Raw genomic sequence first — 72,089 nt, 5'->3', positions numbered from 1 at the left:
CGGCCAACCGAATGAGGGCGGCTTCTCGTCCTTCGTCCAATAACTCAAGGCTGGTGTTCATAGCCTCGTTATTTGATTCTTCCGTCATGAATCGAAATCTGGGACTAGGCTCTCCGACTTCGATTGGTATCAATGCCTCGGAGCCATACACTAAGGAGAATGGGGTCGCCCCTGTACTAGATTTTGATGTTGTTCGGTATGCCCAAAGGACTTCGGGCAATATTTCTCTCCATTTTCCCTTAGCGTCATCCAATCTCTTCTTCAGGTTTTGAAGAATAGTTTTGTTTGTCGATTCGGCTTGTCCGTTTCCGCTGGGGTGGTACGGGATTGATAGTATCCTTCTTAATTTGTGGTCTTCGAAGAATTTTGTGATTTTGGTGCCAATAAATTGCTTTCCATTAGCACATACTATTTCGGATGGTATCCCGAATCGGCATATGATATGATCCCATACAAAGTCAGTAACCTCTTTTTCTCTTACTTTCTCGAACGCCTGCGCTTCAACCCATTTAAAAAAATAGTCAGTCATAAACAAAATAAATCTGACTTTACCTGGGGTCGATGGTAGGGGGCCGACGATGTCCATTCCCCATTTCATGAATGGCCATGGGGATAGGACCGAGTGAAGTTGCTCTCCGGGTTGATGGATCATTGGCACAAACCTTTGACATTTATCACATTTACGAATAAATTCTTTTGCGTCTTTGCCCATATCGATCCAATAATACCCTGCTCTGATCACTTTTCGAACTAACATGTCGGCACTGGAGTGATTGCCACAAGTGCCCTCGTGTACTTCCCGGAGGATGTAATTGGGATCTCCCGGACCTATGCATACCGCCATCGGTCCATCGAATGTTCTTCGATATAATGTTCCGTCCGCAGTCAAAGTAAATCGAGCAGCTTTAGTCCGAAGGGTCCTGGATTCTTTGTGGTCTGAATAAAGCTTTCCGTTTTTTAAGTATTCAATATACTTGTTTCTCCAATCCCAGGTTAAGATAATAGAATTTATTTCGGCGTGCCCTTCTTCGATTACAGATCTTGAAAGTTGAACGACAGTTTTCGAGTTCAAATCATTCACCTCGACCGATGATCCCAAATTAGCAAGCACATCAGCCTCATTATTCTGTTCCCGTGGAACATGTCGTAGGCTCCATTGTTTGAAATGGTGCAAAGTGATAAGCAGTTTGTCCAAATACCTTTGCATTCTGCCTTCTCGGACTTCGAAGGTTTTGTTTACTTGACTCACCACCAGCAAAGAGTCGCAATTGGCCTCAACGACCTCCGCTCCCAAATTTCTAGCTAGCTCGAGACCTGCAATTATGGCTTCATACTCGGCCTCGTTGTTAGTTAACCTGATAGTTTTAATAGCTTGCCTAATAATGTTACCCGTGGGAGATTTCAAAACTATGCCTAGCCCGGACCCCTTTACGTTCTAAGCTCCATCCGTAAAGAGGATCCATGCCCTCGTCGATATATTTGATTTTAACAGTAGTTCTTTTTCGACTTCGGGTACGAGGGTAGGCGTGAAATCGGCCACGAATTCTGCTAAAATTTGAGACTTGATGGCCGTTCGAGTTCGATATTCGATATCATACCCACTGAGTTCGATGGCCCATTTGGCCAATCGGCCTGATAGTTTGGGCCTATGTAAAATATTACGAAGTGGGCAGGTGGTTAATACGCTTATGGGGTGGCACTGAAAGTACGGTCGTAACTTTCTAGAGGCGCTAATCAGCGCAAGTGCCAATTTTTCCAAGTGCGGATATCTAGTTTCCGCTTTCCCTAAGGTCCGACTTACGTAGTAAACATGAAATTACGTACCTTCCTCTTCTCGAACCAGGACACTGCTTATGGCAACTTCTGATACTGCCAAGTACAGGTAAAGTTTTTCGTCGGTTTTTGGAGTGTGCAGCAGTGGTGGGTTTGATAGATATCGTTTCAGTTCTTGTAACGCTAGTTGGCATTCCGGTGTCCAGGCAAAATCGTTCTTCTTTTTTAGTAAAGAAAAAAATTTGTGGCTTCGATCTGATGATCTTGAAATGAATAGGCCTAAGGCTGCTATTCTTCCTGTTAACCTTTGTTCAGCTTTCACGCTGTCCACGATGGTGATGTCTTCAATGGCCTTGATTTTGTCGGGGTTAATCTCGATTCCCCGATTTGATACCATGAAGCCGAGGAACTTACCCGAGCTGACTCCGAAAGCACATTTTTCGGGGTTGAGCCTTATGTTGTATTTCCTCAGAATATCGAATGTTTCCTGCAAATGGGTCAAATGGTCCTCTGCGCGCAGGGACTTAACTAGCATGTCATCAATATAGACTTCCATTGATTTACCTATTTATTCTTCGAACATTCCATTTACTAGGCGTTGATAAGTAGCTCCTGTATTTTTTAGCCCGAAGGGCATTACATTATAACAATATGTTCCATATTTGGTTACAAATGAAGTTTTTTCCCAGTCTTCCGGGTTTATCTGGATTTGATTATACCCGAAATAGGCATCGAGAAAAGTAAGGATCTCGTGGCCGACCATGGCATCGATTAAGTGATCGATGTTGGGCAGTGGATAAGAATCTTTGGGGCATGCTTTGTTCAAGTCCTTGTAGTCTATACACATTCTAAGTTTGTTTTCCTTTTTAGGCACTACGACCACATTGGACAACCATTCGGGGTATTTCACCTCTCGAATGGATCCTATTTTGAGCAGTTTAGTTACCTCATCCTTTATGAATGCGTGCTTCACCTCCGATTGGGGTCTTCTTTTTTGCTTCACCGGTCTGAATCTAGGGGACACACTTAGTCGATGTGTTGTTATGTCCGGCGGGATTCCTGTTATATCTAAATGGGACCAGGCAAAGCAGTCGATGTTATCGATAAGAAATTGAATGAGTTTCTTCCTGAGTTCGGGGCTCAAACCCCTTCCCAGGTATACCTTTCGTTCGGGCCAATGTTCGATCAAAATGATTTGCTCCAATTCCTCAATCATTGACTTGGTGGCATCGGAGGCATCGGGGGTCACGAAGGATCGAGGGATCCGCTGATCATTGTCTTCTTCGATGTTCTGCTTACCTGGCTGGGTCGAGGCTGATGTCTTTGATTGCTATTTGGTATTCCGGTCTTCGACTGTGCCTCCTTTTGAACCCGATCCTTTCACCGGCGAAGACGAAGATGTTTGTTTTGCTTCCTCGACAGAGAACATTTCCTTTGCGACTGGTTGTTCTCCGTACACTACTTTGACACCTGTTGGTGTTGGGAATTTGAGGACCTAGTGTAGGGTCGAAGGTACAGCTCTTATGTTGTGTATCCACGGCCTTCCGAAGAGGGCGTTATATCTCATATCGCCTTCGATCACGTGAAACTTTGTTTCCTGAATTGTTCCGGCAACGTTTAACGGTAGGGTTATCTCGCCTTTGGTAGTTTCGCATGCCATATTGAATCCGTTTAAAACTAAAGTTGCGGGTACGATCCGGTTTTGTAGGCCGAGCTGTTTTACGACCTTCGATCTGATGATATTGGCCGAGCTACCTGGATCAATTAACACACGCTTAATTTTAATTTTATTCATGAGTACGGATATTACCAGTGCATCGTTATGGGGTTGGATGATTCCCTCTGCATCTTCATCATTGAATGGTAAAATCTCTAAGGGAGTGTAATCTTGAATTCGAGATCGCTTTTCCCTCACAATCGACGTTTTAGTGCGTTTAAGCATAGGTCCCTGAGGGGTATCGACGCCGCCGATGATCATGTGAATGATGTGCTGTGGTTCTTCTACTTCATTTTTCTTGCCGAAGTCCTTGTTTTTAAAATGGTTCTTCGCCCTATCACTCAAAAATTCCCTAAGGTGTCCTTTGTTAAACAAGCGGGCCACTTCCTCTCTTAACTGTCTGCATTCTTCCGTTTTGTGACCATGGGTGCCATGATATTCGCATATTTGATTGAGGTTCCTTTGGGCCGGATCGGTCTGCATGGGTCGAGGCCATTTGGTATCTTTGATGCGTCCGATAGCCGATACGATGGCGGATGCATCGATGTTGAAGTTATATTCCGATAATCGAGGAACTTCTATAGGATCGACATATTTATCAAAGCCTCTCTTGCTCATAAGTCCCCGAGAATTTTGCCCCCGATCATACCTTCGGTTATTCCGAACTGTCTCATGTGCCGAACTGTGATTCATCTGATCTGCGACGTACGGCTGGTGTCGGTCTCTGTTTGGCCTTTATTCTCTGTAGGTTTCCTTCAGAATTTTAGTGGTTGTGTGGTTCTGACGCGTGGGTTCATACGGAGATCCCAATTGATCATCTTCGACCCTAATTTTCGATTGATACCGATTGTGTACATCCGCCCAAGTTATTGCAGGGTATTCGATCAAGCTTTGTTTCAGCCGACGTGATGTTGTCGAACTCAGTCCGTCCAACCCTTGGGTGAAAGCTTGTATGGCCCAGTCGTCTGTGACTGGTGGCAAATCCATGCGTTCCATTTGAAACCGGGATACGAATTCCCTCAGTATTTCGTCACCCCTTTGTTTTACTTTGAATAGATCTGATTTCCTCGTTACGACCTTTATGGCACCAGCATGTGCCTTTACGAACGAATCTGCTAACATGGCAAAAGAATCGATAGAATTTGGTGGCAAGTTGTGATACCAGATCATCGCTCCTTTTGCGAGGGTCTCTCCGAACTTTTTCAACAATACGGACTCGATCTCATCGTCTTCCAAATCGTTGCCTTTGATGGCACATGTATAGGAGGTGAGATGCTCGTTAGGATCGGTCGTACCGTTATATTTGGGAATTAGGGGCATACGGAATTTTTTTTGGGATTGGTTTTGGTGCCGCGCTCGATGGAAAAGGCTTTTGTATGAATTTCTTCGAATCCAGCCCTTTCATCATTGGCGGAGCCCCCGGGATCTGATCGATCCTAGCATCATATGTTTTGAATTTTTTGTCGTTGGCTTCAACTCATTTTGTGAGTTTCTCGATCAATTTAGCAATTTCAGGAGTGGTTCCTGATTCTCGCTCGTTTGATTTCACTGTTTCGGGCTCCGTTCTTGGGGTTACTTCTCGAAGAAGTGGATTGGAGTTTGGCTTACTTTGCATGTGAGTTTGGCTCTGTAACTGAGCTATCGCTACTTGTTGGGCTTGTAGCATTTCGAAAATCATACGCAAGCTGACCCCGATTTCCCCCGTATTGTGGGTGTCTCGGGCTATGGGTCGAGCGCCGCCCTGAACGCTTCTCTCCTGCTCAGAATGCTGATTCACTTCTAGAGCTATTCGTGAATTGATATCTACTAGTACTTCGGCTCGAATTTCGGGTTCCTCGATTCGAGCCTCGTTGCTGTTGTTGGGTAGCCTTTCGGCCCCGGACACTAAGTTGTTGGTTTCATCCTAAAGGCCGGCTTCGAGGTCGATTGGCTGAGCCATTGCTGGTATGAAGTTGTAAGCTGGAGTGTACTGTATATTTGTATTAAATAATCACTTATTATCCTTAGCCCCACGATGGGCGCCAGACTGTTTACCCAAAAATCAGATAACATTGAATTTGTGTATGGTTCTAAGGATAGGTAGATTCCTTTGACCTGAAGATAACAATACACATATTTTTTATGTGAAATAGAAATGATGAACGAAGATACTTAGTGAGCTTAGAAAGGTAAACACAATGAATTCTTAATATGCCAGAACCTGACTTCTTATTACAATCTATCTTCCTTTTATAGCCAAAGATTACTACTTTATCTATAACAATATAGTAGAATAATATTACTAGTGGAGGACCCAAGATGGTATGTCTCCTCCTTAATTTCTGCTAAGATTCTCTCCCTTGGTGCGGTTGTAACAGTTTTCTGTCTGTGAGCTCGATACTAACTCGAGCTCGGTGTCGGATCGGAACCTCGGCCTTGGTTTCGAGCTTGGTGATCACTTTCGGGCATCGATGTTCGGGACCTGTGTTGGTCGATGTTTGCCCCGATGCTTGACGCCCCCATCTCGGAATTCGTTCGATCCCTCCATGTAGATACCTTTTGACTGAGATGCCATCATCGATCGATCTTCATGATCGAGGACCTGTTCTAACCATATACATACTTGTTTAAAAGATGAGATGGGAACTGGATTGATGATCATCAATCCATAATGGCTCATGTACAAAACATTTTCCAGGATATGTTCCGTACCTCACATCTTGATACCAACTGAAAAAGCATTTTAAATGATCCTACTCCGTTTAATAATATCGACCTCTCTTCACTAGATAGACCTCTACTAGATAGTGAAGTTATAAGGGCGATTTTTTCATTTAAACCCTTTAAAGCCCCAGGACCGGATGTCACCCTTTTTTTCTTCCAAAAAAACTGGAAAGTGGTGGGTCAATCAGTTGTAGATTTTTGCCATAATGTATTTTCATCACAAACTATTCATTCAGCCACCAATAATACGTATTTATGCCTCATCCCCAAAATTCCAAATGCGAACAATCTTAATAACTTTAGACCGATAGGTCTATGTAATACTACTTATAAGATTATCACTAAGATCATTTCTAATCGACTCAAGCCTTTCCTGGATAATCTTATTAGTCCCTTTGAATCTAGTTTTCTTAAAAATAGAAGAGCTAGTGATAATGCTATTGTTATCCAAGAAATCCTTTCTAAGTTTAACTGTTTCAAATATTTTAATGCGTATATGATCCTCAAAATTGATCTAGAAAAAGCATTTGATAGACTAGAATAGTCCTTTATCTACCGAACCTTGAGATACTTCCACTTTCCTCCAAAAATTACTAAGCTTATTATGACTTGTATTTCCACCAGTAACATCTCGATCCTAGTAAATGGTTCTAGAACAAACTATTTTAGTCCTAGCCTAGGTATTAGACAAGGTGATCCTATGTCACCATATATATATTTATACTTTATATGAAAATTTTATCTAGGCTTATAAATCACTAGGTAGACATTAGAAATTGGGACCCTATTAAGCTTAATAACAGAAGCCCCCCGCTTTCTCATCTATTCTTTACCGACGACCTCACACTCATGGCAAAGGTTAAAGACAAATCTAGCAATACAATCCTTTATTGTCTGGATATGTTTTGTGTTTTATCAGGACATAAAATTAATCATATAAAATCTAAGATCATTTTCTCCAAGAACTGTCCAAAAAGCACACCCACTCATATTTCCACTCTACTTAATATCAAAATCAGTAGCAACTTTGGAAAATATTTGGGCTTTCCAATTCTTCGTCACAAGCCTGTAACGAGCCGGCCAGTCATTTTGAGTATTACAATCCCATTTACTGCTCAATTTATACTTCACAGTTGTTATGTGAATTACCGGGGTAAATGGTTCACGTCCGGTGAGATTTTGGAATGAATTGGACCATTTAGTGTCAAGGTTTAAAGCTTAAGTAAAAATAGTGACCGGATGTCGACTTATGTGTAAACGACCCCGTAATAGAGTTTTGATAATTCCAATAGCTCCGTAAGGTAATTTTGGACATAGGAGCATGTCCGAAAAATTATTTGGAGGTCCGTAGTGGAATTGGGCTTGAAATGCCGAAAGATGAATTTTTGGAAAGTTTGATCGGGGGGTTGATTTTTTGATATCGAGGTCGGAATTCGATTCTGAAAATTCGAATAGGTCCATAATATAAAATGTGACTTGTGTGCAAAATTTTAGGTCAATCGGACGTGATTTGATAGGTTTCAGCGTCGTTTGTAGAATTTAGAAATTTCAAAATTTATTAGGCTTGAATCCGTGTGTAGTTCGTATTTTTGAGGTTGTTTGATGTGATTTGAGGCCTTAAGTAGGTCAATGGTGTGTGTTAGGACTTGTTGGTGTATTTGGACTGGGTCTCGAGTGGCTCGGGTGAGTTTCGGATGATTAACGGATCAAATTTAACTTGAAACATTTCTGGAACTGCTGCCTACTGGTGTGATCGCACCTGCGAAGCTTTTGATCGCAGGTGCGAAGCCGCATGTGCGCGAAATCAGCCGCAGAAGTGGCCAAGTATGGAACTGGGAAGTGCTCACAGGTGCAAGGAATTTGCCGCATCTGCAAGGCCACATGTGCGAAGGTGTTGGCGCAGATGCGGACTGGGGCTGGCGTGGGGGCGAATGCAGGTGCGAAGGGGAATGCGCATCTGCGAGCCCACAGATGCGAGAAGGCGCCGCAGATGCGAGATTTGAGAAGGCCGGTTATTTCCGCAGGCGCGCAATTTTGTCCGCAGAAGCGAGGGTCACAGGTGTGACCCCTTTTCCGCAGATGCGGAAATCGCTGGGATAGAACCTTAAATTCGAGGGTTCGACATTTTCACCCATTTTCGAATTTTGGAGCTCGAGTTGGGCGAGTTTGGAGAGGAAATTTTTCACACAACTTGGGGTAAGTGTTCTTAACTCCCTTGTGACTATATTCCATGAATTAATCTTCATTTTTTGTATAAGATTATTGAATCTTCAAGAGAAATAGAAGGAAAATTCTATAATGTCACAAAATGAATTTTTCAAGTTTGAATACTGATTTAGAATCGGATTTGAGTGAAATTAGTATGGTTGAACTTGTAATTGGATGAGTTGTCGTATTTTGTGAGTTTCGTCGGATTTCGAGACGTGGGCTCTACGGATAATTTTTGGGGCGTCATTTCGGATTTTGTGGAAAATATTAGCATTTTGATATGGAATTAATTCCTATAAATTGTGTGGACTGAATCAAATTAATTATGGTAGATTCGAGCTGTTCGGGAGTTGATACGCGCATAATGGGATTTTTGGATCATTGTTTAGCTTGCTCGACATTGGATTCGGCTTGTTCGAGGTAAGTAACTCTTATAATCTTGGAGTTGAGGGTATGAACCCTGAATATATGTATTTCGTGAATTATTGGGAGGTGATGCACATGCTAGGTGACGGACGTGTGGGCGTGCACTATAGAAATTATGACATAATTATTTCTGTGGAATTTTGTAGTTAAATGATCTTGGCATTTTTCATGCGATTTTATGAGTTAAAGAAATTGAGCTGAAAAGCATATTAAAAATCATGTTGATGCTATGTGCCAGTATTATTGGGACCCACAGAGGTCATATTGCTGTGAATTATTTATTTTAAATTAAAAATTCATACTCAGTCATATTCATTTCATTGCATATCATATCTCAGTCTCTGTTATTATTTATTGATACATCATATCATCATTTTTGGGCTATTTTCATGATATTGTGAGTCCGAGAATCTGGAGAGATTGATGACCGAGTAAGGCTGAGGGCCTAATTGTGAGGATTATTATGTGGATCGGGGCTGCCTGCCTGCAGCATGCTTTATATACTTTATTATTAAAGCACGTGAGTTGTCCGTGCAGATTTTAGCGCTTGGGCTGAAGGAGCCCTTCCGGAGTCTGTACACACCCATAGTGACCGCAGGTACCTACTGAGTGTGAGTGTCGAGTGACTAGGAGGCATGAGTGATTGTGAGGTATGCCCGAGTGGCATGAGTGATGGTGAGGTATGCCCGAGAGGCATGAGTGACTGTGATATTTGCCCGAGGGGCTGTATATGAGTGATGTTCTGCCCGAGGGGCTGTTTATGATTTTATCACTGAGTTGCATCTCATTGGCATGCACACATGACATACATGCATAGAAATGTATTTTTCTCATGCTGTACAATATCACATCATTCATGATTTCTCACACATTTTTACAGATGGGCATAGTGATGCATTTGTTTTACACGGGTTATCCGGAAGGAAAATGAAATATCTTATTTATTATTGAAAAGATTTTGGGAGAAATTATTATTTTCAAACTATTCATATTTTTGGCAACTTCGGCAAACGATTTGGGTTTTCACTGATGTATTTGAAAGGAAGAACTATTATTTTTGAAATCATGATTTGGCTGAGCATTTTATTTCTGAGTTACTTCTGGTATTATTTGCTTTATATTGTTATGGACTGTTGTGGACTATTGGTTATGGATCCGACCTTGGTAGAAGCTCGTCACTACTTTCAATCTACGACTAGGTTTGTTACTTACTCAGTACATGGGGTCGGTTGTACTATTCTTAGAAGCTCATGATTTGTACTAATAGTTCTTGGGGATTGTATAAGATTAAGATCTTTATTCACTTAAATTGCTTTAAGAATTATTATTGAAATTGGATAATTGAAAGTTGGCTTACCTAACGGGTTGGGTTATGTGCCATCACGACTAGTTAGATTTTGGATCGTGACAAAGCCAAAGGCTACTGACTTCCAGTTCATTATTGACAACATGCATTCTATACTATCAAAGTGGAAAACAAACTGTCTGACTATAGCTGGTAGAACTACCCTTGTTTCTTCTTCCCTCAATACTATTCCAAATCATGCAATGCAATTTACTCTTCTACCTCAAAAAATTCTAAAGGTTATTGATAAAATCTAAAGAAACTTTATTTGGGGCAGTACCGAGGATCATAAGAGATTGAACTTGCTAGGTTGGAATGATATTACTAGGAATAAGTCAGTGGGGGTCTTAGTATTAAAAAAGCTAAGTCTAAAAATCTGGCTCTACTCACAGGGCTCACTTGGAGATTGCTAAACAACTCGTATGCTCCTTGGTCTAATCTTCTTATTGCTAACTACGCCACACGTACCAGAAAAATTAATACTTCTTTTATTTTGAGTGCGATTATTAAGGGTTGGAATTACTGTAGCAAAGGAATTTTATGGTCCATTTGCTCTAAATCAACACTAGACATATAGAACTCTCGATGGATCCCAAATAGCGAATCTCTTAGCTAGGAATTCAATCCATGGATCCCTTAATATCAGTGACTATAATCTAAAAATCAAAAACCTGTTACAGGATAAAACCTGAATTTTTTTCAAGTTATCCTTTGTGTTTCTAGTAGTATTACTGACCAAATTTATATTATCCCAACCCCTTTATATGATACCAACCATGATGTCTCTATATGGTCTCTCAATAGTAGTGGTAAATTTAGTACTAGCTCATGCTATAAGCTTATTGATGATTAAAGCATTACTAATAAGGACTTCTCCAGGATCTGGGATATTCACACACCCACAAAGATCAAATTTCTTCTTTGGAAATGCTACCATGATCGACTCCCTTGCAGATCCTATATAAATCATATAGGAATAAATATCGATGACATTTGTCCTATGTGTAGAAATGATCGCGAAACTATCCTCCATATCTTCATACTTTGTCCTGTAGTTAAAGCTTTTTGGGAAAGCCTAGGTGTCTCTAACCCTCTAGCTAGTGGAGACACTCATTGGTTGCTCGTAATTAAAGACCTTAAGATCAATCTCCATCACAAATATATCTGCTGGGCGGATCTTTTTCCTTTTGCACTATGAAATATCTGGAATAACAGAAACAAGAATAATCAGGAAAATACTAACCACATTTTATGTCCTAAGCTCGTATTTCAACAGGCAATGGAATACAAACTCCTCGCAGTCAAAGAGCAAAGTTTTGATAAGAAAAAGCCTATCAGAGTCAGTTGGGACAAACCCCCTTTAGGGTGGTTTAAATTCAACACTGATAGAGCTTTTCAGAATAATAAGCTACGCAGTGGTCTAGGCGGGGTAATCAGAAACAATGCAGGAGATTGGGTGGCCGGTTTCTACGATTATACCTACACATCATCTCCTATCCAAGCTGAGCTACTCGCCCTAAAAGCAGGCCTACATTTGGCATGCGAGCTTCAGCTCATTCAAATAGAGATTGAGACAGACTCGTCAGAAGTAATCAAGAGCCTTGAACAAGGTTACCCTTCATATGACGCTATTATTCGTGATTGCAGGTTTTTAATGCTCCGGTTAGAGACAGTGGTGGTCAGGCATAATTTCAGGCAGGGAAATCAAGAGGCGCACTTTTTGGCTAAGGAAGCTTCTAAGCAGTCCAACCTACATCAACTGATGTATTTTGCAGCTCCACCTCCATTTGTTGAATCCCAGTATCTGGCGGATAGAGAAGGAACACATTTTATTAGACTTACTACAGATAATACCTGTATTAAGCTAGCGGAACTTGGCAATCAAAATGCCCTAAGAGGCATTTCTATGGGATGTAACACTATTAACCAACTTTAGTATTAATATATAAGTAGTTCCATTTCCTCAACAAAAAAAAAAACAATGATACAAATATTTTAAGATGTCCAGAGAAAAATGTGATATATTTTAATATATATCAAATAATATAGAAGATACTTGTGGGAAATTAAGCTTCAAAAAGTGTTTCGCTAATCGTGTACTAAATTTTTTGTCTTTGCGTAATTTTTAAGTCCTCGACACCTAGCACATCTGAAAAATCACTAAGCCCTCTTTTTAGCAACTTCGTGTGAAGAAGAGCGTTGATACGTAAATGTGCCTGTAATTTATCTTTTTTTTTTTTTTTTTTTTTGATAGGAGGAATGAAATTTTATGTAGCTACATTTACTAATTAAATTGATAAATCCAGATGAAAGGAAAGCGAGGAAAGAAGTGTATCTAACTTATTATACTTAGAAAAAAAAGGAGTGATAAAGTCAGTAGGAAAATTCATATTTCATTTACATGTTCTTAATCTTATAATAACGTAGAAAATCATTGAAGTTTATGAAAAAAACTATCATAAAAATTAATAAACATGTCTTTTTATCTAGTTTATAACTCAAATAACAAGAATATTTGGGTTTATCGCAAAAAATATAACAATTTCTTTCCTTAATCAATCCACAATAAAACCAAAAAAGAAAACATTGCTATTATACATCTTTTTCCTCCCTTTCTACAAGCTCATTTTCCATTGGTTTCTATCAGTTCAAAAATGGTTATTGAGTTGGATATTACCAAAACTCAAGAATTAGGAAAATCTGGATTGGTTCTTGAAAAAGAAACGCCGTCTGTGGGGATCGAACCCACGACCACGTGGTTAAAAGCCATCCGCTCTACCACTGAGCTAAGAAGGCTGGCTACTGAAGTGTTGGATATTATAGAACAAATAGTCAGAAAGAAACAAATAGCAAGTAGTATTTCCATCGTGTCATCTCCTTCTATCAAACTAATTTTAGGATACGTGTGTTGCACATATGTATAATGTCTATCAATTAAAAGTATATATATTGACGTTAAAATAAAATGTAATATTGGTTTAAACATTGAAAATAATTTTTCTCACACTAACATAGTAATTGTATTCAATATCTTCTGAATATGCATAGATGATGAATTTAGTTAAATTAGTTGTATATTATTTTGTAATTATACATATCTTATAATATGATATACAAATATGTTAAATTGTGTCTCACCTGAAATCTCTTTATGAATACATTTTGTCTTCTACTATTTCATCCTTGTTTCTTAAAGTTTACATTTTAACAATTTAATTTTTAATATTATAATTGATTTTGTTTTATATTTTGATTTATTTTAATTCAAATATTTAATTATCTTTTTAAATTATTAAACGAAATAATTTATTATTTGGGGATTTAAATTATTAAGTTTAGCTCATATCATATATAAATGTTTAATTATAACTATATTTTTATCTACAAAAATTCTTTTTACAAATGATAAAATCCAAACTTTTGCGCTTTATGTTTGTCGTAGTGTTAATTATAAATAAAAGTATCAGTTTTTGAAAATAAAAATATTAATTCTATAATCATTGATATATATATATATATATATATATAATAAATAATACCATAACTCGCAAAAAAAAAAAAATACACCTAAAGAGCACCTTTCTTTCAAAGCTAGGAAGAACAAGCCTCCGACATATCATCTAGTTACAAAGTAGTCTATGTATCAAACTATGACAACCTCAAGCTTTCCTGGAATTCTGGAGTAGCTCTATTCTATCTACAATCTCTCTTTTGATTTGTGACAGCACTACATCGGTATTTACATTAATTACTCTAAAATATTTCCAGTTGCTAGCTCTCCATACATGATAGATCACTGCTCCCCAGATGACTGCAATTAACTCCTTTTGAAATTGTTGCCATTTCCTTCTCTTTACTCCTAGCACCCTGTGAACTTCTCCTTTTCGTATAGGAATTCCTGTCCATTGTTGAATGCCTTCTTACACCTCTCATATCCAGTCAAAATTTGTAAACATATGCAATGAAGTCTCCACATCTTGGATGGAATAAAGACAGCGGGTATCATCTTCTACTGGAAAATGAAAATGTCTCAATCTTGCCTTAGTCAGCAGCCTACCCTGCACAACTTACCAAACGACAAATCTGTGTTTTGGTTGGGCAAGTGCAATACATATTAATTCAGCTATATTTAGTCAACCTTGTTGTCCCACCAGTGCATTGTAGCTGCTAGTTATTGAGTATTGCCCATTCTCTTTCAAATTATATTTTCCCTGAGTATACCATCTTTGCATGATATCTTTCAGTGCATTTACCTTCTTTTAATACAAACTGCAATCTTGAGGTGGTTTATGTGTCCAAATATTAGTATATGTTCTTGTTAGGATCGAAAACCCGGGTAGTGCAGAATTTAGCCAAACAACGATATAATGACAATAACAAAGACAATGGAAGTTGATAATAACGGCAATTAAAGAATATAAAGAAGACACAAATTTAACGTGGTTCGGTCAAGGTGACCTACATCCACAAGCGGAGAGGAGCAATTTCACTATACCAACAAGAGTACAAAAGAGAATACAAAATTAGAGTAAATACTCTAATTAATCTCAAATACCCCAAGAGAATAACCTCACAAGATCACTCCAAAGAAAGGGTTCACACAAGTGTTTTTCAACACTCACTCTTTTATAAAATACTCTATAATGAAATAAATGGGAAGAAAGAAAGACAAGAGTGAAAAGCTCTTGAATTGGTGTGTTTTCAAATGAGGAGAAACTCCTCTATTTATAGCAAGAAATCCTTGGTCTAATAATGGATATTATGTCATGGCAAATGTCATGATCCATAAATTTGTTATAATAGATATTATGTCATGGCAAATGTCATGAACCACAAATTTGTTATAATGGATATTATGTCTTGGCAAATGTCATGAAAATTTGGCCATATTACAAATCTCCACCTTGGCCTAATTTTGGCTTATATATAGTAAATTTGCTTCACCTTCTCTGCAAAAACCTCAATAGGCAAAATTATTCTTCATAAATACCAATCGAGTTCAGGCAAAGCTTGAACTTGGACACTGGAAGAGGTTTTGTGAACATGTCAGCAGGATTGTCTCTAGTGTTGATCTTCTGAACAAAGACTTTTCTTTCAGCAATGGTTTCTCGGATGAAATGATGCTTTATATCAATGTGCTTCGTCCTCTCATGATACATTTGATCTTTAGTCAAGTGAATAGCACTTTGACTATCACAGATTATGGTAATACCACTTTGGTGTAAACTGAGTCCCGCAAATAGACCCTTCAACTATAAAGCTTCTTTGATCGCCTCGGTCACTGTCATATATTCTGCTTCGGTAGTAGATAAAGCTACTACATGTTGTAATGTAGCTTTTCAACTAATAGTGCAACCACCGATGCAAAATACATAGCATGTTAGTGATCTTCTTTTGTCAGGATCACCTGCATAATCTGAGTCTACAAAACCAACCAAAGTGTTAGTATTTCTCCCAAGCTCCAAACATGTATTTGAAGTACCTCGCAAGTATCTAAGAACCCATTTCACAACATGCCAATGTGCTTTACCAGGGCAAGCCATATACCGGCTTACCACGCTCACTGCTTGTGAAATATCTGGACGTGTATAAACCATTGCATACATAATATTGCCGACTGCACTGGAATAAGGAACATGTGCCATGTACCTCTCTTCTTCCTCTGACTGCGGGGACTGAGCAGCTGATAACTTAAAATGAGCAGCAAGAGGGGTACTAACTGGTTTAGCATCTTTCATGCCAAACCTCTCCAAGACTTTCTCCAAGTACTTCTTCTGAGTCAGAAATAACATGTTGGCTTTTCAATCTCTTTTGATCTCCATGCCAAGGATTTTCTTAGCTGCTCCCAAATCTTTCATCTCGAATTCACTTTTCAGCTGACTTTTCAAATTGTGAATTTCTGTTAAATCCTTAGCAGCAATGAGCATGTCATCAACATATAATAATAGGTACACAAATGAACCATCATTTAACTTTCGAAAGTAAATACACCTATCATACATGCTCCTCGAATAACCATGACCCAACATAAAGGAATCAAATATTTTATACCATTGTCTTGGAGACTGCTTTAATCCGTACAAGGATTTCTTCAACAAGCAAACATGATCTTCTTTTCCTTCAATTTCAAATCCTTCGGGTTGATGCATGTATATTTGTTCCTCAAGTTCGCCATGTAAGAAAGTTGTCTTAACATCAAGTTGTTCTAATTCCAAATCATACATGGCAACGAAGACAAGCAAGGCACGAATAGAGTTATGTTTAACAACATGTGAGAAAATATCATTAAAATCAACTCCTTGTACCTGACTATAGCCCTTTACAACTAATCGTGTCTTATACCTTGCATCTTCAACCCCTGGAATGCCATCCTTTTTCTTGAAGACCCATTTGCAACCAACAATTCTTTTTCCTGATGGCGGCTTCACAAGAGACCAAGTACCATTCTTGTGGAGAGACTCGATTTCTTCATTCATTGCAATCAGCCACTTGGCTGAGTCAGCACCAGAAACTGCTTCTGAATATTTTGATGGTTCTCTAATTTCTTCAGTTTCCTGTGCAACTGAAAAAGCAAATGTAACATAATCTCCAAACCTTAATGATTGTTTACCTTCTCTTCTTGGTCTATGTTTGGCTATAGAATACTCCTCTTCTTCTGGTTCAACTTCAGGAGTCTCAACTTTAGGAATTTCAGCTTTTGTCTCAACTTCAGGAGTTTCAACTGTATTTTGCTCCAAAGTTGATGAGCTTGGCTCAGAAGGAATGCCAACCTCAATCTCCACCTGGTTCTGTGTACATTTTCCTTTATCTGTATCGTAAGAACTAGAAGACTCTTTTCTAGAATGTAACATAGAGGATTCATCAAAGGTTACATCTCTACTAATTATAATTTTTGGTGCCATGGGATTAGGATACCATAGTCGGTATCCTTTCACCTCAAAGGCATACCCAAGGAAAATACACTTTTTAGCCCTTGGCTCTAATTTTCCATCATTTACATACATGTATGCAGGGCAACCAAATATATTTAAATTAGAATAATTAGCAGGAGTACCTGACCACACTTCCTCTGGAGCCTTAAAGTTCAAAGGTACAGAAGGAGCTCGATTGATAATATAACAAGCTGTAGAGATAGCTTCTGCCTAAAAGGTGTTTGTCAACCCAGCATTTGAAATCATCCAACGAGCCCTTTCCAAAAGAGTTTAATTCATCCTTTCTGCCACACCATTTTGCTGAGGTGTCATTCTCACAGTACGATGTCGAGCAATTCCTTGATTCTTGCAAAATTCGTTGAATTCATCATTACAAAATTTCAAGTCATTATCTGTTCTAAGCCGCTTAACTTGTTTTCCTGTTTGCTTCTCAATCAAAACTTTCCATTGTTTGAAATTTAAGAAAACATCACTTTTATTTTTCAGGAAATAAACCCAAACTTTTCTTGAATAATCATCAATGAAAGTTAACATATACCTGGCACCACCTTTTGATGGGGTACGTGAAGGACCCCAAAGATCTGAATGAATATAATCCAAAGTACCTTTTGTTCTATGAATCGCTGGAGATTTGAAGCTGACTCTTTTCTGTTTTCCGAACACACAATGTTCACATAACTCCATATTTTCGGTACTTTGGCCACATAAGAGACCTCTTTTACTGAGGATGAAAAGACCTTTTTCACTCATATGCCCCAATCGCATATACCATAATTTGGTGATGTCAGAATCTGATTTATCTGATATTGAAACTGCAGCAGCACCTGTAACAGTAGATCCCAAAAGAGTATATAATATACCAGATCTGCATGCTTTCATGATCACCAGAGCACCATGAGAAATTTGCAGAACTCCACCTTCACCTGTGTACTTGCACCCAAGAGATTATAGAGTGCCCAAAGAGATGAGATTTTTCTTTAAGTCAAGAACATGTCTAACATTGGTGAGAGTTCTCACCATACCATCGTGCATTTTGATTCGGACTGTACCTTATCCAATAATTTTGCAGGCAGCATTGTTGCCCATCAAGACAACTCTACCTCCAATAGATTTATATGTGGTAAATAAATTCTGACTGGGACACATATGATAAGAACAATATGTTTAAACGACTGGGGTAAGGAAACAAGCAATAACACAGCTTGATCCTCATCTTTGATTTCAGCATCTATGTTACTTAAATCCATAAGAAGAGAATCAAAAGTATCAAGATGGGTAAGTATAGAGGTACCTTCAGCCATACGAAAAGTGTAGAGTTTTTGCTTTAGGTAAAACCTGTTTTCCACTGTTCTTTTCATATATAGGGTTTTAAGCTTTTCTCATATGCCTTTGGCTAAGCTTTTTGCTGCAACTTCACGCAAAACCTCATTTGAAAGATTTAAAATAATACATGTTTTTGTCTTTTTGTCTATGACGGTAAACTCCTCGTCTGTCATTTTATCTGACATCTTCTCCTTTCCTTGCAGTGCCAAATCTAAGCCATCCTGAATTAGGATAGCTTCCATCTTTAATTGTCACATTCCGAAGTTTGCACTTCGGTCAAATTTCTCAACATAAGACTTTGTTAGAGTCATTTTGGCTATTTAAACTAACCCGATTAGATCTGGCTTTGATACCAATTTGTTAGGATCGGGAAGTCGGGTAGTGCGAAATTTAGCCAAATAACAGTATAATGACAATAACAAAGACAATGGAAGTTGATAATAATGGTAATTAAAGAATATAAAGAAGATACAAATTTAACGTGGTTCGGTCAAGGTGACCTACGTCCACAAGCGGAGAGGAGCAATTTCACTATACCAACAAGAGTACAAAAGAGAGTACAAAATTAGAGTAAATACTCTAATTAATCCCAAATACCTCAAGAGAATAACCTCACAAGATCACTCCAAAGAAAGGGTTCACACAAGTATTTCCCAACACTCACTCTCTTACAAAATACTCTATAATGAAATAAAGGAGGAGAAAAAAAGACAAGAGTGAAAAGCTCTTGAATTGGTGTGTTTTCAAATGAGGAGAAACTCCTCTATTTATAGCAAGAAATCCTTGGCCTAATAATGGATATTATGTCATGGCAAATGTCATGATCCACAAATTTGTTATAATGGATATTATGTCATGTCAAATATCATGAACCACAAATTTGTTATAATGGATATTATATCATGTCAAATGTCATGAACCACAAATTTGTTATAATGGATATTATATCATGTCAAATGTCATGAACCACAAATTTGTTATAATGGATATTATGTCATGGCAAATGTTATGAAAATTTGGCCATATTACAGTTCTCATGTAAATGCCATGAACCCACTTCACCCACAAGGAATCCTTCTTCTCAGATAGTTGCCATAGAAATTTACCAACTAATGGCATGTTCCAATCCCTTTAATTTTTGACATTCAATCCCCCATATTTCTTTGGTCTACAAACTTTTTTCCATGCCACTAATGAAATCTTCTTTTTTCTCTATTGCACCACCCCACAAGTAGTCCATGCATTTTTTGTCATCTTCTTTGAGGATGCTTTGGGGGAGAGTGAAAGCAGATCCCCATAAACTGTGAATGGAAAATAATACTGCCAGTACTACCTGAAGTCTACCTGCATAGGGCAATTTCTTAGAGTACACAATGTTGATTCTTTCAGTGATTTTGTCCACCAGTTGCTGACATTCCAATTTGTTCCACTTTTTAGATGAGAGAGGCAGTCCAAGATTCCTTATGGGAATTGAAAATATCATCTTATGTACAAATACTGAATAGGTTTAAAGGAATTCCTATTTGTATATGAGGTTTTCTATGATAGAAATTTTTTATCTATAAGTTCCCCTCAATAGTTTTAAACTTTTGTAAGTAAAAAAAATTATTTTTCATTAATTTGTTTTTTAAAATATCTAATTGAATTGTTAAAAGATTAACTTTACTTCCCTTTAATGTTACTTATTTATCCTCCTTTCTATCTCTATATTTTTTTATATGGAGTTAAAATTGCATTCATGGACGTACTTTATCAACCCACGCAAGAATACATACTACTTTTTCACGAACTTCAATTGACCTAATAGACATTTATAATTTATAACACTAAAATATGTGAGAGAAAAAAGACTCCTACCTAAAAGGAATTGGGCGAAATTTTTAGTGTTATTTTTATGTTTTATTTTTCTTCAACAAAATTGTTGTATTAAATAGTCCAAATAATAAATGGTTTAATATACAAAATTTAGTAAATTTTGAAGTCTTAAATATTAAAAAAATAATTAAATAACTATTTTGTCTAGTATAAAATTGATTTTTAAGGATAAAAAAGTCGAATGATAATTCTCTAAGGGGCGCGACGCGCGTGTACCCCAATACCTACATCTATTTTAAAAATGTCTTATACTTTCTTAGTTTCTTTAGAACTTCATATAGTATTTTAAAGAGCATATTGGATGTGTAAAGAGTTTTATTATTATACAGAGTAGTATTTAAAAAAAAGTAAAAAATAATTAAGTAGACTTTCGAGTGTTATATATTGTCTTAGGCTTTCTAGTTGAAGATTTTGCAAAGTTTACTAATTAAGTAGCATATTTCTGTTGAAAGTTTTCAGATTCTTGTTTTGGTTAAAGTCTTTGGGCGGAGAAAAGGTTTCAAAAGAAAAACATAGAAAGAAAATATACCATATTTGTTTTGTAGAAATATTTCAATCATTCTTAAAAGATTTTAAAAAAAAGGAAAAAAAGCTTATGGCAAAGATGCATTTCATGTCAAAGGTGTTCGTTACTTAAGGTTTATTTTAGAATACAGAACCCTCGATTTCTAGTCTTTGTGAAAATTCAATCTTAAATATACAATTTAAATAAGGAAATTATTTTATAAAAGTAAAATTTTATTGGATTTATTTCTAAATAAAAGGAGTTCCTACGAGTTCAAAATTCTAAAAATTAAAAAAATAATTAAATAACTATTTTGTATAGCGGAAACTTCACTTTTAAAGGGTAAATAAAAGTGAACGGTATTTCATTAAGTGCATTCGTACTTTTAATATAGTATAAATAAATAAATATAAATATAATATAGATTTTTGTCACGAGGGCAAAAAATGCCTCTCTACAGTTAGTGAACTGGTTCAAATTTATTATTAATCTAATTAAAATTTGCTTTTACAACAAAATTTCGCAACCCCTACTGGCCGTAAAACCCACTTCCGCCATTGAAATCATGGTAAAAACTAGGAGTAATAAATCAAACACCGACGAAAATCTGAAGACCTCAAGAAGCAGAGATGCTAACAAAATCTCAAAATATTCACAAAACCAACCATTCATTCTCGGAAGTGACGATGCCTGTTATGAGACTACGGAATGTGACGCCTAGCAGTAGCTGAGATGGGAAATTTTGTTGGTAAGAGCATAACTCAATCATATAAGTACTATTTTCTCCTTTTTTTTTGGTTGTAAAAACAATCATTGAGTACATTCTCCCCAGTTTTCCTTTGCGATTTGTCTAATTTAAAATAATCAGTGAGTGCTTGGTTTATGATGCCACTTGCATGTAAAAGAAACAAAATAGAGGAGTTGACTTTAATAATTTTGGAAACAAAAAAGAGGAGTCGACTTTAATATATAATGTTGGATGTGGAGTTGACATCCTCAATATATTGCAGTTTTCTCAGTTAATGTCACAGGAACCTCATTGTCTCTCTCACAAATCCTTAGTCGTCTCATTCTATTTCAATACAGTTATGGATAGAGAGTTGACTCAGCTCCAAAAGGACCAGATGGAGGCCATTCTCGGGCATGAGTCTGAGCCATTTGAAACCTTTATTTCCGATCACATAGAGAGCTCCAAGGAAAAAGATTCGGAGGCTAAGTCAATGTTCAAGATGATGAAGCAGAACGATCCTGACTCCTTTGCTCTTAAGCTTGCTGAGTTTCTTGGCCCTTCCCACGACCTTTATTACCGTGAAGAGTGTGCTGTTCTCCTCAACAAGTTGCTTACTGATGACAATGATGACGACTTATGCACTTGGCGCAATCTAAGTCTCTCCACTCAATCCACCATCAAATGTATAATCCTTAATCGTATGAGCCTGGAAGAATCAGAATTCATCATGCTAGAGCTCAGTAACACCGTTTCGAAGCTGGCTGCTTCACTTCTCCCAAATAACAAATGGCCTGAATTATTTCCCTTCTTGTATCAATGCCTCACTGATGATTCAACTTCAAACAATTACTTAAAATTTTGTTCTTTCTTAGTATTTGGGATGCTAGCTGACGACATAGGCGAAACAATAGTCCCTTGCATAAAGAATTTGCACCCACTATTCCTTAATACACTGAATGATGATACCCTCTTTCTCAACGTGAGGATCGCTGCCACAAGAACTGTGATCAGCTTCATTCAGTGTGTACCGGCCAATTCAAATGAGAATGAGCGGTTTCAAGATCTATTGCCATGTATGATGAGGACATTGACTGATGGGTTGAGCATAGGTGATCAGGAGGATCTAGCACGGTATGTGCTGGATTTTTTTATTGAGTTGGCGAAGAATGAGCCTAGGTTCTTTAGGCGGCAACTAGTGGTTGTTGTGGGTTCAGTATTGGATATAGCAGAGGACGAGAAATTGCAAGAGGGGACAAGGCGCTTGGCAGTTGAATTTTTGATAACATTGGTTGAGGCTAGGGAGAGGACACCTGGGATGATGAAGAAGTTACCGTTGTTTATTAGCAGATGTTTTACAATGTTACTGAATTTATTACTAGATATTAAGGATGACCCCGCTTGGCATAATGCCAAGGATGTGGATGATGATACAGGGACTACAAGTAACTACCATGTTGGTAAGAAGTGTTTAGAGCGGTTTTCTATTGCATTAGGAGGTAAGTCTATTAGTTATATTGCTATAGAGCAGCTGTGTGCTTATGCGGCTGCCCCAGAGTGGAAGAAGCGCCATGCAGCCCTCTTTGCACTTGCTCAGATTGCTGAAGGTTGCTCAAAGCTGGTACAACAGCTGTCTTAGTTTATTTACTATGCCTATGGTTTGATTATAACGGATATAATATATTATTTCAAGTTGTAGCATTTAAGAGGTGTTTTTTTCCCGCTGGCATACTGCTTAAATTTATAAGATAGTTTGCCCCTATTGCTCTACGTGAATGCTTTACACTATGTTTATTGTTTGAAGTTATCTCTTTGATTTATTTATTTTCATAGGAAATTACCTCAGAATCATGGCTTTCTTTTGCTACTACAGGTGATGATTAAGAATCTGGAGCAACTAGTGAATATGGTTCTTAATTGTCTCCAAGATCCTCATCCTCGAGTCAGATTGGCTGCTTGCCAAGCAATTGCCCGGTTGTCGAAATTCTTCTGTCCAAATTTTCAAGAACAATACCATAACCAAGTAGTTCCTGCATTAACTGCAGCTGTTGATGATAAACATCAACGAGTGCAGGTTTGTCCTATGTGATATGTACTATTCCGGGATGCTGCAAGTTTTCCAAAGAACAAAAGCAAGCTAAAAGAAGATTAGATTATCATTGAAACACGAAACAACCAACAAGGAGGTCTCAAACCATACAGTTGAAGATCTTTAATACACATTTAATTTTTAAAATTGTATTTTATTATATTGGTAAAGTCTATTTAATTTAATTTGTAAAATTATGTTTTAATCCATAAGAGAATTTTGATTCCACGGCTGTCGGAGTTGGCTCTTAATCAAATCGCTCATCTTATTGCATTCTGCTAGATCTTGTTATGTAATTTTGAGATACTCTGAGGAGTATCTTTGCTATATATGGCTTCATTTGCTTAGTCATAATGCTTGTTCCTAACAGGTCCTCAAGACCTCAGCAATCACTTTTGCCTTTCTGAAACATGAAGCTAATTAAGGATGTATTTCGCAACATCCCGTCTAGAATTTCGTACAATTAGTTTTGTTTTATTATATCTAATACATTGGCTGCGGTCGTGTGTTTATGAAAATTTTATTTGATGACATTATTTTTGTTGCAATAAGAGCTTTCTTGCTGAATTACGATAACGTTTAGTGATTGTAATATATGAGATTATAGAGGAAGTAATTATTACTAAATGTCAGGGGAGGTATCTAGAGAGTACCCTTAAATAAAGTTTTGAAAAAATACATAAGCCTAAAGATATGGTAAATGTGAATCCAGTCAGTTGCTGATGCCAACTAATTTAGTCCTTTTACTTTTTTGGCTTTTTTAGGCATATGCCGCGGGAGCTCTCTCAGCTTTCTATGGGTCTGACAAACCAGAAACTTTGATACCTTACCTAGATGGAATAGTTAACAAACTGCTTATACTTCTACAGGTGTGCAAATATGGATACCACCAAATTACAGAGGTATGTCACTGCTAATATGTGCAAGAGACTAATAGTGTCTTTTTTGGCTTTTTGTTGCTTGAAATGCAGAATGGTGAACAAATGGTCCAAGAAGAAGCATTATGGGCATTGTCTCGTATAGCTCAATGTGTTGGGGTATTAACTGGTGCATTTATTCTTGACTCAGTTCTTTATGCTTAAGTTAAGGCTGATATATTGTACGTCAACAGGAGCACTTCCGGACCTATTATGATACTGTTATGCCACACTTGAAAGCTGTATCAATAAAGACAGATCTTAATCTCATTCTTCGTGCCAGAGCAATGGAGTGCATAAGCTTTGTTGGGTTTGCTGGTGGGAAGGAGAAATTTAGAGAAGACGCAGAGCAGGTCTTCTTACCAACTATTCCCAGTACTGAACACATATTTATTAAACACCTACATTGATGCCATACTCATAGGATACTGAACACATCTTTTTTAGTTCCTCACTCATGGGATGCTAAACACGTATATTGATGCCATTGACTGGGATTGCTTTGTGTTTGTGTCATTTGTTATGCTTTGTCAGATGGCTTTACTGTAGTCAAACCATAATATAGATTACTCTTGTTTGATTTACTAGTTCTTTCAACAATTATGTGCAACAAAATTATGACAGTGATACCTGTCCGCCTCTCTTGGCATTGTTTTTCTTCTCTTGGCGTTTGCTGGGGTGCACTTATTGTCTTTTGGTCATTTCTCAACATAGAACTTACTTTTTATTTGTTTCCTGTTTTGTTGTTGTCATTAAAGGTTATGGAAGTGCTTATATCATTACAAGGATTACAAACAAATAGGGATGATCCTCCTACTAAGTACTTGCTAATAGTATGTGTAAATCACTTAATTTTAAGATCAGCTTTCTTTTTAGATTTTCCGCTTTTTATTTTCTTAATTTCATTGCAGGCATGTACTAGAATTTGCAATTGCCTGGAACAGGATTTTCTTCCTTATATGAGTGCAGTCATGCCGTTTATGATTCATTGTGCTCAACTTGAACCCGATATGACTATCTTTGCGGGGTTGGTCCTGCGCAGCTACGCTCTGACATTAGAGGAAGACTTCTACCCATGGATTCCCCAGGTTGGTGTTGCTCTCAAATGCACACACAACGGACAAATAATAAAGAAGTGAGTCAAGTATCGTTCCCATAGGGACTTACGATTAACTTTTAACCATATTAAACTAATTCTGAATATCTAAACTAGAAAGGTTGCTTGATTATTGAGAATGATTATGACTACTAAAAGTTTGAAGTAAGGAAAATAATTTGATCAACACACATAAAGGTTTTGGATTCTAATGGGAGATAGTATTCTAGAGTTATGGCATATCTAACAGTCCTGTTGAATTCTACAATTAAATTGACAAGAAAAACTGTACCCACAGAAATATCTCAATTTCTACTCACCTATTCATACAAGGAGGTCACGGGTTCGAGCGTTGAAAACAACCTCTTGCGGAAATGCAGGGTAAGACTGCGTACAATAGACCCTTGTGGTCCTACCCTTCCCCGGACCCCACGCATAGCGGGAGCTTAGTGCACCGGGCTGCCCTTTTTTTTCTATTCATACTAGTCTAACACCTACACAGCGTTGTCAAAGGCGCGCTTAAGCCCTGAAGCGAGGGTCAAAACATGTTGAGCGCTTCGTTTCGCTTTGCGAGCGCTTCAGTGTCGCATCAAGGCTCTAAGGCATACTTTTCCTTGCCAATGAGTGATCCTGAAAGGGCGACACTAAGCAATTGATATTTTATTTTGTCGTAAATTTTTTTCAATTTCTTTGTCCATATATTTGTTATTTATGCTTATAATTATTGGTCTTGGATTACATATATATATTTTTACTTTTTCTCCAGTTGTGCCTTTTTTTATTAAAGCTCACGCTTTATTTCCGCTTTGCGCTTAAAGCCCCAATAGACCTTAGAGCCTTTTTGCGCTTTTTGCCTTTGATAACACTGCACCTACATGCCTATGTAATTAGAAATATTAAGAACACAGTAAAACCTGTAAAACAATTAAGAAAGGCAATTAAGTATATTTCTATCTTAATTATGAATAAGGTCCCAAAACTTGTCCTACTCAATCCTATTACCATAAAGAAATACTTTTTTCAAGTTCACTTCCAGATTTGTAGGATAGTATTCAATTGAGATAAAAAATCAAATAATTAAGCTCAAGATTGAATAAATAACCCAATATGATAAATCAATTTGTCAAATCAAAATTCAAATATCAACAACCGTGTAGAACCATCAACCATAATCCTAGAAATAAATAAACTAGCCACTCATGTTCTTCAATTTGTCAAATAAAAATCCACTCAGCTTCAGGCCCAGAGCGCGGTACTCGCGCTTTGAACTCGAAAATAGCTCTGCCAGAACTCTCGCTGCGAGGCTCACCTCGGGAGCTTAGGTTCTCTTCCAGGTCTGCAGCACGCGATGAAGTGCGCATTTAAGGGACTTTACTGCAAAGTGTGAAATTCCAATACTCAGAAATTCCTCCTCTCGCGTTCTGCAAGGAGACTTTTCTAGCCCGGTTCCATCTCGGTGCGATGGTCATGCGTCGCCTGACACCTCTGTAGCCCAGAATTTTCCCCTTTTTCTTTCCAATTTGTTTCAAAATACCGCTAAGGCATTCCATTAACAACTGGTCCATGTAAAACAATTATTGAGCGTAGTTGATCATATTTAACACTAAATTCAACCAAGGAGAGGTAAAATTGGGAGAAATTTAACACAAACACATTCAATATGCCCAACATCATTTGGCATGAATAATCACCTGTCCATTTTCTTTTTTCTCATGTGCTGTTGAGTGAGGTCAAATTCAGCAATTGATATCAATGGCTTACTGCATGAATCAGGTTGTTTCAGTCTTTGTTCCACTTTTGAAATTCTATTACCACAATGAAGTCAGGAATCAGGCTGCTAAAGGTGAGAATTCTCGTGATTTTATATGGTTTCTTTGTTTTCATGTAAATCCCAACTGCTGATGCCATTTTATTTGTTTGTTTAAGCCATGGCCCTCCTGTTGCATTCTGCTAAATTGGCTGTTGAGAAAGGGATTGCTCAAGATGGAAGTGAGTCATATTTCACAAAGTTGTCAGGCCATATAATACTGTCTATGGTAGAAGCTTTGCATGAGGTTGTCCTTAACATCAGTATTTATGTTGTTTCTTATTTTCTTTTCTTTTTTCTTTTTGGGGTGAGGAAAATGTTATAAGTTCAGACGATTTGGATAAAGAGAAAGTGACACTTGATTTGTTATCTCGTGCAGGAGCCTATGACAGAAATATGTGCAGTCATGTTGGATGAATTGTATAGGTGCCTGCAGGTTTGGTTATGTCTAATTCTGTTTCCTTAATATTCTTGATCTAATTGTGCAGTGTTTTCCTATTTTGTGGTATCTTTCTTTTGAGCTGTTCATGTTCCAACTTGATCACACTGTTGGCCTTTATGTTCTACACAGTTAATAACTTCAGTTTCTTCTCCTTCAATAGAGATCTAAACAGAAATCTCGACCAGACTCTTATCAGTTATATTCTACTAGAAGCAAAAGAAAGCTTAGGACATCTCTTATACAGAGGAAGACACGAGGATCAAGTAAAGTAGGAGCTCTCTATTTAATTCTTCCTATGTGTGTGAATTTATACCTACAAAGACATGCTTAAACTTTAATAAAATGCTATTGACGTGTGGAATCAAATTTACGGCAGATAGCGCAATCACAAAGTTCTCTTGGCATGACTAGGTAAAACTAGTGAGTCTGACAAACTGGCTATTAACTTTGTATTAGATTGACTCTATAGAGAAACTTTGTTCCAGTAAACCCCTGTTAATCCAACGTATATATGGCTGTTGTTTAAAATTTTCCACTAGTACTGTCAAAGTGAGAAATAGCAACAGTGGCAGAAAAAGGGATATAATTTTCAGGTTCTGTGGTCCTTCTGTTTCTTCTTTCAGATCTGTGGCGCACTTCTCAATGAAAGTCAGCTTCGCCGGATTGTGGATGAGCTAAAGCATGTCATTACAGAAAGTTCAAATAGAAAAGGAAAACTCGCAGAGAGAGCAAAAACAGAAGATTTTGATGCTGAGGAAGCTGAATTGCTGAAGGGTGAAAAAATGCAAGAAGATCTAATTTTCTCCCATGTATGTTCCTTTTTAAGAATGAAGTTCAGATACAAGTGACACACTGTTGTCTTTATGCGGTCTTTCACTTTGGTTCTGCAATTATTCTTGAATAAGGTAAACTTTTTTATCAGGTTGGTGCAATATTGGATACATTGATAAAAAACTTCAAGGCTGCTTCCTTGCATTTCTTTGACGAGCTGTCGTCATATCTTTTTCCTATGTGGGTAAGTTCGGGACATGATAAGCACGGTCATTCTAACTCTCTGGTTTGTTTAGTTATCTATCTTATTGTTTATTTTTCGATTTTTCTTGCTTCTATGAAGGGCAAAGATATAACAGCTCAAGAGAGACGTACATCAATTTTTATCTTTGATGGTCTTGTCGAGGAGTGCCCTGAAGCGGCTCTAAAGTGGGTTTGTCTGTATGAGTTTTTCTTAAATGGTTGGAGTCAATGTTTTGAAATAAAATTATTTCCCATGTCAACTAGGTACTGTGATGTATTTCTACCTTTGTTCTTGGATGCAAGCAATGACGAATGCCCGGCTGTTAGACAGGTTTGCGTATCTTAGTGGTTGTCGAGAGATTTTTTTATTCAAGTTTCTCACCATATGATTTAACCAAATACCATTATGTTGTGCTCAGTGTGCTCTTTATGGACTCGGGCTTTATGCGGAATATGGTGGTTCTGTTTTCAAACCTTTTGTTAGAGGTATGATAACGTTGAATGTGATATTGAGATCCTTCTCGTCATGTGGAACTGGACGAAAGTAATACTATTTTTTTTTTGTATTTTACTAAATATTGCGACCTGATTCAGAGACTACTTCAAGGATCAATGTAGTGATAATGCATTTTCGGGCTCGTGAACTTGAGAATGAACATGCATATGATAATGCTGTTTCTGCACTTGGTAAGATATGTCAGTTTCACCGGGAAAATATTGACTCAGCCCAGGTTTGTCCTTCTCAAATCCCTAAAGTTTATTTGTTTATGCATTCTTATGACTTAATGGTCATTTATACTTGGGTTGGAATTCCGAAATGTAAGGTGTACATTTAAGATCTTTAGTGCCTACTTCATTGCATGTATCAACTAGTTTGAAACCTGCAATTATTTTTTTTATCCATCCTAATATCCGTCTTAAAGCAGTTGCATTAGTCCTATAACTTAACAATTGCATTAGAATAGGATATAGTAGTGTGATGAACTTCTTAACCATACGTGTACAGATCTAGAAGAATTTCCAGTAATTCTTGTCTTATTTATTTACTTATTGCATCCTTTATTTGGTGAGTGTTTTAGTTAACCCGACAAGGCGACATGGATATTTTTGTTCTATGCAATTTAATATGATTAATAATTTAATAAGTGATCAATATGCTTGTAGCTGAGATTGGGATGTTGAGATGGATGTGTGGGCATACCAGGTTGGATAAGATTAGGAATGAAGTTATTCGGGATAAGGTGGGAGTGGCCCCCTTGGAGGATAAGATGCGGGAGGCGAGGTTGCGATGGTTCGGGCATGTTGAGAGGAGAAGCATAGAGGCCCCAGTTAGGAGGTGTGAGAGGTTAACCTTGGTGGGTATGAGGAGGGGTAGAGGTAGGCCAAAAAAGTCTTGGGGAGGTGATTAAACAGGATATGGCGCTGCAGGAACTTACTGAGGACATGACTCTTGATAGGAGGGTGTGGAGGTCGAGAATTAGGGTAGAAGGTTAGTGGGCAGTCTATTGTTTCCCTTCGTCTTCTTCCGTTCGACATCATTAGTGTTAGGTTGTTATCCCTTTATTCTTAGATTGCTATTACTACCGTTTAATTGTTACCTTGGCGCCGACCCTCTTTTTATCTTGTTGTTTTTGTTTATACTTGTTGTCATTATTTCTTTTTATCTTTTCTTTAGCTGAGGGTCTTCCGGAAACAACCTATATGTCCTCCAGGGTAGGCGTAAGGCTGCTTACATCTCACCCTCCCCACACTCCACTTGTGGGATTCACTGGGTTTGTTGTTGTTGTTATTGATCAATATGCTTGTAATTTCTAAGCTTTCTAGAAATTGGTTCCTAATTGCATGATTGTTTCCATTTTGCTAGTTATTGAGCCTTTTTTTATTTTCTATTTCGGTTGTTTTCCAGATTACTTAATACAGTTGCTCATATCGTACCCCCTGCAGAGTCCTTTCCTTTCCTTCCGTGGAAAAAAGGAAAAACAAATTTTGTTTTTGCATATACATGTATACTGAGCTTCCTCCATTTTCTCTTTTAAGTTATACTTGCTAAAAGAGATCCCTTTGAGTTATTTCCTTTTTGACTTGCTACAGTTATCCCATATTATATGACAATATTTGACTTGCTTATATGTTTATTTATGGTAGTGGAAGAAAATACTAACGTAATAGCCGAAAACATAGTTTGATAGATATCGTATCACATCAACGTTTAAAGTTTGAATTTTCAATAATCTGAAACAACAACAACAACAAACCCAGTGAAATCCCACAAGTGGGATCTGGGGAGGATACAATGTTATCAAAGGCGAAAAACGCAAAAAAGCTCTAAGGTTTGTTGGGGCTTTAAGCGCAAATAAAGCGTGGGCTTTAAGGAAGAAAGGCGCAAATAGAGTAAAACTAGTAATATGTATGTGTAGTCCAAGACTAATATCTATAAGTATGAATACCAAATATATGGACAAAAAAATTGAAGAGAATTTACGATAAAGTGAAATATCAATTGTTTAGTGTCGTCTCTTCAAGATTGCGCTTATTGGCAAGGAAAAGCATGCCTTAGCGCCTTGATGACAACACTGAAGCGCCCGTTAAGCGAGGCGAAGCGCTTAACGTGTTTTGAACCTCGCTTTAGGGCTTAAGCGCGCCTTTGATAACACTGGGAGTATAAAGTGTACGCAAACCTTACCCCTAACTTATGACGTTAGAGAGGTTGTTTCCAAAAGACCCGGCTCAAGAATAGTGAAATTTTCAATAATTTGAAATATTCTTGAAATTGGTGAAAGTGTCAAAGTTGTGAAATATCAAAGTTTGATCGTATTGTGAAACTTTGATATTCTTGAAATATCAAAGTGTATTCGTATAGAATAGTATTTATTTGTGAAATAGTGTCAAACATTTTTAGACTTCCCTAAATTGGAACAAATAGAACATCTAATTTATTTTACCATGAGATATTTTAGTGAAAAAGCCGAAAAATCCTCACATATGGTGATTGGTGCTATATTGTATTTGCCTTTGGTTAATACATTCTAACAAGGATCTGTTTCATTGTGCATGTGCTCCTCAGGCGAAATATACTAAAAACATATAGCTTTTGATCATTCTAGATGTGAGAAAGCACGGGAGAAAATATATTATTGATATTAGATACTCAATACAATACAAGAGGTCCTTATTTATAGCTAGCTATACTCTACAAGGACATATTACTCCTATTTCAATGTGGGACAAGACTACATTATGTACATATCTGTAAACTAACACTCCCCCTCAAGCCAGTGCATACAAATCATATGTACCGAGCTTGTTACATATATAACCAATACGAGGACCAGTGAAGGACTTGGTGAAAATATCTGCAAGCTGATCATTCGACCTCACAAAACGTTATAGCAATCTCTCCTGAAAGTATCTTTCTCTGACGAAGTGACAATCAATCTCAATGTGTTTAGTTCTCTCATGGAACACCGGATTTGATGCAATATGAAGGGCAGCTTGATTATCGCACACAAGTTCCATCCGATTGATTTCACCAAATTTCAACTCCTTGAGCAATTGTTTGGTCCAGACTAACTCACATGTTGCCATAGCCATTGCTCGATATTATGCTTCTGCACTAGACCGAGCAACTACATTCTGTTTCTTGCTCTTCCAAGACACCAAATTTTCTCCTACTAAAACACAATATTCAGACGTAGAATGTCTATCAGAAGGTGATCCTGCCCAATCAGCATCTGAGTATCCAACGATCTGCTCACGACCTCGATCCTCAAACAGTAACCCTTTGCCTGGAGCCGATTTTATATACCGAATAATGCGGACAACTGCATCCCAATGACTATCACAGGGAGAATTCATAAACTGACTTACAATACTCACAGGATAAGAAATGTCGGGTCTAGTCACTGTGAGATAATTTAATTTACCAACCAGCTGCCTATAGCTTGCAGGATCGCTAAGCGGCTCCCCCTGTCTTGGTAGAAGTTTAGAATTCAGAGTGTCAACAGGTCTGCAACCTATCATCCATGTCTCCTCGAGAATGTCTAAAGCATATTTTCCTTGAGAAATAACAATACCTGAGCTAGACTGAGCAACCTCAATACCTTGAAAGTACTTAAATCTGCCTAGATCCTTAGTTTGGAAGTGCTGGAAGAGATGCTGCTTCAGATTGGTAACACCATCCTGATCATTGCCAGTAATAACAATATCATCAACATAGACTGCCAGATAAATACAGAGACTTGAAGCAAAGTGCCGATAAAACACAGAGTGATCAGCTTCACTACGAGTCATGCCAAACTCCTGGATAACCGTGCTGAACTTATCAAACCAGGCTCGAGGAGACTACTTTAGACCAAAAAGTGACCGATGCAAGCGACATACAAGGTCACGAGACTCCCCTGAGCAACAAAACCAGGTGGTTGCTACATATAAACCTCATCCTCAAGATCACCGTGAAGAAAGGCATTCTTAATGTCCATCTGATAGAGAGGCCAATGACGAACCGCAGCCAAAAGGCGGACTGATGCTACTTTAGCCACGGGAGAGAAGGTATCACTATAATCGAGCCCAAATATATGAGTATATCCTTTGGCAACAAGACGGGCCTTAAGTCGATCAACCTGGCCATCGGGACCAACTTTGACTGCATAAACCCAACGACAACCAACAGTAGATTTACCTGAAGGAAGAGGAACAAGCTCCCAAGTACCACTTATATGTAAAGCAGACATCTCGTCACTCATAGCCTGTCGCCATCCTGGATGAGACAACGCTTCACCTGTAGACTTGGGGATGGAAACCGAGGACAAAGAAGATATGATAACTTAAAACGACATAATGGGGATTAGGATTAAGAGTGGTCTGTATACCTTTTCGAAGTACAATCGGTGTACTAGGAAGAGATAAGTCCGCAGTAGGAGCAGGGTCAGGTGCAGGACGAGAACCAGCTGGGCCTGATGTAGGGCGTAGACGACGATAATAAGTCAAGAGTGGTGTTCCTGTGGCCGGGGATCTAGGAAGAACAACACTAGACTCCTCAACGGTTGGTATGGGTGAAACTTCTGTGGTCGAAGGTGGAGGAGGAGTTATAGTAAACTCCTCAAAGGTCGGTATAGGTAAGACCTCAGATATATCATGGTGGTCAGCAGAGGTAAAGAAAGGTTTAGACTCAAAAAATGTGACGTCAGCTGGCATAAGGTACCTACGAAGATCAGGGGAATAACAACGATATCCCTTTTGAACACGAGAATAACCAAGGAAGACATACTTAGAGCACAAGGAGCTAACTTATCTTTGCCAGGGGCTAAGTTATGAACAAAACACGTGCTCCCAAAAACACGAGGTGGAAGAGAGTATAAGGGTGACTGGGGAAACAATACTGAATGCGGAATCTGATCCTTGATGGGAGATGAAGGCATCCGATTAATCAAATAACTAGCTGTGAGAACTGCATCGCCCCAAAAACGCAACGGAATACGAGATTCAATTAGAAGTGTGCGAGCAGTCTCAATAAAGTGCCTATTCTTTCTCTCTGCAACCCCATTTTGCTGAGGGGTATAAGGACAAGATGTCTGATGAATAATTCCTTGAGAAGTCATAAACTGCCGAAACTGAGAAGATAAATATTCTAAGGCATTATCACTGCGAAAAATGCGAATAGAAACACCAAATTGGTTTTTGATTTCAGCACAGAAACTCTGGAATATAGAAAATAACTCAGAACGATCTTTCATTAAGAAAAGCCAAGTACATCTTGAATAATCATCAATAAAACTAACAAAATAACGAAATCCCAAGGTTGAACTGACTCTACTAGGACCCCATATATCAGAATGAACTAAGGAGAAAACAGACTCTGCATGACTCTCGACACTACACGGAAATGAGGCTCGGCACCATCTCCTGAAGTTTGGATAAACTCGGATGTCCTAAACGTCTGTGGATTAGGTCTGGAGGATCTGTAACTAGACATGTTGTGGTAGGACTGAGTGAGTTAAGATAGTAAAGGCCTTCTGATTCACGTCCTGTACCAATTGTCTGTCCCGTACTGCGGTCCTGCATAATAAAAGAATCGTCAATAAAATATATACCACAATGGAGGGCACGAGTCAAACGACTAATAGATGCAAGACTAAAAGGACAACCAGGGATATAAAGAACGGAATCTATGGTGATAGAAGACAAGGGATTAGCTTGTCCAACTCCTTTTGCCTTAGTTTGACATCCATTGGCTAAAGTAACAGTGGGAAAAGACTGTGAATATACAATATTCGACAAAAGTGATATATTACCAGAGATGTGATCAGAAGCGCCTGAGTCCATGACCCATGGTCCAAGAGTACTAGACTAGGAAACCCAAGCAAAAGAATTACCAGCAACAGAAGTATCGGTCTGAGCTACCGAGGCTACTTGTGGAGATGTCTGCTTACTTGCTCGATACTGAAGGAGCTCATTATATTCTTCTTTAGATAAAGAAAATCCCTGGTTACCTGTAGTCTCGGTTTGAGCTGTGTAAGCATTTTTGGGTGGACGACCATGTAGGGAATAACACATTTCACGAATGTGTCCAAATTTGTGACAATAAAAAACACTTGGTCTAGATCTTCCAAAACGACCTCCCCTCGTCTATTTTTCATAGTTTGAGACGCCCGAACATCCACTGTCTGGGATGCGAGAACAGAGGAATCAAGTATCTGTGATGAGATCACTGGGTGACTTGGTGCTGCAGCAAGGCGGAGTAATCGAGAGAATACTTCATCAACTGTGGGGACAGTCGGACTAGCCAAAATCTAGTCGCGTACTGAATCAAGATCATTAGGAAGTCCAACGAGGGTATGAACTAGAAGCATCTTCTGTCGCTGCTTTTGTTGTTTTTCAACATTAGCAGAAACTGGCATCAACTTTTCAAATTCCTCCACGACTGCCTGTACTTGACCCAAGTAAGTAGACATATCTAATTCCTGCTTCTTTAAGTTTGTCATCCGCGATATCACATCATAGAAGCGAGATATGTCATTAGTGTATAAGGTACGAGCCTTTGCCCAAACCAAATAACATGTCTGGAATGGACGAAACAAGGGCATCAACTTGGACTCAATAGATCGCCACAAGATGCTACATATCTGAGCATCGATTTTTGCCCAAAGTGCTATTGCCTTTTCATCTCCATCGCTAGACTGTTTGATTAGATGATCTTGAATACCTTGACCTTTACACCACAACTCGACAGATGAAGCCCAAGCTGAGTAGTTTGAACTTCCCATTAAAGGTTCCGGGGTAATCATAACACTAGAGCTTCCACAACTCATGTTTCTAAACCCAAAAACATCAAATCCCAAAGACAACGTTGCAAATTATTACCAAATAAGAGAAAGAATCAACTGTAATCCACTGAAACAGAGTAAGGAAATAATGTAGTCATCGGAATCTTACTGTAGCTGCTGGAAAAAACACTGTTCACGCTGGAAAAATATAAAGGTGGTCAGAATTTGGTGTAACCTGGATGGGTAGGCTCGGAATTCCCTTGCGAACAATCTGTCCCAAAGAAATTTTTTCAAAAAGTGACCGGAAAGGGACGTCGTAACTTCACCGGAAAAATTTCTTCCAGCGGCGCGTGGTAGCGCGTGAAAGGTCTTTTGACGGAGATATTTTTATGGGTTGGTCGCCGGAGGCCGATCTACTTCGTGGCGGTGTTGGTTTTTGCACAACACTGACGAAAAATAGCTTCTTTTTTTTTTACTGCGGCAGACCTGTGTTTGCCGGAAAAAAGACTTCCGGTTGACTGATTTCTCTTCCCAGAGTCGCTGGAATTTATGCACAGCGATAAATCTCTCACGATTGCTCTGATACCATGTGAGAAAGCACGGGAGAAAATATATTATTGATATTAGATACTCAATACAATACAAGAGGTCCTTATTTATAGCTATACTCTACAAGGACATATTACTTTTATTCCAATGTGGGACAAGACTACATTATGTACATATCTGTAAACTAACAGTAGATAAAGTGACGTTTCTCGGATGTACATCATGATCTTGTTATAGTTTCTTCACAATTCTTATTCCAATTTCTTTTGATAGATTATTCCGATTTGGTTGAACTGCCTGCCTATAAAGCGTGACTTGCATGAAGCCAAATATGTTCATGACGAGCTATGTTTGATGGTTGAAAGGTATTGGATTATTTTGCTCTAGTTTTCATCTTCATCTGCTCCACTTTACTATTTCAGATCTTCATTATAATTTGTTTCATATATTTTATTCAATAAATCTAGAAAAGAAAGATTACAATATGGGGACATGATTAGATATGTTTTTTTGGTGTACTCATGAGGACATGATTAGATATGTTTTCCATGGATAAATTATGTGTTCTTAATGCCAGCATGCATACGTTCCAAATAAATTTCCTAATACCACATCTTGGGAAAACTAAGCAATCATTAGCCAAATAAATCGCTTGAGGTAAAATTTTAGTATCCAACTAGTTTTACGAGTTTACTACGATAATGCAACTTGTCACGGCCCAATTTCTCCTATAGGCCGCGATGGCGTCTAACGTCGCCGCTAGGCAAGCCAACGGTGAACTAGCCATGTATTTATTCTTTTTAACAATTTTGAAATAGTTGATTTTCATTTATTAAGTAAGTAAGAGGTGAAAAATTTAATAAAATAAAGCATAAATAAATATGAGAGCAAGTGTGGTGTAATAAATACTCAAAAACCAAATGTCTACTAGCATATTTCCAAGACCTGGTGTCACAAGTGTATGAGCTACTAGTAGAATATACAAAACACTAAACTATTGTCTGAAATAGAGTAAACAGAAAGTAAATGCAAAAGAGAGACTCCGAGTGCTGCAGAACGGATTCGGAAGCAGCTCACTGCTAAGCCTCGGGGTATCGGGGGTGCGCGCCGGAATGACTGCCAGATGCACCTGCCTCAGATCCTGCACGATTAGTGCAGAAGTGTAGCGTGAGTACATAAACAACATGTACCCAGTAAGTATCCAGTCTAACCTCGAAGAAGTAGTGACGAGGGGTCGACATTGACACTTATTATGGGCCAATAATAAAATGCAAAAACTCTAAATAGTTATGGAATATGGAAATAATAATAATAATAACACAATAAAAAGCATTGAATAAATGATTCTTTAATTGATAATAAATTCCAAAATCTTCATCTAACACATACTAGTTCCAAATCACTTACGGTTATTAAATAAATTATACCTCTCAAGCCATAACATAATATCAAGTGTAATCGGGTTCCGAGTATTATCACGCACGATTTATGCCGAGGTCGTACGACCCGATCCAAAATACTATGTGCATTGCCGAGGGTCAAACGGCACGAACCATAGATGCATCTATTATACTGCCGAGGCGAACGGCCCGTTCCCATGAGAATAGAGAAGTTTACCTCGCTCGCGGAAGTACTTGTGACGCGAGAGAACATGGATTTCTCAGAGTTATTAAGTATTCCTCAATTCTTTCCCCAAATAAGAAATCTAACTTGGAAGTTTTCTACTTTAAAATCTCTAGTCTCAGCTCTATTCAAGATAATTAATATGCACAACAAGCATGACAGTACAATCAGAGCATGATGTAAATCTAAGACTACCCGGACATCTCATGGAATATAGCTACACACGGACTCTCGTCACCTAGTGCGTATGTAGCTCCCCACACAAATAATTCACAACAAAAATACACCTAAGGGGATGAGTTCCCTCTTACAAGGTTAGACAAGAGACTTACCTCGTTCTCAAGCTCACTTCCGATCCTCAAATACGCTCTAAATCCTCAACTTGGTGCCAAACAATTCGAAACTAGCCAAATATTAATCAATATATACTCAAAAGTTCATAATTTAGGTAATTACCCACCCCTAATTGGAAGATTCCTAAAATTCACCCACGGGCCCTGATTCTGAAAATTTTCGAAGATAATTGTTACCCATAACCTCACGAACTCAAATATATCATTTTCACCCAATTCTATAATCATTTTCGTGGTTAAATCCCATTTTTATCAAAACCTGGGTTTTTCAACTAAACCCATAATTTTCACAATTTTACATGTTAAAATCTACCCATAATCTATGTATTTAACTTACATTGGATAAAAATTACTTACCTTCAATAGCTAGGTGAAAACCCCTCTCCAAGAAGCTCCAAAATCGCCCAAGAGATGAAAGAAATGAGTCAAAAATGATCTAAGTCCTGACTTAAATGTACCTCACTGCCCAACGGTTTTCGCACTTGCGGTGCCACTGTCGCGCCTGCAGCTCCGCTTCTGCGGACAAAACCTCGCAGGTGCGGACTAAGCCCAGGTCTGCCTCCTTCGCTTCTGCGGACAACGGCTCGCTTCTGCGAGCCCACTTCTGCGGCGTACGCGTCGCACCTGCGACATTCCCCGCTTCTGCCATCGCCTGTCTCGCTCCTGCGCCTTCGCAGATGCGGTCCACGCCTCGCTTCTGCGATCACTGGGCAGTCCACGCCAGGCCGCTTTTGCGGTCAAAAGCTCGCACCTGCGGCCAAAATCTCGTAGCTGCGGACGCACCAGAACTAGTGCATCAGGAGTTCTATTAAGTCCAAACTTGGTCCGCGCATCGTCCGAATGGCACTCAAGGCCCCCGGGGCCCCGCCCCAACATACCAATAAGTTCGTAAACATAAGACGGACCTGCTCGACCTCTCGAAACACGGAAAACAATACCAAAACTAAGAATGACACTCCAAACCAAATTGAATCAACTTATGAACTTCAAGTTCTTCCAACTTGCTCCGAACGCGCCGAATCATACTTAAACTACTCGGAATGATACCAAATTTTGTGTGCAATCTTAAATCACCATACGAAACTATTCCCGGGCTCGCAATCCCAAACGGATCTCGATAACACCAAAACCAAATTTAAAGAACTTGAAAAACCTTCAAGGTGCCAACTTTCAATATTAAACGTTGAAACGCTCCCGGGTCATCCAAAACCCGATACGAACATACGCCCAAGTCCAAAATCATCATACAAACCTATTGGGACCGTCAAATCCCGGTTCCGAGGTCGTTTACTACAAATGTTGATCCAAGTCAAATTTAACCCTTTTAAGCCAATAATAAGGAACTAAGTGTTCCGATTTCAACCCGAACCCTTCCAAATCCTGAACGTTCCGCAAATCATAAAACAGTAAAAGCACATACTTGGAGTCTTATTTAGGGGAACGGGATCTAGAAAGTAAAACGATCGGTCTGGTCGTTACACAACTAGAACAGTTTTGTTTTATTTGTTCTAGCAAAATTACGTCAAGATTATGTTTTAATAATTGATATCTCGTTATAAACTACATTTATTTAGTGCCAATCTCTTCGTGACAGTGCCAATTTAGTTTAACTTAAGTTTGCAGACTCTTAAATATAATCTGACGTATTTATGTGTTTTAGTCTTCACTGTTTTACCAAAGCTTCTGACTTACAGATCAGACGAAGAACTTTTGGGTCACAACTATCTACACCTTCCAAAAGTTATTTCAGTTTTTGCAGAGGTTAGTTCAAAATCGCAGCTAGCAGGTGTTAGAATGAGTTGTTTATTTGTCTTTGATATAAATAATTTCTCAACCGTGATTTTAAGATTTACTTTTGTATGAAAGGCAATAGAAAACCATAATGTAGTGGTATCCATGGGAGTCTCGGACAATAGGTGTGATTTGATTCTCACTGTCCCCCTCTCCCTTACCATTTCCCAGGCCCCTCGTGTAATTGGGAGAAATTGAGGAAAGAAAGGCAATAGAAATCTTATGTATCTTATGTATCTACCCTCAAGGCAGGGGTAAGGTCTGCGTACACACTATCCTCCCCAGACCCCACTCGTGAGATTATACTGGATTTGTTGTTGTTAATACGACAGTCCTAGTGTAGTGTGACATTTACATTTTATGAAGTTTATGCTGATGTAGTCATTAAGAAGGGGATCCTTGGTTCAACGGTAAAGTTGTCTCCGTGTGACCTATATGTCACAGGCTCGAGCCGTGGAAGTAGCCACTAATTCTTGCGTTAGTCTACATCACACTCTTGGAGTGGCCCTTCTCCCACACTGCGTGAATGCGGAATGCTTGTGCATGCATTGGGCTAATGTAGCCATTAAGTAATTGATACTTGGTTCTTTTGTACTAGATTATATGTGCTGGAGAGGATCTTGCTACCGAAGAAACTGCAAAATGCATGATTAATCTTTTGAGGCATTATTAGAAAACACTTCCACCAGTCACCTGGGCATCAGCATGGTCATTGCTATTGCCTCAACAGGAGATGTTACTGGAATCCTTTTTGTCACCTGTGGAAGATGTTAACTTGTAACCAATGCACTGAACCGACTAGTCTTGTGAACTTGTGGGAATCAAAAACATTTTTATGCTCAATTTTTTTACACAAATATTTCATTCTTTTGCGGAGTGAGGTCTTATCCGGCCTATCTATGTGTGATACAGCTCAAAGTTGGTCAAATGTATAAGGATAACAACACTAGTCATTTTGTTCATGTACTTTTTTGTTGTCAAAAGTACTTTTTATTGCGTCAACTCATTTAGACTGAGTAATTGATTTCTAGTCTATAACACACTCTCTTTGTGATATGTAAAGTCTTGTTCAAACGGAGCAAACTGGATTCTTATATAACCTCAATGGTCTGAAACTATCAGCACAAGTAAGCCTTCAATTTGCTTAGATTTAGGACACCATCTCTAGTAAGATAATATCATCCACATATACACTAAGACGATACATTTTCATAACAATGGCTATTGAACAAAAATTAAGAGCAATTGAACTAAATCAAGCTCAATGCTTAAGGCCATCTAAGGAGTTAGGTAGTTTACACTCTTTGTCAAAGTCCTCTTTAAGCAACTCTACCCTGCTTAGCAATTGCCCCCCAAGAGCCTTCTCTTCCACTTCATCTTTTGGGGATCAATTTGCCTGCCAATTGCAAGTATTGCTTAGACCTACATTTTTTGTCAACATGTGAATTATGGTACTAGAATATCTGCTTTTTCTAATTTCACCCTGAAACTCCATGTGTGGATTGCAGCACTATGAGTTGTGATTGTTGAAGGTTGCTCAAAGCTAAGTTACTCGGACTCGTGTGCAGGTGTCCGACACGGGTGCGGATCCAAAGGTCGGATCCTTCATGGTCTAAATTTTAGGATTCGAGGATACGGATCTAGGTACGGGTGCGGAGATTCGGCAAAAATAAATTAAAAATCTAAAAATATAGTTATAGAGATATGCATAATTATGAGAGTTTATATGAAAAACTTACGTGTAACTTGTGCCTTGTAGAGTGTAATAACTGAGTCATTTAGTTTTCAAGTTGTAGGCAGGCACGTAAACACTCTCCAAAATGGCATGATTCATTAATTTTCCTACAACTCGCACAACAAAGTATTAAAATAAGTTATTATAAACTTGTTGAAATATAACAAATAAAAGTTATAAAGAGATTTAAAGATACAAAAGAAATGAAACATACCTTTGGAAATTAGAACTTAGAACTAAATAGACTAACATATATTCAAGAGTCACTATTCAAAAGTTTTAAATAATTAGCTATTCAAATTAAGTTACTCAAATGACCACCAAAAAGTCTTACAGAAATTGTAAGTTCACAAGTTCATAGACAAAAAATAAGTACATAGCATACACATTTAAACTACGCTAGACTTGTCACTTGAAACATTGTGCATGAGTACATTCTATTCAAAGGTCATCTTCCTCAATCTCTTCAATGTCAACTTCTTGCAAATCTTGAACTTCCTCTTCAAAGAAGACTCCTTCTAGTTGAGGTTCGTCTATTGACAATTCAACTAGATCATTGATACTTTCATCAATATTAAAATAATCCACACCTAAAACAATACCAAAATAAATTTAGAAGATTGTGAAAGGAACTTATCATGCTAAAGAAATTACTCAAGAAATATCAAATCATGGATATGTATATATACGGATATACCTAAATCCCAATATTTGCTTGGACCACTTGTATACTTTTCCTTTCTTCGAGAGAGCAAGCGAAGATTATAATGGATAAAAACTAAATCTTCGGCTCTAGAAGTAGCTAGCTTGTTTCTCTTGATGCTATGAATCAATGAAAAAGTACTCCAATTTCTCTCGCAACAAGATAAAGAAGTTGGCTGGGAAAGCAATTTGTAAGCCAGATTTTGTAAAAGTGGAGCATTTACACCATGGTTAGCCCACCAATATAAAGGCTCCTCATACCCCATAGCATCAATTACATGAGGCTCACCAAAGTAACCATTCCCACAACAAAATACCCCATACTCCAATAGAACCGACAAGCTTCATATTACCTGCATTATCAGTGATAACTTGGACAACATTCTTTGCATCGACATCTTCTATGGCTTAAAAAAATTACTTAGCAATATATTCACCATCCTTAATAATCCCACTTGAATTGATTGATTTTAAGAATATTGGTCCGCCACTAGATGCTCCCATTATATTTATCAATGGTCGCCTTTTAATATCTGACCATCCATCCGAACAAATCGGCAATCTTTTTCTTTTCCATGTATCTTTAATAGGTTGTAGTTTTCTATTAATATGAGCCTTTTCTTGGGCCAAAAGAGTTGTTCTTAACCTATTAAAAGTTGGCGTAACATAACCAGGCAAAGAATTTTCTGCCAAAAACTCCGAATATTTTTTATAGTAAGGAAACGTTGCAAGGTTAAATGATAAACCTGATGCGTAGAACATACGAGCCGCCAACTTGTCAGCAATGTTTCTGTTACAAATGTTAAAAGATTTCTCTAGTACTCCACCATTTGAACCTTTACTTTTTTTCAGTTGTGATAAGTCTGAGCCTTCCGGTAGAGATACATAATCTGCCTTTTTTCTTGCATTCAGTTGTGTGTCAGTTTTTTTCTTTTCAGCTTCTTCGTTCTCCATCTTCAATGTTGCACATACTTCATGAGTAATCTCTTTGCATATAGCAACGCCATGACCAGAGATCTTTAGACGATGCGCTTTAACTTTAGAATATGAACCAGTAACTTGTTTATTGCAAAAATTACAAGACCACACTTTGTTTCCACCTCCATTAGGAGGAACTGAAAGAACTTTAACATGATTCCATAAGGGTTTGTCATCAAAATCTGATGCAACACTTTTTGTTGGTCTTGAAATGCCTTTTCCTTTTTGTTTCACAACTGTTGATGAAGCCATTTTAAGGGATATTGGGTGAAGAAAAATTCTAAAAATTTTCGGCTATGGATTCAAAGAAAGTCGAGATGAAGCAGAGAGAGTGAGAATGGCTTGTTTGTCTATGTTCTTGGACAAGAAAATTCATTCAATGAGAAAAAAGATATTCTGATGGGGAGATGGGTAGTTTACGATGACAATAGACTTATTGCACAAATAATTCATTAAATAAACAAAAAGGTATTATGATGGGTGGAGTTTATGATGATAATTCACTTTTTGAACAAGATAATTCACGTCACTTTTCATGGGATAGTAAAATATTGCATTAAATGATGTTTGTACCATTTAGTTTTATCATTTTAATTTGGAAATATTTTTTAATTTTAATAGAAATATAATTATTAATCAAACTCCAAAACTAAAACCTCAAACCCCAAAATCATATAACCTTAAACATTATTTAATTACATATGATATTGTGTATATTTTATTATTGATTAAATTAGTCGATTAATGTGATTTGTCTAAAAGCTATATAACCTTAATCATGAATAATTAATTATATTTCAAGTATTTCAATAGATCAATATTAATTAGCTCGATATTCTAGAACTTGTATTGATAGAAAGAATCAAACAATCTAACAAGACGGGATCCCTAATATGATAGTGGATTATCTTGTTATCGGTCAAATTAGTCAAACAAAGTCTATCGTTATTTCCAATCAAACATATATTTAGATTTCAAGTATTTCGATAGTTCATAACTTGTATTGATAGGAAGACTCAAATGATCTAACAAGAAGAGTTTCCTACTCTAGTCGATTAATGTGATTTGTCTGAAAGCTATATAACCTTAATCATGAATAATTAATTATATTTCAAGTATTTCAATTGGTCAATATCAATTAGCTCGATATTCTAGAACTTGTATTGATAGAAAGAATCAAACAATCTAACAAGACGGGATCCCTAAAATGATAGTGGATATATCTTGTTATCGGTCAAATTAGTCAGACAAAGTCAATCGTTATTTCCAATCAAACATATATTTAGATTTCAAGTATTTCGATAGTTCATAACTTGTATTGATAGGAAGACTCAAATGATCTAACAAGAAGAGTTTCCTATTCTAGTCGATTAATGTGATTTGTCTGAAAGCTATATAACCTTAATCATGAATAATTAATTATATTTCAAGCATTTTAATAGCTCAATATTAATTGTATAAATTAAGTGTTATTAAGTTCTCTCATTCTTTGTTTATTTTCTAAAATTCGCTAATATTCTTCTTTGTCATATTTCTAAAGTATTTCGATATTCTAGAACTTGTATTGATAGAAAGAATCAAACAATCTAACAAGAGGGATCCCTAATACGATGGTGGATATATCTTGTTATCGGTCAAATTAGTGAGATAAAGTCAATTGTTATTTCCAATCAAACATCTATTTAGATTTCAAGTATTTCGATAGTTCATAACTTGTATTTGATAGGAAGAATCAAATGATCTAACAAGAAGAGTTCCCTAGTCAATTAATGTGATTTGTTTGAAAGCTATATAACATTAACTATGAATAATTAATTATATTTCAAGTATTTCGATAACTCAATATTAATTGGTGGTGCTAATCAAATATAATATAAGAATATTCTTCTTTGTCATTTTTTAAAATTATTTTAGCTCATTCTCAAATCATGTAATTTATAATTAGTCTTAAAATATGTGTCACAACATAGCATATAGTGGAGAACTAAAGGGTCAATTCTATTATGTACAATTTATAAATTTTCATGATCTTCGCGAGAACGTAATTTGTCAAAAAATTTACATGCTAATAATTAATTTAGAAATTATCCCCCGTTTCTTTGAGAAAGAAAATATTTATAAATAGTATAATTAGGTAAATTAATAAAATTTGTTTATTTAGAGCATATACTTATTTAATATATATGAAGTTTACTCAGATAAAAATATGTGTCTTTAAAGCATATACAATTATATTTAGTTTACAATTAAATAATTATTTATTATTTTGATTAAAACTATAACTATTTTTGGTACAATTAAAACTGTAATTTTTATAAACAAAAAACTATTGAAGACATAATATATGTAATGTCTATCTCGGCAGAATATTAGCAAACATATCAACTAGTAATAAAGTAGTCAATTCCTAATTAGTCTAAAGTCTTTTTTTTCCTTATTCTCTGCATTCCTGTCTTCTTCTTTGTCTGGTCTAAGTCTTCTTCTTCCTTATTCTCTGCATCGCTGTCTTCTTCTTCTTCCCCAACAAAATGTTTTCCATGTTTCTGTTTTTTTCCAGTAGAACAAGACCCGGGCCTTCCAAATAAGCCTCAGTCTAGTAGTCCACTACCCATCTTCAACTTCTCTGCCCTAAAAAAATATTATAGCTCTTGATTTCAGAAACCTGCAGCATGAACAAGAAGATTGATCAAGACAAAAAGTTTCAAAAGGACTAGTATAAATTACTACATAGCAGTGTAATGGAAGGTATTTCGTTTTCCATCTCTTCAAATCTTTACTTAGGGAAATTAATTCTCAAAATTTTTCCCAAAAGTTTGGTCAATACACTCAATCTCGTTTGATCGGATCCGACCCAGATCCCACACCCTTACCCGTGTCAGTGTCGTGTCGACACGGGTATGGCATCCAAATTGCCGAGTCCGAGTAACTTAGGCTCAAAGATTATATGCAGTAAATAGGAGTTGATGACTCATTCACTTATCTAATGATCATATTGAATTCAATAGGTTCTTACTACTATTTGGTGGCCAATTCTTGTCTGCTTACAACTAGGTAGTATATTTTAGTGGAGTATGATAACTATAAAGAACGACTCTTCTTAAATCTAAGGATGTGGTGCATAGGATAGGGTTGCTCCTTTCTTAACCAGAGGCCTGGGGTTTGAGCCTTGGGTACGAAAAAATTCTTAGTAGGGAGCGCTTCCCCCCGAATGAGGCCTTACCCGGCGCGAATCCGAATATAGTCGGGCTTCAATGCGGGTACTAGACACCGAATGGAAAATCAAAAAAAATAAAATAAAGAACGACTCTTCTTAAATATCTAAGGCATGAAATGCACCTACACCAATAATTTGAGTCTTTTCAAGTACTTATCTCCCTAGAGATTGCACATGAAGGCTCTAACTTCTCCACTTATTATTTTGAAAACTACTCTCTGTTTCAACATTTAGTTTGGCAGAATTGTCCTTGAAGAGTTGGAATGGTAGTCCATTTACCTTGCATCTATAAAGTAAAAATTAGACATGGGGAAGGTGTAGGCATCTCAGTAAATAAAGAGCTCAAAAGCACATCACATTAGTAGGCCCAAACAGGAGATTTACAGCTTTGTAACACAATTTCTTAATTTTTTTCCCTCCAATATCATCACATAATGGCTAATGCGTACTTGTAACTTGTAAGTAACAAATAGTCATATACTACTCCATGCGTCCAGGGACGGCTCAATATATTTGGTGGCCTAAAGCGAAACTTTAAAAGGAGGCCTTAAATATTTTGTTTAAAAATACTCCATATATAACTTTATTTGAAGATTATTTTTCTAACATTTTGAGATGCAAAATCATTAATTATTAGTCAGTTTTGTCTAATCTTTCTTGAGTCATTTTTTATTTTAGATAATATTTTATCAATTTTAATTTTGAAAACGTTTTTCATCTAAGGAACTGTTAATATTATTCTATAAGCAAGATAGGTATTTGACAAAGAATTTAATTTTCTATCTGATTAAGTATATCAATTAAATCAATCTACTATTTTTTTAGCACTTTTAATGTAAAAGATAAGTCTAAGCCAACAATACCCGAATGATTATTTTGTTTTAAGGAATATTCAAGGTTTAAATAAAAATAATAAAAGCTAAAATAATAGAACCTGATCTAGATGTTGATAATTCACTGCTTCAATTTGCTTATTGCGCTTTCGGAATGAACAAAAAAGAATATGCAATACATTTTACTACACACCTTGACAAAATAATAATTTTCCTTGAAGAAAGGGGAAAAGGAGTAAAGTAAACTTTGTTTTGTGAGAAAAAAATAAATGGAGAAGCAGAATTTGGGTTATATATCCTACTGAGTAAGTCAAATGTAATCCAAAATAAAGTCTACATTGACACACTAAGGTAAATGTAACGATCCAATTGGTCGTTTTGACTGTTAGAACCTTGTTCTCGTAAATAGGACTCTCCGTATGTGCTTTTAATGATTTATGACTTGCAGGGATGGTTGGTTCGGGACTTGGAAGTGTTCGGATTGAAATCGGAACACTTGGTTCCTTAAGTTGGCCTTAAAGTGCTAAGTTTGACTTCGGTCAATATTTTGAGAAAACGATCCCAGAATCGGGATTTGACGGTTCCAATAGCTCCGTATGGTAATTTTGGACTTAGGAGCGTGTTCAGAATTTTATTTGGAAGTTCGTGGTTAAATTAGGTTTGAAATGGCTAAAATGAGAATTTAATTTTGGAAGTTTGACCGGGGAGTTGACTTTTTGATATCAGGGTCGGAATCCAGTTCCAAAATTTTTATAGATCCGTTATATCATTTATGACTTGTGTGCAAAATTTGAGGTCAATCGGACTTGATTTGATAGGTTTCGGTACCTAATGTAGAAGTTGGAAATCTTAAGTTTCATTAAACTTGAATTTGAGGATGATTCGTAGTTTTAGCGTTGTTTTGTGTGATTTGAAGGTTCGACTAAGTTCGTATGATGTATTGGGACTTGTTGGTATAATTGGTTGAGATCCCGAGGGGCTCGGGTGAGTTTCGGACGACTAACGGATCACTTTTGGCCTTTGGGAGACTGCTGATAGTTGCTGGTATTTTTCTTCTGATTTCCTTATACGCGATCGCGTAAGTTGGTTTGTGATCGCATAGGGTAATTTGGGCAGAGGTGAATTTGTTCTACGCGATCGCTTGAATGGAGTTGCGATCACGTAGGCTTAATTTGGGCTCGTGGAAATTTGTTCTATACGATCGCGTGGGCACGTCCGCGATCGCGTGTCGTTGTTTGCGATCGCGTAGGGGAAATTGGGGAGGATCTGGGCCACGCACTTAATGCTTCGCGATCGCGTAGGTTTGCGGAGTCAGTGCTTCGTGATCGCGTGGGACTTTATGCGATCGCGTAAGATTATCTTTTAGGAAGTAAAATTTGTGATACGCGATCGCGTGAGGAAGTTCGCGATCACGTAGAAGGAATCACTAGGCAGAGAGTTTAAGTTCTAAAAATAAGACTTTTTAACGATTTGGAGCTCGAATTTGGACTATTTTTGGGAGATTTTCAGAGAAAATAATGGGGCAAGTGTTCTTATCTCAATATTAGTTAAATTACTCGAATCCATCATTGTTTTTTATCATTAATTGGTGAATTGAGTTGGAAAAAGTTTGAAAACCCTCTTGGATAGATTTGAGGGCCGAATTGTTATCGGAATTTAGAAATTTTGGTATGGGTAGACTCGTGGTTGAGTGGGCGTTCATATTTCGTAACTTTTGCCGAATTTTCGAGAAGTGGGCCCCACACACGATTTTAAATTAATTTTGGATATTTATTAAAAAATATTATATTTTCTTATAGAATTTATTTCTATAATTTTTAGTGATCATATCGATTTATTTTGGCTAGATTCGAGCCAGACAGAGTTGGATAATAGTGAAAAAGGCCTTCTAGTGGGTTAAATTGAAGCAAGTCTCTTGTATAATCTTGTGAAGGGAAAATTACTCCATAGGTAATTAAAGTAATAATTGTTACTAATTGTGGGGGCTACGTACGCACGAGGTGACGAGAGTCCGTGCGTAGCTACTATCAATGCTAAAGCACGAGGTGACGAGAGTCCGTGCGTAACTACTATTAATGCTAAAGTCCGGGTAGTTTAGGACTCAAAGCATGAATTACTTGTGTAAATTGTATTCTTTGTTTAATTAATATTATTTGATATATATATTTATATTGTGAATTGTTAGATAAAAATATTAAAGGATGAAAATCTCATATACTTGATTTTTCTGTTTAAATTAATTAATTGTTAAAAGAAATTGTTCATTCCTCTCGAATTGATCTTATAATAAATATACTCTCCTTCCGGAGGTACATAAGAAAATGTCCTCCTTTCTTGTGGAGCGGGCCGAACGCCTCGGGATAAATGCATCTATGGATCGTGTCGCACTTCCCTCAGCAGTGTACACGACACTCTGGATCGGGCCGAACGACCTCGGCAAAAATCGTGCTTAATAATAATAATTACGCGATACTTTGATAGTTCATTTCAGCTTGTGAAGCTAATTGAAATTTAGAAATTATTGGAATTTAAAGAATTTATTTATCGCTGCTTGTTAAGGAAATTATTGTTATTTCTGTAAATGGGGCTAATTGATAAATTAAAAATTTATTGGAATTGAATGAATTTAACTAATATATTGAAAATTATTGCATTTGAAGGAATTTAATTATTTCTGTTGGTTAAAGATAATCATTGTAAATTCTATAAATCATGTTGATCTAGATATTGCTATTTTTATTTCATTTATTATTATTGACTCTTAGTGAGTGTCAGAGTCGGCCATCTCGTATCTACCTCTTCGAGATTAAGCTTGATACTTACTGGGTACACGTTGTTTTTCGTACTCATGCTGCACTTGCTGTACATTTTATTGTGCATGTACATATATATCCAGCGACCTTGTGGGCGCAGAGGTGTGGTTACAAATGTGGGGACTTAGGTGAGCTGCATTCTATATTACGATCCGCAGCCAACAGAGTCTCCTTCAAAGATATTATATTTTTCTGTCTAATTTATATTCTGGACATATGCTGTATTTTAAATTTTAATTCCCTAGTAAATGCTCATGCACTTGTAATATCGGGTTTTGGGAATGGTTGTAAGTTGTTTAAAAATTTAGTTGCTAAAAATATTCATCATTTACTCTATGAGTTTTATTTTTATTATTTCATTGAAGAAATTTTGATTTTAAATCCATTAAAATGGGTAATTAAACTAAGTATGTATTGTTGGCTTACCTGACAGCGGTGTCCGGCGCCATCACGACCTTTAATGGATTTTGGGTCATGACAGTAAATGTGTTGATTTTATTACCTAATTACCTCATAATTCACCTCATTTATATACCCACAAATTGTCTTTCCTTTTTTTTTAATCAAAATTTAATTTAATATTTGTTTTTTTAACAACAACAACAACAATAGGAATAGAAGTAAGACCGGTAAATCATATCAATAATTGAAGTCAATCCAACATTCATAAATCTTCAAATAATTTCTGTTGCGGCGTGCAACCCACTCCACCAATATAAACATAGAATAAAATCCGTTGCGGCGTGCAACCCGATCCAACAATATAATCTTTCAATTTAATTCCGTTGCGGCGTACAACCGGATCCAACATTATAAACTTTCAATAAATCTGTTGCGGCGTGCAACCCGCTCCAACAATATAATTAAACAACTCTTAAATATAAAAATACTCCAATAAATATCACATTTAATAAGAAATTATTAGGCAACAAAGCATACAATTATTATGATTTATTTAGGAAACAAGTAGTGACAAATAACAATTAATTATGAAAATCAGGGAGAAAATAGGCAATTTAATAATTAATGTGCTAAATGTCAAGTAGCAATTAAGACACATAATTCAAATAAGCATGTAGCAATTCTAGCATGAATTCAAGACATAATATTGGACAAGGAATATGAGAGAAATAATTAATTCATGATTTAAAATAATTTATGACTTTAGATAAATATGCAAACAATCAATTTGACGGCGTATAGGCACTCGTCACCTCGCCTATACGTCATTACACATGAAATTCACTTAACAAATAATTCAAGTGTTCTATTTCCTCAAGTCAAGGTTAACCATGACACATACCTTGTTCCGCAATTTCAAATGATCACTCGACCACAACTTTTCCGTTCGAATTATTCTCCAAACCAATCAAATCTAGCAAATTATTTACTAGCAATTCAATTTGAGCTTTAGAAATTATTCACAATCCGAAAGAGATTTAATTTAAATCATTTTCGGAAAAGTCAACCAAAAGTCAATGTGGGACCCACTTTTCGGGGCCTAACAAAAAATTATGAAATCCGAACACCCGTTCCGATACGAGTTCAATCATAATAAAATTATCGAATTCCGACATCGGATTGCCCTTCGAATCCTAAAATTATAGTTTATGAAGTTCCTATAATTTTTCCCAAATTTTCATCTCAAAATGCAAATTGAATGATGAAAATAATAATATATTCATGTATATTAACCAAATCCGAGTTAGAATCACTTACTCCGATGAATTTCTTGAAAAAACCCCAAAAAACGTCACAAACCGAGCTCCCAAAGTCCAAATGTGAAATAATATCCTAACCCTCGGTTATATAGTACATAATCTGACCTCTCATTGTGCTGACCACACATTTTCTTATGCGGCCAACAATCCTGGGTTCTGCGGCCGCGATCCAAATTGTACGGTCGCACTTCAATAGTGGCCGCACTACTAGGCTTCAGTAAATTGGCCATAACTTTCTCTACAAATGTCTAAATAATCAATGGTAAACTTTTCTGGAAACTAGATTCAAAAGGCTACAACTTTCGTTTTTAAATCATCTCTAAATTCCTTATAGATTAAAATATATGAGCTTTCGAAGTCAGACCATCGAACCTGCAGAACCCCCTAAAGTGTGGCCGCGAGAAGAATTGTGCGGTCCGCACTTTTCCTTTGCCTCGGCACTCAAAAATGTGCCCCCGCAATTCCAAAAGTTCCAGAACAACATCAGAGTGCCGAAATGTCCGAACTCGTTCAAACCTCACCCCGAAACTCACCGAGCTACTAGGGATCCCGTTCAAATATATCAAGAAGTCTCGTAACATAATACGAACATACTCGGGGTTTCAAATCACGTCAAACAATATCGAAATTATAATTCACACCTCGATTCAGACTTATGAGTTTATAAAATTTTCAATTCTATAACTCACTCCGAAACATGACAATTCAATCCTGAATAATCTCAAATTCTGCAGGTAAGTTCCAAATGACATATTGGAGCTATTCCAACTCTCGGAATCTCAATCCGAGTCCGATATCGATAAAGTCAAATTCACGGTCAAACTTTAGAAATTTTTAGCCTTTAGATTTTTAGTTTCCGTTAAATGGCGATAATTTGATCTAGGGACCTCCGAATTCGATTTCGGGCATACGCCCAAGTCCCAAATCATGATACGGACCTACCCAACTGTCAAAATACTGATCCGGGTTCATTTTCTCAAAACGTTGACCGAAGTCAACTCAGTTGAGTTTTAAAGCTCTATTTTACATTTTGATCCATTTTTCACATAAAAACTTTCCGGAAAAATTTACGGACTGCGCACGCAAGTCGAGGAATACTGAAAGGTGATATTTGAGGTTTTAGAACAAAGAAATAATTATTAAATTTAAATATGACCTATCGGGTCATCACAAAAGGAGACTAGGGAGTGGAGATACTATGTCTAAAATAAAATCAACTAGGGAGTAGAGACTCTATGTTGGAAAAGAAGACTAGGTTGAAAAGGAGACTTAGGAGTGGAGACCCTATAATAAAATCAACTAGGGAGTGGAGACCCTATGTTGAAAAAGCGACTAGGGAGTGGAGACCCTACGTCTAAAATAAAATCAACTAGGGAGTGGAGACCCTATGTTGGAAAAGAAGACTAGGGAGTGGAGACCATATGTCTAAAATAAAAATCAACTAGGGAGTGGAGACCCTATATTGGAAAAGGAGACTAGGAAGTGGAGTCCCAATGTCTAAAATAAAATCAACTAGGGAGTGAAGACCCTATATTGGAAAACGATACTAGGGAATTGTGTACCATATGCTAAAACGAATCAAGAAGGTTTTTAGGTTTTTGTTTTTTTTTGTTTTTTTTAGAAAAATCATTTTCAATTTTTTTTTCCTTTTTGAGAAAATTATTTTTTTAAAAACAAATTACCCCAACGCTTATTTTCTGAGGGCATGAACAAATAACCTTTTTTTTAAAACCATACTTCTTTTTTTTATTTTAATTATCGTAGGAAAAAAATTATCAGACTAGGTTTTAATATTTTATTATCTTATGAGAAAGATTCATCAGACTAAGATTTCTATCCTGGAAGAAAATTCATCAGACTAGATTTTTTTATCTTAGAAGAAAAATTTATCAGACTAAGACTTCGATCCTAGGAGAAAGTTCATCAAACTATGTCTTCTTTTTTTTTTGTTATCTTAAGAGAAAGATTCATCACACTAAGATTTCTATCCTTGGAGAAAATTTATCACACAATGTTTTCTTATCTTAGGAGAAAGATTAATCAAACTAAGATTTCTTATCCTAGGAGAAAATTCATCAGACTAGGTTTTATTTATCTTAGGAGAAAGATTCATGAGACTAAAACATTTTCTAATTTTTTTTTTCAATCTTAGGAGAAAGATTCATCAGACTAAGACGTTTATCCTAGGAGAAAGATTCATTAGACTAGGTTTTGTTTTTGTTATCTTAGGAGAAAGATTCACCATACTAAGATTTCGATTATATGATGCAAATAAAGCGAACCTACTAGGGATATCTGGCATGAGGTTTGTTCTTTTAGGTTTAGATTCTAGTGGAGAAGATATCTAGACTGGCTTACACGGGCGGACAACTCGAGCCGAGGAGGGTCAGCGTACCGGTAGTATTGCTTTCTGGCTTAGCTGGTGGTGCACCCCGCCTAAAACATGTGTGACTGAAATTCTTCACCGGGTGACAAGCACCTCGGCTATCTCAAAGAAAGCGGGCTATGTCAAGCAAATGCCCAATTTTAATTTCAAGAAGACTCAAAGAGGGTGCGTGAGAAAATAATTTATATGTACAATTCAACAATATCAAAGCGGTAAAAAGTAGACAAGTAGCACATTAAGACCAAATAAATCACAGTATATACAAAATTAATAAAGCAAAATAAAAGTAAACATTTACAAGATCGAATTCTGGTTATCCCCAACAGAGTCGCCACAGCTGTCACAACCTTTTTTTACCCCAAAAGATATGTGTGTTATGGATTGTGGGTTAAAGAGTTTTTTTAATTAAAGTGACAAACTTAAATATAGATTATTTTATTTACAGAGTCGTCACTTGGAATTGATTTTTGGATGTTCCAAGTCACCTTTTATTTGAATCCTTGTTCAAAAGAAGATTTGACACTTTTCATGTTGGTCTGCGAAAACAAAGTTCGGGCAAGGAATTATGTTGACCGGAGAGAATGTGTAAGGTATTCTCCGAGTCCCGTGGTTCTAGCACGGTCGTTTTATTGACTACAACTTGGCTTGAGTTAATTTTTGATAAACTGTGATTTATTGATTTCTATATTTTATCTATCCGCTTTTAATTATTAAAATATGGAATTGTCTTTGAAATGAATCACGTGTGTGAATTCGTTTTGTTTATTGTGCCAAAATCATGTCATGCATACGTTTACACAATTAATAGCATTTTATTATATTAAGATTGTGTTGGCCAAAATTGCGCGAACACATACTTCGATTTTAATGTTGAAAATCACAATTATACCATGCGAACGTATACATAATCACAATAAATAAATTAAAAGCGCGCCTAAAACACTCTCGGTGTTCATTATTCTTCCTAAATTTTGAGATTATTGTAAGGCCAAGAATTTATGAAAATTATTGAAAATGGGTCTGGCAGATGATTTATTTTAGCCAAAAAAATCTTAAAAGTCTGGTTTTCTATTTTATTCAAAGAAAAAAAAATCCCATTGCCCAATATCAAATTAACTTACAACGACTTTTCTATTTAATTACAGTAAAATGTTCTCACTAAGCCTTCGTTAAACAATATCAACTCAAAACACACTATCAGATCCAAACAACGATTCAAAATCATGCTTCCTCAATATTTCATCAAACATATTTACTATATAAAAATCTTTCGTTCTTTAATAGCTCAAATCTCATAACTTATCAAAGTTTAAAAGCAACTAAGAATCTAAGGATATTTTTTGCAATTCTAAATTCATCACTGTCATCAAACTTATTCTTTAACATTGCTAATTCATTATAATATCTATGAGCCCACGAAAAGGAATTAAACTAGTTATTCATGCTCATAAAAAAAAGATATTAAAACTTTCACATGTACAAACAGAAACCGATTTTATGCATTTAACGATGAATAAGGTAGAATTTTATATCTCTTGTTCTCTAGATTCAGCAAACAAAACAAATATCCAACATTCATTTTTTGGGAGATTTAAGCAACAAACAGTTGAAAGCTTTTAGCTAGACCAATCAAAATAAAGTATCAATTAAATCAGTAAAATAAAGAGAAAAAAGACCTTTGTATAGATAGATCTCAACTCGAATTACAGCAGCTTGTTAATTTTAAACGAAATATTTGCCGGCAACTTCAACCGGAACCAACGATTGGAACCCCGTACAACATGAGAAAACGAAATCGGGACTTTGCTGCATTTTTGGAACTCTTTTACAGAGGTTGTTTGGGTTGGAATTTGAAGCTATTTTAAAGGTATTTTAATGGAGGTTTTGTGTATTTGAATTGGAATTTGAAGCTATTTTAAAGGTATTTTAATGGAGGTTTTGTGATAGTTTCATGGCTGAAATCTTTTTTGTCTTCCTCCGTGGAGATGAAAGCTAAAACAAAGAAGAAGGCAGTCCCTCTTTTTTTGTCTCTGCTTTTCCTTTTTTTTACTCCCATTTTCCTGTGCCGTCCCCCTCTTTCCTACTCCCATTTTAGACTTTCCTCCTCCCCTCTTTTTTCTCCTCCCCTTTTTGACTTTTTGTTATATGTATTTGGGGTGGAGATGAAGCTCCTTTTTTGTGAGTATTTGTGTGTATTGGTGGAGGGATTATGTGAGGGAAGTGCATGGGAAAAGTGAGTGTGTGAGTGGGGAAGTGGGAAATAAAGTATTGGTGAGATGAGTAGAAAATAATTCACGCATAGTAAAAAATTAGGTGCTCACAGTCCTTAATATTAGTAATTATTGAAAAATCCCCCCCCCCCTAAATTTGGGATGCCTAAAGCATTTGCCTTAGTGGCCTGTGCTTGGAGCCGGCATTGCCTCCGTCCCAATTTATATGAAAGTATTTGACTGTGCACAAAGTCTAAGAAATAAATGAAGACTTTTGTAACTTGTGTAAAATAAATTCTAAAAATTTGTGTGGCTAGAAATTATCTCATTGGTAAAAGAAACAACTTAAAATTAAATTGTTATTAAATATAAAAATGTATCATTCTTTTTTGGACTAACTAAAAATGAAAGAGTGTCACATAAATTGGGACAAAAGGAGTACAATTTATAAAAGTGAAACTACCGGCTATGTCTATTTATAAGTAGCTCATTACCAAAACTGGCCAATTAATAAAATATTACTAATATTAGCTAAATATTACTAATATTAGCCAATTAGCTATTTTTAACAAAAAAGGTCAATTTTTTTTTTAATGAGTGTTATTAGAATAGATTGGGTACATCTTAGTGAGCTTGAATATCAGTTTTGGGATGATTTGGTAAAGTTTTGAGGTGGTTTGAATTAAAAATTCTAAGTAAAAACTGAACATGAAAAAAAAGATGTTTATCACACTGTGTATCATTTGTGTATCACATATGTGTCATATTTGTATCAATTGTGTATCACATGTATACCTGTGTGTGAGATACATGTGTGATACATGTGTCGCAGAAGAATTTTTTGAACTCGATTTAATTACGAATTTTGATACAAAACTAATCCAAATCACCTCCAATATTTCTCAAATTTTGTATATTGACTTATCTATATGTTTTGAATGAATTTCAATTATACCCATTGAAATAGTTCATTTTTTGCTTAGATTTTTTGGAATATTGTATTTTTGTTTTGTATTTCATCATCTTATTTGCTACCTCATCCATGAAATTTCCTTTTCGTTTTGCATCTAATGTTGCTAATCACGTTTAAAAATATGGTAGGGTTTTTTTGCATGTGATTCTTTGAGAGAAAGAACCTTATTTATTTGGTTTTTCAATTTTTATATGTGTTTGGCTAGTTTTGATAAGTTTATGACTAATGGCTAGAGGTTGGTAAGTTGAGACTTATTTGAGACATTTGTGTAAGTTCCCTGTATAAAAAGAGTAGAGGATAAATTCCGACTTTAAGTTGATTTTTTTCGTAAGCCGGGTGCTACTTGATCAATTGCTCTAGTAATTTTCATTTGGTAGGGCATGTTATAAAGATGATGGGTCTTATTTAAAACCATTAATCTCCTTCCCTGACTAATTTTTTTTCTTCTTTTTTCTGTGTTCGTAAAAAACTTTTGAGATTTGAGATATTAAATGTTATATTATCCTCATTAACTATTGATTATAAAAGTTCATATCTTACAAAATATATATAATAGTGCAACGTGATTGACATGCACTTTAGCCATATCACAGCCACTTAAACGTAATCAACAGTTAAATGCAGCTTTTTCCGTCACAGAAATTGCTTGTTGTGTCGGGGTCAAGGAGATTTAGAGCCCGTTTATTCAAACGGTCAAAAAATTCTTCTATTTTAAAAAGTACTTTCGTTCAAAAGTTCTTTTGCAAAATAGTAGTTCGTGTTTAGCCAATTCGTTTGAGTAATACTTTTTGAAGTTTATTGTGTTTGACAAATCTTTTTAAAAAATACTTTTAAATATCAAATTACGAAAAAAAAATATTTAATTTGCAATTAGTATTATTTAGAAAAGAAAAATAAATTTAAATATTTATTATAAAAGAATTCAATTAAAATATAAAACGTAAAATAATAATATAAATTAAAAACTTCAGTCAATATAAAATATAGTTATTGCATAGCAATAACATTGAGGTTTGGATTACTTGTTGTTTACATGATAATTTAAAGGAGAATACATAATTACCCCCTCAACTAGTCTCAGTTTGCAAGTTACACACTTAAACTTTGCGGAGATTGTATAACCTCCCTAAACTATTTTGAAGTGGGCATTATTTCACCATTTTTTGCTGATATGGCATAGAAAATGATTGCACTATCCATCAAACGCGTGAGAAGCGAATAGAAAAGCACTCTTGATAAGAAAATCAATAACGTTGGCTGGTAAACTCCATTTTGACCGGTCAAGCTCCATTACTCCACTTTTTTTTTACTCAATCTATAATTTTTTCTCCATTCTCTCAAAGACCTATTATTTATATCTTACTAACCGCAATCCCAATTCTTTTATTTCACTAAAATTATTTATTTGAGCCACAAAAATAAAACTTAAATTATAAAAATTATTTAGTTGAGCCAAAGAAAACAATAGGTCGTCCTTTATGCCTTCTCTAGAAATATTCTTCAATGACAAATCTATAATTTTTTCTTTACCAGGTCTAATATTCTTGTCAAATATTCACTACATCATTTTTGAGCAATATTTTTGCTTGGGAAATTTTATTCATAAACGAGGATAATAACATCGCTAATAGGGTTTTAAATTTTCCGTTATTTACATAAGAAAGCAAAGGAAAAATGAGATTAGTGCTCTCGAGGTTTTTTCTTCACTATTTAGGAACAACCTCTATATCATTTATTGATTTCTCTGTTGGAGGTTGATGGCTTGATGCTGGTTTGGATTTGGTGGTTTATTTGTGATGATTCAGTGTGTGGTTTTAATTTGATGGTTGTTTGGTAGTTAAAAATGGTGAAAATATGATTAGTAAAAGATGGTGGGAGAAAAAGTAAAAAAGAAAGCAAAAAATCACATTTTAGAAAGACAAAAAATGACGTGGCAATACATGTATAGTGCGTGAGTATCACTGCCCAACTAAAATCTGGTCTTAGTCATGTGGGGTGGTAATAATTTCATGTTGAACAAGATTAGGAGGGATTATAAAATCCCACAAACTTAAGGTGTGTAGTTAAAAAAAGGGGACAAGTTAAAGAGGTAATAAAGTATTCTCCCATAATTTAAATATGTCAAATACATAATTCAATATAAATTTAAAATTTACTCTTAGGAATAGGAGAAAACGAATAAAAATTTGGTTAAAACAAAAAAGAGAATAAATGTATAAGTAGAAATAAAAAGGAAAAGGAAAAGGAAAAGGAAAAGGAAAAAAAAAATGGGGGTTAATTTTAAAAATATAAATTTATTGTAAGGTTATTTTTGTCTTGAACAAATTAATTTCCTGCTTATGCCTTTTTGGAAAAAGCTAGAAATGTAGTTTTTCCGCATAAGCAGAAAAACGGCTTCTACTACTGCTCAAACGTATCTTAAGCACCTTAAAATTTTTAAAAAGTATTTTTTTTTTTTTACAAAAAAAGTACTTTTAAGTTTTAAACTCTTAGAAACTTGGCCAAACATGCTCTCAATTTGCTTGGTTGGGTTCTTTGCTTTCTTATTCCACTTCTTAATCCTTCTTCATCTCATTAATTCGTACTAACAGTAACATGGACCTAAAATAAATTAGATATGCTTTAACTCCTATGCTAATCGATATGTACAAGAAAAACTTGTTAGAACTGAACATTGAAGTAATCTTAAAAGAAATAAAAAATTAATAGTCTAATTATATAATAGTGTTATAGTTACAGAGAAAGTAACAGTATCTCATCGGATACTACAATAGAAGTGTGTGGAATCATAGACATTAAAGCCCTTATTATGGACATAAACAATCATTCCATCAAATAAATGTGCTAAAAAGAAAAATAAAAAAATTCGGGGAGCAGCTTTAGTATTTGTAGAAGTGAATTTAGGAATGGCAATAGGGCGGGGAGGGGCAAGCCAGGGCGGGTTAAGTCTTCCCCAGCCAAAATTTTGCCCTACCCTGTCCTGCACCCCGTTTAACTCCCTGCCCTATTTAGACCTCGCCCCGCGCTGCCCCGTTTAGCCCTGCTCCGCCCTGCTAATCTTCTTCTTTATTTTTTATTATCAAAATAAAATATTTTCCTGATTCATTTATAATTACGCAAAACAAAGGATTATATTTATGTTCACAAACACGTCTCTAAACTATCAACTTGTTAGATCTATAATGCTTTTTAAAGTTACATGTGAGACCCATTTACGACTAATTATTAAGTCTCCCTTATTGATAAATGCTTAATGACTTTATTAGCTGCATGCAATAATTTTAGAATAATTTCATATTCATTTGAAATGTTTGTTTTTAATAGGGAGTACAATTACAACAACAACAACAACAACAACAACGACCCAGTGAAATCTCACTAGTGGGGTCTGGAGAGGGTAGTGTGTACGCAAACCTTACCCTTACCCCGAGGGAGTAAAGAGGCTGTTTCCGAAAGATCCTCGACTCAAAAAGACGAAAAGAGATAATATCAATATTACCAATAGAAATCATAGGAAAAATAACATCATGAAAATGAGAAAGTAGATGCAAAGCAAACACGATAGACAATACATAGACCCGACGCTATGAAAAATAAAAGAATAGTAAGACATAACCTTGCCACTAGTTGACATCGACAAAAACCCTACCAGACTAGCCTCACAAAGGTACGAAGTAAGGGATATTCAATTATGTACCTCCTAACCTACAACTCTAATACTCGACCTCCACAACTTCCTATCAAGAGCCATGTCCTCGAAAATCTGAAGTATCGCCATGTCCTGCATGATCATCTCTCCCCAATACTTCTTAGGTCGTCCTCTACCTCTTATCCTGCCCTCCAAAGCTAGCCGCTCACACCTCCTTACCGGGGCATTTGGGCTTCTCCTTTGTACGTGTCTGAACCATCTGAGTCGCGCTTCCCGCATCTTGTCATCAATGGGAGCCACGCCCACCTTCTCCTGAATATCTTTATTCCTAATTTTATCCATCCTAGTGTGTCTGCACATCCACCTCAACATCCTCAATTCTGCTACTTTTATCTTCTGGATATGTGAGTTCTTAACATGCCAACACTCAACTCCATACATCATGGACGGTCTAACTACCGCTTTGTAAAACTTACCTTTGAGTATCGATAGCACTCTCTTATTACACAAGACTCCAGATGCTAACCTTCACTTCATCTACCCCACCCCAATACGGTGTGTGACATCCTCGTCAATCTCTCCTTCCCTCTGGATAACCGACCCAAGGTACTTGAATTTGCCACTACTTGGTATGACCTGTGATTCAAGCCTCACTTCCACGCTCACTTTCCTCGGCTCAGTGCTGAACTTACACTCCAAGTATTCCGTCTTCGTCCTGCTCAGTTTGAAACCCTTAGACTCAAGGGCCTGTCTCCAGACCTCTAACATCTCGTTAACACTGGTTCGCGACTCATCAATCAGAACTATGTTATCGGCGAATAACACACACCATGGCATCTCCCCTTGAATATGGTATGTTAACACGTCCATCACCAGGGGCAAATAAGAACGGGTTAAGCACAGAACCTTGGTGTAACCCCATAACAACTGGACACTACTCAGAGTCGCCTCCTATAGTCCTAACCCGAGTCTTAGCCCCATCATACATGTCCTTAATTGCCCAAATGTAGGAAGCCGACATGTCTTTTACCTCTAAGCATCTCCAGAGAACTTCTCTAGGAACCTTGTCGTACGCTTTCTCTAAATCAATAAACACCATGTGCATATCCTTCTTCCTCTCCCTGTACCGTTCCACCAAGCTCCTAACAAGGTGTATAGATTCTGTAGTAGAATGACCCGGCATGAACCCGAACTAGTTATTGGATACTGACAATATCCTCCTCACCCTCGCTTCAACCACCTTCTCCCAAACTTTCATGGTATGACTTAGTAATTTGATACCTCTATAATTGTTACAACAATGGATATCACCTTTGTTCTTATACAACGGAACCACCGTACTCCACTTCCACTCTTTCAGCATCCTCTTCGTCCTAAAAATAACATTAAACAGTCCAGTCAGCCACTCCAAGCTTGCTCTACCCACACACTTCCAAAATTCAATCGGAATTTCGTCTGGCCCGGTCACTTTACCCCTACTCATCTTACGCATAACTCCCATGACCTCCACAACCTCGATGCGCCTGCAGTCCCCAAAGTTATGGTGACTCTCAAAATACTCTAGTTCACCTAGCACAATATCCCGATCCCCTTTTTCATTCATAAGTTCATGAAAGTAAGTCTGCCATCTCCTCTTAATTTGAGAATCTTCCATCAAATACTCTACCATCGTTGTCCTTGATGCATCTCACTTGGTCCAAATCCCAGGCCTTTCACTCTCTCATCTTCGCCAGTCGGAATAACTTCTTCTCTCCGACTTTTCCCCAGTTCCTCGTATATACGGCCATAGGCTGCAGTTTTAGCCTCCGTGACCACCACCTTTGCTTCCTTCCTAGCTACCTTATACCACTCCATGCACGACCTCGTCTTCTCCACACTTGTGCTCCCTACTAATTTTAGGTATGTTGTCTTCTTCGCTTCCACTTTACCTTGGACCACTTCATTCCACCACCAGTCTCCTTTGTGCCTGCCAGAGACGCCCGTCGAGCTCCCTAACACTTCTCTCGCAGCCTCTCTTATATAGTTTGCTGTCGTCTACCACATAATGCTCGCGTCACCACTGTTCCTCTAGGCTCCCATAGCCGACAACCGCCCCTCCAACTCCTGGGCTTTATCCTTAGTCAAGGCACCCCACCTGATTCTCGGTCGTCCGCGGTCAAACCTTTTCCTTCTCTTTAACATAACACCAATATCTATCACCAAGAGCCTATGTTGCGTCGTGAGTATCTCACCCGGAATAACCTTACAATCCTTACACAACCCTCTGTCACACCTCCTAAGGAGGAAATAGTCAATCTGAGTCGTCGCCACAACATTTTGGAAAGTAACCAAATGCTCATCCCTCTTCGAAAAGCTAGAGTTCGCAATCACAAACCTAAAAGCCTTAGCGAAGTCCAACAACGAAGTACCTCCTTCGTTCCTCTCCCCAAAACCGAAGCCTCCATGCACCTCGCCACAGCCGCTTGCGGTCGACCCAATAAGACCATTGAAATCCCCTCCTATAAATAGCCTCTCAGTAGGCGGTACTTGACGAACAATCTCATCTAACCCCTCCCAGAATCGGCATTTAACCTCCTCATCCAGGCCCGCATACGGGGCGTAGGCGCTAACGATGTTTAGGGTGCACTCTCCAACCACCAACTTAATAGTCATCGATCTATCATTCACCCGTCTAACCTCAACCACCGACTCTCTAAGTTCCCCATCCACCAAGATACCCACTCCATTCTTACCCTTCCGGACTCCGGAGTACTAAAGCTTATACCCGTCCGCATCCCTCGCCCTAGACCCTACCCACCTAGTTTCCTGGACACACGCTACATTGATCCTCCTCTTCCGGAGGATCTTTGCCAACTCTATAGACTTACCCGTAAGTGTACCTATGTTCCATGACCCAATTCTCAACCTATAGGCACCCTTGTTCCCCTTACCTCCCTTCCCACCCCCTAAACCCTACCCCTCCCTCCCGCCCCACCCCCTCTCCCCCCGAGGACATGACCTCACTCCGCCATCCTAGACCACAACCACTATACCTACGACAGACTAAAAGAAATCACTAACACACACTAAGCAACAGACCAGAGTAGAGGAAGATATATTGTAACTACATGCAGGCTAATATGGTGATTAAACTAATACGAACTAAGATGGCATCAATTTAACTAACACAACGAAGGGAAAAAGCAAAACGGGAGGTACCAACTCTCGCAATTAGAACCTGGAATTGTCTTGGAATACACGGTGGTATTGTGGCCACCTTGCACGTTCATGTCCAACTCTTGCATCGCCCCTTATTGATAGTCGCCCGGACTGTTCTTCACAGTTTGCACACACACGTCCCTGTGATAACCCAAAATGTCATCTTTAAATTTAATAAGTAATTCTGTGTTCTAAGACCTCGAAAAATATTATTTATTATTCCTCGACTTGTGTGCGTAACCCGTAAAACTTTCCGGAAAGTTTTCATCTGAAAAACGGATTAAAATGTGAAATAGAGCTTTAAAACTCAACTGAGTTGACTTTGATCAATATTTTTAGCAAACGGATACGTATCAATATTTTGACAATTTCGCTAGCTACATATCGTGATTTGGGACTTGGACGTATACCCGGAATTTAATTTGGAGGTCCCTAGCTCAAGTTATGACAATTCAACGGAACTAGCAATTTAAAGGCTAAAGATTCAAAGTTTGACCACGGGGTTGACTTCTTGATATCGGAGCCGGAATCCGATTATGGAAATTTAAATAGCTCCGTTATGTCATTTATGACTTGTGTTCCAAATTTAAAATCATTCTGGATTCATTTAATATGTTTTGGCACAAAATTTGCAAATTGAAAAGTTTAAAACTCAAAGTCTGAATCGAGGTGTGAATTGCAATTTCGATGTTATTTGATGTGATTTGAGACCCCAAGTAAGTCTGTATTATGTTATGTGACTTGTTGGGATATTTGGATAAGGTCCCGAGGGGCTCGGGTAATTTTCGGATAGGCCACTGGATGTTTTGAACTTAGAACAGTTTGCTGGTATACCTGAACTTGTTGCAGGCCTCTGATCTCGCAATTGCGAGATCAGGCATCGCAAATGCGAACCAAACAGGTATGGCAATTGCGAGTTTTTTTTATCGCAATTGCGAATAAAGCCTAGGCCAGCAGTTCTCGCAATTGCGAATTTATCTTCGCAATTGCGAAGGGCCAATTGTCGCAAATGCGACATAATCTTCGCATTTGTGAAGCCAGCGGAAATGTGAAGGTTCTCGCATTTGCGATGAACCCTTCACATTTGCGAGCTTCGCAATTGCGAATCTCAGGTCACAAATGCGACATCTGCAGCTGATCAAAATGACTTTTGGACGAGAATTTTGATTCATTTCCCAAATCTTCAAAACCTAAAACCTCAAGAGGCGATTTTTGGGCGATTTTTACGGGAAAACATTTAGGTAAGTGTTCCTTATCCTATATTGATTATATTTCATGATTTCATACTCATTTATATCATGAATCCGTGAATTTATGGAAGAAAATTTAAATTTTTTCTAAAATCTTCCAAAAATGAGAAATTTAGATTTGAAGGTCCATTTGATATCGGATTTGAATAATTTATATATGGTTGGACTCGTCTCGGAATGGGTGTTCAGATTTCGTAAGTTTTTTTCGAGATTTGAGACGTGGGTCCCACTACCGAATATTTTAATAAATTTTGGATTTTATCCAGAAAATTAGTAAATTCATATGAAATTAATTCCTATGATTCGTATTGAATATATTGAATTGTTTGTGAATAGATTTGAAGCTTTCAGAGACAAATTTAAAAGGAAAAGCTATGGTTGAGTAATTGATTGGAATTTGCAAAGCGAGGTAAATGTCGTGGTTAACCTTGACTTGAGGGAATAGAACCCTTAAATTAATTGTTATGTGAATTGCATGTGAACGACATATAGGCGAAGTGACGAGTGTCTATACGTCGTCAAATTAATTGTTTGCCTGCTTACTTGAAAAATTATAAATTGTTTTAAATCATAAATTAATTATTATAATAGTTATTTCTCTCCTATTCTTTGTCAAATATTAAATGTTGAATTCCTGCATTAATTGTTACATGTTATTTGAATTATGTGCCTTAATTGTTATTTGACATTTAGCATATTAAATATTAAACTGTATATTTTCTCTCTGATTTCTTTAATAATTTGCTATTTGCCCTTGTTGTTTCGTAATTAAATCATAATTATTGTATGCTTGTTTTCTTATAATTTTATATTAATTGTTGTATTTATTGGGAAAATTCTTATATGAGAATTGGTAAATAAATATGTTGGAGGAGCGGGTTGCACGCCGCAACAAGATTGATTATAATGAATATATTGGAGGATCGGGTTGCACGCCGCAACAGACTTATTAAAAGTCCATATTAGAGGATCGGGTTGCACGCCGCAACAGACTTATTAAAAGTCCATATTGGAGGATCGGGTTGCACGCCACAACAGACTTATTTAAAGTTGGCATATATATATATATATATATATTGAGGGATCGGGTTGCACGCCGCAACAGACTTGATTAAAAGGAATATAGCGTGAGAGCGGGTTGCACGCTGCAACAAAATTGAATGTGAATATATTGTGAGAGCGGGTTGCACGCTGCAACAAAATTGATGAAAATGATAATTGGTTATAACTGCTGAGTGGGCTTCAATCATTATAAATGAGTTACCTCATTTATTTTTATTATTGTTGTTGTTACTAATATTGCGTACAGGTTAATGTAAGTGAACCGCCTTAGCCTCGTCACTACTTCGTCGAGGTTTGACTCAACACTTACCAGTACATGGGGTCGGTTGTACTGATACTACATTCTGCACTTTTTGTGCAGATTTCAGAGTTGGTCCCAGCGGCGTTCCATAGACTTGCTCAGATTTCAGCTATTCGGAGGAGACTTGAGATATAACTGCATGGCGTCCACAGTTCTGAAGTCCCTGTCTATTTTACTTTACCTGTGTATTTATTTACAAATAACTTTATTTTATTCAGACCTTTATTTATATTTATTCTAGAAGCTCGTGCACTTGTGACACCAATTCTGAGATGCTATTTAGACACGATTGTCTTTATGGATTAATCACTATATTTCAGACCTTACTTCCGCGTTTATTTATTTATTATTAATAAATTTAATTTTTTTTTAAAAATTGGTTAATATTATTCTAATGTTGGCTTGCCCAGCAAGTGAAATGTTAGGCGCCATCACGGTACGAAGGTGGGAATTTCGGGTCGTGACAGTCCCGCTCGCCGCCAAAAGCCACCGAGCCTAATCTGAAATACACACAAAACCCCACGAAGCCAAACAAAATGGGAGGGATTGTCACCGCTACCACTGGTGAAGTCCCAACCATAACAAAAAGCGCAAATAAAAGGTAACGAAGAGGAAAGAAGCAGAGAAAGGGAGGGGGGGGGATGGATTACCCGCAACTATGAATTAAAATGAAGAAGAAAAGCAAGAGGGAAAAGGGCCGATGTTGCTGCCCAGCAAAACAGCAGTCGCCGGCAGTTTTATTACTCTAGTAAGTATTGGAGTGGGGAAGAGGGAAAGAAGAAAGAGGAGAGAGAGGAAGGGGGGGCATGAAAGATGAGGGGGGGAGAGCGGCTTACCTGCTGATGGGGGTGGTCGCCGGCTGCCTGTGAGTGTGTGGTCTGGTTTTTGACCGTTGGGGAGGGGATAGAGAGTTTGACCGAGAGAGCGTTAACATCTCTAAATAAGTAAGAAATCTCTTAATCATATGACAAAGTTACATAGGGAGTACAGTTGATTTGGTTTAAATGTAAAACCAGTAAAAGTAACCCTCAAATACTGAAAATAGATTAGACTATGAACCCATCTGGATTAGCTTAATTTAAGTAGCTTTTAAGCATCAAGTGTTTAAAAGCACTTTTTATGTGTGTGAACTTAATTTTTAAATAAGCAGTTATGTGTTTGGATAAGTATGCTGGAGCTGAAAATAAGCAGTTGATGTGTTTGGAAAAAATATGATTATAAACACTTTTTTTTGTTAAAATGACTTAAATGCCCTGAAACTAAGGCTGTCCAACGGGACGGGACGTCCCGTCCCGCGTCCCATCCCGTCCCGTCCCGCTTAATTCTAAACGGGATGAGCCCATATTAAACGGGACATGGGATGGGACGGGATGGCCATTTCATCCCGTTTGTCCCATCCCGTTTTATCCCGTCCCGTTCCGCCTGTCCCGCGTCCTATTTTGTTGTGCATTATATACAAAAAATTTATAATCCTGCTTTTGAAGGTTTTCCTAAGACCACGGTTAGAAATGATGTTTTTAAATTTCAAACCGAATATCTTCAGATATTCATTGTGTATTTTTTCACTTAGATTGTAAAGTATCTATCACATCTGATATAGGTCATAGTCCTAATGGTTGTGATTATTTAACTGTTACATGTCATTGGGTTGATCATCACTAGAACATGCAAAAACGTATTATTGGTTATAAATTTGTTGATTCAAAATACAGTGGAACATATATTGCAACTACCGTTCTACAAATTGTTGATTTTTATGGACTCATTGATAAAGTTTTAACTATCACCTTAGATAATGCTTCTGCTAAGTGCTAACACAACTACAACAACTAGCTTAATGAAATGATTGCAAAATTAATCCAACTTATGCACCGACCATTAATGAAATGATTGCAAAATTTAAAAAGTATTTTTTCCCTATTCCCCAAGTTTATTTAGTTTCTACTATACTTAACCCATCTTTAAAATTAAGAGGTGCAAATGGATTTGTTCGTAAAATTTATGAGAATTTAGCAATTCAAGAAAATGAACAACCATCTCTCGAAGACTCCCAAACTAACATATATTCTTATGTTAGATCAATATTTAATAAATATAAATCTATGGAAACACCAAGTGGTGAAACTAGGGAAGAAGAAGAATACAATGAGATACTTAGCACCGAGGGCTATGACGACATGGAACTCATGAAACATCAATAAACATTGCCAATTCAAGAACAATATCCGAGAGAAATTATAGATAAGTTATAACGAAGTTATATAGGAGCTTACAAATATTAGTATGATAATTTGTAATTGGCTACTAAGAGGCCTAGTTCAAACAGAACCCTTCCCAGAAGGTGGCTGCGTAGATTAGGTGCTTTTCAAAAGAATTATATTTGTATGTGAGATTTGAAAGTTCTATTAATTAAATAAAAGGCTCTAAGCGTTGAATTGTTTTTATCAATTGTCTTACACTCTTACTTAGTTACTTAATGGCTTGAAATTATATTAAATAAATTATAACTCTATTATAAATTTATAATTACTAGAATATTTCATTACAAGTCTTTTGTTTTAATATTTTATAATTCTTTACTTAGTTTCCTAATTTTTGTTTAATTTTTAAGTTTATTAAATAACTCAAAAAACTAGTTGTTGCAAACTTTAAAAACTTAGTCATTGTCAAAAGAATAGCGGTTTCCAAACTCAATGCTTAAATAATTTTTTTTAAAAAATGACACTTAAGTCCCGCGAACCCGTCTCGTCCCATCCCGTCCCGTCCCGTTTGTTAGCGGGACGGGATGGGACTACCGTTTTGTCCCGTTTGTCCCGTCCCATTTCGTCCCGTCCCGTCCCGCCACCGTCCCGGTTAAATGTCGTCCCGTCCCGTTAATTCTGTCCCGTCCCATCCCATCCCGCCCTGTTGGACAGCCATACCTGAAACTATGAAGACTAATTAATTTGAACTTAATTCAAACATAAATTAATTTTATGTCTTAATTCAATTTGAGCTCTAATTAATTTCATAAGCTATTTATTTGAATAACATATTCTTATAATTAATAATTTGACAGTATTTTATAACATGGTTCACTAAATAGATCTCACATTTCTCTCATTCTCGTATAGATTTTTCAGTTTCGCTCAATATTCATTTTAAAAGTTTCATTCTTCCCAATCCAAAGCCACCCACGACGAGAAAGGAAATAGATAACTCTACAAAGGACAAAACGCTATTCATTTTTCACTCTTAGGAATCCAAAGTCAAAAGAGTCACTAGAATTAATTTATCTGTTAGACAAAAAATAAGCAACCAAAGACTTGCTTAAAGAAAAACAAAAGGCACCAAGGACTTCAGTTCGGCAGGGATGGAATTTGGAAGGCAGAGATTGGAAATGGCGGAGGAAAAGAGAAAAAGAAAAGATTAGGGTATTTTAGAAATTATACATAAGTATCAGGGATAGCAATGTAAAATATTTGGTCAAAGAGGGGTGGCTTTTAAGCTAAAAATAAAAAGTTGGGATTACCCAACTTCTCACTTTTTACTTATTTTGAACCTTTTGGCTTAAAAATATTTGATCTTTAAGCAAATTTTAAGTTTGCCAAACACTTCAATAAGCTAAAAAATGACTTAAAAACTGATTTGACCAGCTTAAAAGCCAATCCAAACAGGCTCTATTAAGTTTGGGATTAACATTGTATGCTTTTTACCAGAAATTAGATGGAAGATAACCGGAAGCCATATTCTTTCTTTTAATTTTTTGTCTCATTTTCAAACAATATTCAGATTTAATATTATCTTTATTCAACGTCATTGTTGGGTTTCGTATAAATAGTGATTCGATCTTCATTTAAATGTTAGTATATAATACTAGGAGAGCTAATTGTAATTTTAGAAAGAAGCTATTATAATTTACAAGAACTATTTCAATTGACTCTTAAATTATCAGTTTCTTTCCTTTCATAGTATCAATAGGAAAATCTGAAAGTGCTGGTGTCAGTTTCAAGGATAAAAAGAGAAGCATTACAAGAGGAATGGATGACCTAAACCTGCCCTATTAAGAATTTTCAAAAATCAAATTTTGCCCCGCCCCGTTTAGATGTTAACCTGTTAAGTGTTTGTCCGGTCCTTCCTCGTCCCCGCCCCCACCGTGCTCCATTGACATCCCTAATGGATCGTTTGGTTGCCGATTAGAGTTCTGAAGGTATTAGTTATACATGTATTAGTTATGCAAGTATTAATTATGTATATATTAGTTATGCAGGAATAAGTATTGCATGGATTTGTTATGCATGCATTAGTTATGCAGGGATAAGTTATGCAATGTTGAGTTATGTTTGGATTAGTTATGCGGTAGTTATATAAGGATTAGTAATATAAATGTAATGTGAGTGTTATTTATTATTAGTTTACTTTATTTTATTAAAATTGTTAGTATAGTTTAAATATATATTTTTAAACAAAAAAATACAAGTTTGAATAAAGGGTATTCTTGTCATTTTGTGTTTTAATACAAGTATTACTAATACATGTATAAGTTATTCCACCTTCTACCTGCATAAATAATATATAGATTTCCTCATAGCTTATACATGTATTAGT

The 72,089-nt window shown here is 36.8% G+C and overlaps 1 protein-coding gene and 1 non-coding gene across 8 annotated transcripts; one reads left to right on the top strand and one right to left on the bottom strand.

Moving 5' to 3' along the window:
* Positions 1-12,896: 12,896 nt before the first annotated feature.
* TRNAK-UUU (transfer RNA lysine (anticodon UUU)) lies at positions 12,897-12,968 on the bottom strand. The gene has a single exon. It is a non-coding gene; the product is annotated as a tRNA-Lys (tRNA).
* An 8,406-nt stretch (positions 12,969-21,374) lies between these two features.
* On the top strand, positions 21,375-41,479 carry LOC107784223 (uncharacterized). Of its 7 annotated transcripts, none has more exons than XM_016605305.2 (20): positions 21,375-21,555; positions 21,894-23,155; positions 23,408-23,608; positions 24,388-24,492; positions 24,595-24,660; positions 24,735-24,893; positions 25,299-25,373; positions 25,452-25,628; positions 27,410-27,479; positions 27,563-27,690; positions 27,823-27,879; positions 28,509-28,694; positions 28,808-28,900; positions 29,000-29,085; positions 29,164-29,230; positions 29,319-29,385; positions 29,494-29,630; positions 36,984-37,075; positions 40,381-40,447; positions 41,076-41,479. In XM_016605305.2, the coding sequence occupies exons 1-20, from the start codon at positions 21,540-21,542 to the stop codon at positions 41,148-41,150; spliced, it is 3,186 nt and encodes a 1,061-aa protein (XP_016460791.2). In that variant the 5' UTR covers positions 21,375-21,539; the 3' UTR covers positions 41,151-41,479. The 7 variants fall into 7 exon arrangements, with proteins under 7 accessions (XP_016460791.2, XP_016460795.1, XP_016460794.2 ...); XM_016605306.2 differs by having other exon boundaries at positions 21,397-21,555; positions 25,485-25,628; XM_016605309.2 differs by lacking the exon at positions 40,381-40,447.
* Positions 41,480-72,089: the final 30,610 nt, after the last annotated feature.

This window comes from Nicotiana tabacum, chromosome 9 (genome assembly GCF_000715075.1).
Source record: "Nicotiana tabacum cultivar K326 chromosome 9, ASM71507v2, whole genome shotgun sequence".
In the NCBI taxonomy this organism is placed as follows: Eukaryota; Viridiplantae; Streptophyta; class Magnoliopsida; order Solanales; family Solanaceae; genus Nicotiana; species Nicotiana tabacum.
Note: the sequence above shows the minus strand (reverse complement) of the source record. Positions and strands in the feature narration are given on the sequence as shown.

Excerpts from the sequence above, each read along its gene's own strand:
- LOC107784223 (XM_016605305.2), top strand. Across the intron at positions 25,374-25,451 it reads CTACTAAGTACTTGCTAATA|GCATGTACTAGAATTTGCAA; the intron begins GTATGTGTAAAT and ends ATTTCATTGCAG. Across the intron at positions 29,086-29,163 it reads TGCCCTGAAGCGGCTCTAAA|GTACTGTGATGTATTTCTAC; the intron begins GTGGGTTTGTCT and ends CATGTCAACTAG.